This window comes from Strix uralensis, chromosome 16 (assembly GCF_047716275.1).
Source record: "Strix uralensis isolate ZFMK-TIS-50842 chromosome 16, bStrUra1, whole genome shotgun sequence".
In the NCBI taxonomy this organism is placed as follows: domain Eukaryota; kingdom Metazoa; phylum Chordata; class Aves; order Strigiformes; family Strigidae; genus Strix; species Strix uralensis.
This window is the reverse complement of record NC_133987.1, coordinates 2,172,417-2,224,694: the sequence shown is the minus strand read 5'-3', so window position 1 is coordinate 2,224,694 and position 52,278 is coordinate 2,172,417. Positions and strand designations below refer to the sequence as shown.

Below are 52,278 nucleotides of genomic sequence, written 5' to 3'. Positions count from 1 at the left end.
GGCCACTAGAGGTTCCCCCTCGCCTGGTCCTCAGCTGCTTGCTCCCACCATTACCACAAATTCCATTCTTGCAAGCCAAAAGTCCTAGAATTTAGTAAACATTAGCAGGCTGAGTATTTCTTTTTTAAAAGAGGTGGGAGTAGGGGAAATGAATAGGCTTTTTTCACTTTGCTTTCCAAAAGTGAGCGTAGCATTAAATACCATAAATCACAATTTTACAGTTCCCTCTAAGACTTTAAACTGAATAACAAAGGTACTCAGTAGCAGGAAAATCTAACTGAGGGTTCTTGAGCAGCTGAGCTGGTTTTGAACCTTACAGCTGCTTTAAACTGGGTGACTGAAGATCTGAAAGGAAAATGTTATGCTTGGTTGTATCAAGTAGTGGGAGCTTTTTATCATGCCTGGACAGCTTGATGGTGGGAAAGTCTCACAGGGCTGGTAGTTAATGAAACTGGAGGAGCCTTAACCCTGGGAAAAGGAAGGCTGTGCTGTCTTGCTGTGGTGCTGCAGTATGAGAAGAGCATGATGCTTACTAGTTGTGCCTTTTTCTGGATTTTCTGTGTAGTCTTTTCTGTAAATGTGAATGGATACCTGCTTCCTTGGGGGATGTTTTGTGACCAGCTGATGCACAAGACCTCTTCTGGCAACAAACTTTAAGGTTTTTCTGCCTTTTAAAGCACCCCCTTGGGTGTTTCCAGACCTGCCTCGCTATCACTCTTCCCAAGCACTGCTTTGGGTTGCAGAGCCTCTGTGTGAGCAGCTGCGAGGGTTGTGGCTGGACTCCTTGGCCGTGCTCTGGTGTCGTAGGCTGCTTCTGACCGTTTGCAGATAACACAAACGGCTGCTCAGGGGAACTGGACCCAGACTTTAGCTGAGCAGTATTTGAGAGCGTTCAGCTCCTGTTTTGCAAACCTGGTGCTGGCTTCTCTTGTGCAAATGTAGATAAGGCACTAGGACTGTCTACACTGTCCCTGAACCTGGATATACTCCTCCCAGTTGCTGACACAGCTTCAGTTCATTGCTTGCTTGGTGAGTCACCTCCCTTTCTGTGGTTAAATTGTCCTCCAAAGTTAAGGCTGTGCCTCCACCCGCCATTGACTGGCAGGTTTCTGACTGGACTTGTCCTCCTGATCTCTCACAGCCACAAGGTGAGGGAGGCAGCTGTAGGGAAGGGTGCGAGTCCAGTGAGCGGGTGATCAGTGCCTCATCCTCCCAGGCTGCGTGACACTGGATCCTCTGCCATGAACCACTGGGAGTCCACGTTTTTGACCTGTGAATGTTGCAGACACAGGTTCAACGCGGGTGCTGCTCCACCAGCTCAGCAGGGCCAGCTGGCTGCAGCTAGTGCGTTCCCACTTGCAGTGGCTGGGGCACAGTCTATTTCTCTTCCTCAAATGTTCCCCCTCATGCTTCAAAATCCTGCTTCCTTAAAGCCCTCTGGGTTAACGTGAAGACTCACTTTTGTCCCCTCAAACTGCAAAGCTCTCTGTGGTGCTGCAGGGATTGCCTCAGGCAGCCAGTCCCTTGCAAGAACCACTGCACAGGGGCTTCTGCATCGCTTACCTTCTGCAGGGTCTGAGTATGCCGTGCTTTGGCAGACTTAGCTTGTTGAGGCTCTGAATTCAAGCCCAACAAAAACCACATCTAGAACAAGGTTGGTTGTTCACTGTGAATCCTGCAGAGCAACGACTTGTCCAGTTTTATTCAAGGGAGGTTTAGGACTGAAAATTCAAGAGTTGTCACTTTGCTGAGCTGGGTAGAGGTGTACGTCCAGGCTGGTCTGTTGTCGCTTCGCCTCTTGCGTGCAGAATGGAGATGGCCCTTCACAGCGAGAGGGCGGCTTCTGCCTGCTCGAGCAACACAAGGCTGGTGGCTGTGGGGGCCTTGCTGAGCTGCGGTGCCCCTCTAGCCAGAGCTGTGTGAGCCGGCCGGCGGCTGAGCGGGCAGCACAGGTACACCCGCATCAGTCCTTTCTGTCAGCCCAGCGCCCACGGAAGCCTGGCCACACACCCGCGCTCCTCCGCCAGCGATACAGCACGCTGCAGCCACCCCCTCCCCTCGCCTGGAGAACTGTACACAAAGATAACCCCTGGGGACAGTGGAACGGGGGAGTCCTGGCTTCCTCACCGCCTCCGCAGCCAAAGTGCTGCAGGACCTTTCTCATGGCCACATTCACACAAATTTAGTGGGGGGAGGAGGCAACAAAAGTCTCAGAGAGGTTGAGTTTCTCCAGGTTTGGCTGCCTGCTTCACGGAACTGGCCTCCCAGAGGGAAGGGCTGCAGAGAGGGTGTAACCCTTACTGGGTAACAGAGTCCCCCCCAGTTACCCACCCTTGAGACAGAGTCAGAGGAAAACTGGTATCAGCAGTTCCACAGCTCACTGAAGTACCTGTTGATGTTATCTTCCTCTAAAGAGCTGCCTAATTTTTACCCACTGTTGTAACCCACACGCAGAAGTTCGTTGTGCTTTCTCTTACGCTACAGGAATGTCAGCCCCAGCTCCTACGTAGGAGCGTGATCTTGCACTCTTTTGGGACAGATAAAGGCAAAGCATTTCTCAAAGTCACAGCTTCCCTTGCAGCCACACTGTGGGTTGTGCACCCGAGTTTGTTCCCTGCTTGTCAACTTGGCTCTGGAGGGAGCAGTTTCGCTTCAAGGACTGGAGGGCTCTACTCAACCGTAACTCTCGGCATCTCTGAGGGTGTGGGTCCTCTTGGGACAGCTTCCTTCCCTAATGAGCAATAACATAATCATGTACAGATTTTTGAAATTGCGGAAGTGGAAACCACAGCAGGAATAACTGACTGGCAGAGGAAATTTCATTAACATGTTCAACAGCCTTGGGGGTGGAGGTAGGGGCAAGTGTAGAGGTTTCCAAGGAAGAGTCAAATCTCCCCTCTTTCCAGAATGGCTGCCTACCTTGTGCTCAACCCTCTGACAGTTTTGGAGCTGCCTCTAGCTCAGACTGGCATCTTGGAGAGAATTTCTAGCCTGTATTTGGGAGGGGAGATGGGCAGCTCCTCCGGCTGGTGGGAGCAGATGTTCGCTCAAGCCTGTTCCCTGGGTCAGAGCAACCTCCAGCTGGTGCCTGCCCTGGGTCCCAGGCTGCCCTAAAGAGCTGTTTGCAAAGAAGATCCAGGGCTCACAAAAGAAAAGGGAAGGGAAGGCCCTTAGCCTGTAAACTAGCATAAACAAGCTCCACACAGAAGCCTTTGGCCTAAATTGTGTCTCATGACCTCTGCCGTGATCCATCTCTCGCGCAGCCAGAACCTACTTGCAGGGGCTGGATCTGTGTTTCCTTGTACACACGACAAGGGTATGCTCTCATGACCATCCCTACTAGCCAGTTCCTGCCCTGCTTTACACCGGTCTTTTTGAAGCAAAGGATGTTTTTAAGGGCTTAATGTTTAATCTGCACCCTACTAACCAGGAGAACTTGCAGAGGTTAAACAAGACTGGGAGATGTTTGCACAAGGTCCTCTTCCCTTCCGGGGTCCGTGTGCCTCCAGCCTAGGAGGTTTCCAGGAGCACAAGGATGTGAAATGCCGCTCGCTGGGGCTGCTGAAAGGCACGTGATGAACAACCACCTCCAGGGCAAAGGAGTTGTGCTGCAAGCACAGAAAAGAGGGAGAATTAGAAAGTTTTGAAGTTCTGGGCAGTGTTTTTGCAGAAACATGCCGCTCTTGGCAAAGCAGGAGCAGACGTGTTGGGCAGCAAACCCTCCGTAGCCCCGGGCACTGCCGCAGCAGCGCCCTTCCCACTCCGGGTTGTGCCAAGGCCGCTGACCAGCTCCTGCCATGGGCAGCGGCTCTTGGACCCCACCTCGGGGGACTGTTCAGCAGCTCCCACTTGAAACCTGGAGCCAGCCACTGTCCTCTGAGCGGTGGCTCTGCCCTGGCCTCAAACAACCCCCAGTGTTTTCTCTGAAGGACCTTATCTCCAACAAATCTTCCCCCCTGCTGGTTGCTCACAGTCACTGAAACAAGTATGGAAGGGATCTGCCCTGAAAGTCCCTGGGGACTAAAAATTTCTCTGTCCCAATCACAAATGTTTCCTGCTGCCTTTCTCACAGAGGGGTGTGCAGCTGGGTGTAGGCGGTGCAGTCCCCAGGGGCTCCCCAGCCAGGTCCAGAGCATCATGCTGCACCCTCCACCCAGCCACCGCGGCCGGGGGCTCCTCGCCCACCTCTCCCAGTAAGTGAGTGGTGGAGAGCCAAGTGCCTCAGGCTCTGCCCAGGCTGCTCCAGCACAGGGCAGCTTTTCTGCAAGCATGGAAATGGGGAGGGCTGTCCACGAGGATGAGGAGGGTGCTGGGACAGAGCAATAGCTCGGGTGAGCGTGGTGTCTGTGCATCAGCAAATATTACTAATACATATGTAGCCGTACAGGCATTCTTAAATAATGAGCTATTCCTGAGCGCAGGCTGCCCCATGTGATCCTGACTCTGTCAGCTGATGGGAAAAAAATCTCTTTATGGAAGAAACAGCCTGTTCCTCAGAGAGGCCTGGGACTGTGCACATCCCCCTCTCCTCTGCTCAGCCAGCTCGGAGCCGGCTGCGCCCCAGGGATGGAGTGAGGAACAGAGTGATGTCGAGTCCTGGAGGGGGGGATAGAGAAGGGACCAAACTCAGCTTTGGCTCGAGATGTCTGACTTAACAGAGGTTTACTGCCCTGACCTTGGTTAAAGGGCTGGAGTCTAACCACAGCCCCCCCGTGTTCCAGGGGGTGTCTTCCCCTTCCCGGCACACACCATGGGTATCCCTCCACTTTGCCTCTCCGGGGACAGGAGGGTGGCAGGGAGGGAGCCTCCAGTGCAGAGCCAGGCTGTGGGGACGCCACAGGGACTGCGCTCATCCCTGCCTGTCCCCAGTTTCCATCAGGGGTCTAAAGTGACAGTGTTTTCCTCTCTCTCAAAAGACAAAGGAGTCACAAAGTTGATTTATTCCCACTGTAAAAAAACTCTTGGTTTTATAAAACCTTCAAAGTAGTGCTGGAAAGCACGGTGCTTCGTTGTCACCTGTGTTGTCATCTGGGCTTCGTGCTGCGGCTGTCCTTACCTCTGCCTTTCTGAACCATGCCAGTGTATTTCAAAACCTGACAGTAAATAAAATAAATAAAATCAGCTTATTTTAATCTGTTCTACATATTCTGCCCTCTAATTTCTGCACTGTACTTACAGGATTTGGTAGAAAGAGGAACTGATTGTTTTCATGTGCCCCCCACATATTTCCACTAAGTCTCCTCTACCTCTTCCCCTTTTCTGAGCCAATATCCCTGTGTGATCTTTTGTCATCCACAAACGCTCTTGCCCTTTTCATCCACATCCACTGAACTTGGCCATCTTGGCTGTGTCTTCTTCAAAACCCAGTGGTTAATGTAGTCATGCCTCACTGCCCCCAGCGCAGACCCAAATTCAAGATCTCCCTGCAGCCCTGAGATGCCTGTTGAGCCCATGATGGACGGTCGGCCTAAAAAGCAGAGGACTGGGCTTTGGAAACCCTGGGGCCATGGTCCAGATCTGCAGCTTTGGTGGCATTGAGGTAAGCAGGTCCCTGATGCAGGATCGTGCTGTGGGTCCATAGTACACATTAATTTCTACCAACTATCATCTCTCTTGGGTATTTTCCCCTTGAGGACAGTGCATCTCCTGCCAACAGCCATGGGCACAGCTGGACCCTGCCTTTGGCTGAGGTGCACCTGTAATACAAATATAAAAGGACAATAGGAACCCTCAGGTAACTGACCTGTTCCCTGCTCTGCTGAAAACTTTGGAGGTCTCCAGTTTTCTTTGTGGTCTTTGCTAGGATAGCAAAGCGGTCTGATTAAGACCATCTTTGTCTAGGCATGATGGAGCTTCCTCCTGAGAGGGTGTTTGATGCCATGCCCAACGTGGCTGAGGATGAGCATGGTCAGAGGAGAGCCCAACACTGTCCCCAGTGAGAAAGGCTGTGACAGGCCCAGGCTGCCACAGACCGTGGTCCCACCTGAACGTGCCTCCACTTTCCACAGCTGCAGCAGCCAGAGCCATTCCCTGCCCATTCCCCTTCGCAGGCATGCACAGAGCTAGCCCAGTGCCCTGGTCTGGCAAATCCCAGCCTTGGGGCTGGGGCTGACAGGGAAATCTTGTGCTTTTTCTTCTCTCTGCTGCAAGGCAGCTCGAAAATACATTCTTCAGGGGCTATGTACAACCCTGGCTGCGAGCACCAGCGCTTTCCCTCCAGAGGTTTAGAAGAAAAGGCAACGCATGAAGCCGGGGCAGGGGTGACCCTGAAGCTCAGCCCAGCCCAGCCCACCTCGGGATGTGAATTTTGCACAGCAATGTTTTGTGACCGTTTCCTGCAGCCCAAGAGGAACAGAAACTCTTCCCTCCCACCGCTGGAGCCTTTCCTGCATCGTTGTGGTCTCTCTCGCCCCCAGTGAGATGCTCATTCCCGATGAGGCACCCATGCTCTTGGAAAACAGGCGCTGGCCTCCGTGGCCAGCATGCTGGCACAGCCCGGCGGGTACCGCGTGGCCGCCCGCCCCAACGGGGCTCCGGGCAGCTCAGATAAGCAGATGTGTGCTTCGTCCCCGTGGTTAGCTGACTGTCCTCTCGCTACTGGCGCAATGATTCACATCTGGTTTTGTAGGAGAGGAACTGCCTTCAAGAGAGATGTGAAACCCAGGAAACAGAAAAATGGCTCTTAAAAAGGCCTCGTGCCTTGCCCAGCGGCGGCTCTGGAGCCAGCGGGGCTCAGCAGGCAGCTCCCATTCCCCAGCAAAGCGAGCAAGGAAATAACGGCCTGAGAGGGAAATAACAAAAGTAAAGGAAAACACGTTCCTTCTCCCTTTCAGTTTGTCTTCGCTAAAACAAAGTGATAAGTGTGCTGATTAATTTGGCTCGCCCACAGCATTTTGGCTTGGGTGCTCCTAGGCAGCAAGGACACGGCTGGGAAAGCTGCTCCCAGATCCGGCTGCCGCATCCTTTGCCCAACAGCTGGGCAGGGGGGTGAGACCGCCGGGGTGTCGTGCCCCGTTGTGAGTTAACGGAGGCTGCCGGGGGCTGGAGTACGGTGCCATGAACCCCCCAGTCAGGCAGAGCGAGATTGGGGTGCTGACAACACCCCCACCCAGAAACACATCTGCAGGAAAACTGGTCACCCCAGTTCATGCACAGAACAGTTGTTGGGGACAATCTAACACTGTTTTGGCAGATTTCTTCACCCAGTCAAAAATATCCTTTTCTATATGTATTCATCAAGCCCAGCAGAGATGTGTGTGCAAGAGAAGGGTGGGAGGCAGGAGGTAGGGACATGCCATGTCTGATGAGCCCTGAAGGAGCTTTGGGGGCTCCCAGCCAGCTGCCACCAAGGTACCACCAGCACCGACACCAGCTCAGTCCAATCTCTAGTTGCTGAGAAGGCAGGAGAAGCCCAGAGGAGAGGCTGGCATGGCACAGTAGTGATGCTCCATCAGAGTGCAGGAGCCAAGGCTGGAGGAGCCAAAAGCAGAGCAGCCATGTGGGAATACCTGGGAAGTGCCAGAGGGACTGGATTTAATTTGCTAATTGATAGTGGAATACTCTGGTAAGAGCTGAGCCAGGCAGGGAGGCAGAGGAGGGGAGGCTCCTGCCCTGGCACAGCTCGGAGCAGAAAGACAGCAATTTTCTCGGCCGTCTCACCACAAGGCAGCGGCAGCTCTACAGAAAAGCGGCGTGTCCTGCCAGCCAGCCAAGGTTTTATTTCCCTCTCCGCCTGCCAGCTCTGCAGGCTGAGGGAGAGCTGGCAGCACAGAGGAGGAGCAGGTTTGTGGAGGGGGGGCAAGATGAAAAACAAGATGAAGAGGAAAAAAAAATTATTAGCAAGACGTTTTGGCTTACAAGCCCAGTGACAAAGGACAGATTTGGGGCAGCCCAGCACATGGCTCCAAAGCAGCTCCCGTCGAGGCAGCAGAAAGCCTCTGCCCTTGCCTTTCCTGGTACAAACCAACCCATGGTTTCTCCCCAAAACTGAGCATGGTGCTGAGCAACGATGCAAAATCAGGTTTCTCTTCCTCGGTGCCCTGTGGCTACCCATTCTCAGCATCCACCCCCCATCCCTGAAAAGAGTTGGCCGCGTAGCCAGAGTGCAGCACCCTGGGCTTTGCCTTGCCCTGTCACGTCCTGCCCCCAGAGCGCTGCCCAGTGCCTGCTGTCCCCTGGGCAGCTGCCTGTGGGGCAGCCGGGTCTCCAGCTCCTGGGGATGGCAGGGAAACGTCCGGAGGCAGGAGAGTCCCAGCTGCATCCCGGGATGACTCCTGGCTCTCCCATGTGGGATGGTGTCTGCCATAGCTGCGGGGAAGATAACAAATACCACCTGCTTCTGCAAGCATCTGGCAGAGAAATCTGGCTCCAGTGCCAGATCAACCTGCACTTCGGGTTTATGCTGCTCCGGGTACCTCCGCATGGGAGCAGAGCCCAACACGTGGCTCCCAGCCACCAACCATCCCTCCCACTGGCTTTGCTGGATCTTGCTTCTGCCAGGTCCGGCATCAAGAACAAGCTCGATTACTTGTGCAAAGTAACATAAACATACGTGGTGCTTTATGCACTGAGCTGCTGGTCACTGCTGATTGAAGAGCCATCACCACCAGCTTCCAGACTGTGGGAGAGCGGCACTCTGCATCCCCCTATCACCAAGCATCATCTCTCCAAAAGTGTCTCTCCCGGACACATCTGCTGCTCCAGTCCCCCATTTGCAGACCGGCTTCCCAAACACCAAGTGTGGTGTTGCAGCAGGGAGGTTTGCCATGCTGGCTCTCAGTATTTGTCTTCAAGAGCTCTCAAATGCAGCACAAGTACAGGCTTGTCACTGGGAAAGCCACATCAGCTCCTTCTAGCAATGCAAAACCAATGACTGAGGACCCAAAATCTGCTACAGCACTGTAGGTGCATCCAGCATGTTAAAGAGAGGGTTGCTGAAAGGTGAGAGGGGCGGCTAGGGCATCCCACACAGAGCAGCTGCCAAGAGATTCCTGTAATTTTGATGGGTCCATTCGATGGTAAGAGGGTAAGATAAGCCAGTCGTGCCATCTAAGAGAGAATCACCCAACCAAGCAGCAGAAGCAGCACCATGCGACTTCCACAAGTAACTATGGTAACCCAGAGCAAATAAATGCTATTTTCAAACCACGGGCAGAACCGCCTTGTGGGGAGCCCAGGCTGATCCCAGCTGCTGGCTGAGTGCTGGGGTGTGGGCATGGACACCCTGTGGAGGGAAAGGCGAGGAAGCCCAGCCAACGCACAGCATGTGGTCCTGGAGAGGACCAGGAGCTCCTCCTGCTTGCCCTCTGACAGGGCATGTCAGGAAAGGCACGGTGGAAAAAAACCAGCTTTACTCTGCACCATCCCCAGGAGCTGAAGAAACAAGGATGATTTCCCAGCTTCATTCACCCACAAGCATGGCACGGAAAAGAGGAAGATCAAGGGTTTTATATGGGGCAGGAAAGTCCTGGACAGAGACATGGGAAGGGAACGGGAATAGATGAGGTTAGGCTAGGTTAGGTTAGGCTAGGTTAGGCTAGGTTAGGCTAGGTTAGGCTAGGTTAGAATAGAATAGAATAGAATAGAATAGAATAGAATAGAATAGAATAGAATAGAATAGAATAGAATAGAATAGAATAGAATAGAATAGAATAGAATAGAATAGAATAGAATAGAATAGAATAGAATAGAATAGAATAGAATAGAATAGAATAGAAGGCCCCTAATGTGCCTTATCAAGAAGTCTAGCACCAGATACTGTCCCAGATAAGAAGGAGTTAACAGCTCAGGATGGAAATCAGTTAATTCAGACTCAAGGAGAGCAAGAGAAGCCTCATTTGCAAATCGCCCAAGGTCCTGACCTCCTGGGAGATGGTGTCACCCCAGGGACATGAGGAGCAGGGAGGGCCCAGGGAACAGTCCCCCCTGAGCCCCATGACTCTGGCCATGTGATTTTGGGGAGACACCACAGGAGACACCAAATGAGGAAATGCTCTCTCTGGGTTTGCTCCACTGCTGGCAAGTGTTTGCTGCTGAGGCTGTGGGCAAGGGTCTGCTGTCAGCTCTCCTTTTACCTTCCCCACTGCCAGCACCAGCTCAGCTCTGCTGACCCCGACAGACCCCCTACCCCCTAGCTGAGAGCCCTTATGGGCTTGTCATGCACCAAGCTGTGGGGCCCTGGAAGGTATAGAGCATTTTTAAGACATTAACACCAAATCCCCCCAGGAGGACCGGGTGGCTGGAGCATCCCTGGCTGATGCACCACTGTCCCACAGCAACACACCTCCATGCCAACACCTCTGTGCCCGGGCCCGTTGAAGGGGCAGGGTGCTTCCAGCTGGCCCTCCAGACCCCTTCCAGCCCTGCTTCACAACATGGGCAAAGCTGCCAGCGTCACTGTGATGTTTGGAAACGGGAGCTTGGAGTGGGTACAGATCCCCTGGCAAACAGCTGATCCAACTTGCCACAAACCAGCCGGGGTCAGGGCAGAGAAGCAGCCCTGGTGTCCTGGAGGCAGCGTGGAGCAGCCTGCGGCCAGCTCCTGCTCACTCAAAGCAGCCACCTAAAGCTGGAGCCCTGTGTTAAATCCCTCTGCAGCACATCGTGTCTGTGCAGAGATGGACACACGGTCCCAGGGTGGTGGGAAAGGCACCTGCCATAAGGCCACTCAGAAAGTGCCCCCTAAAAAGGTGGTGGCACCCAGAGCCTGCATGTGCTGGAAAGCCCATCCCAACCCTCTGCTCCCTTCCTCAGGATGGGAACGGACACCCTAAGACCACCCTTTGGTTGTGTTTGGTGTGGTGCCGTGCAATACCACCAGGCATGCACATGGAGCAGGGTTAATCCAGCCCAAAATTAAATGGCAAAACTGGAGATGACAAACTCACAGCCTCCACGGCGAACGTGCGCATGCATTCGGTGGCAGCCTGGTAAGCGTCTGCCTGGCAGTGTGAGGAGGATGAGTGCGAGTTGCTGTGGGAACAGTAATTTGGGTTGTTCTGCCTCTGGGTTTCTGGCTCTTTGCCTTTGATATTGCATTTTTCTCCTGGTTTTGCATTAAATTTTGTTCCCTCCTTTCATCACCCTTTTCTTGAGGAAAAAAGCATCCCTGCACCTCCACAAGGCAGAACCAGCACTGGCATGAGAGCCTTGGGCGACCCCGCTTAGGCCAGTGGCAACCTTGGGGTGGCTGGACGGGGTGCAGCACCCGGGGCAGCCCCGGCTCTGAGAAGCAGGATGAGAGGGACCCCGGCTGAGCACTGTCTGGGTCTGCACGGGCCAGGAGCCCAGCTGCAGCAGCAGAGTGTTAGTGGTGGTGGAAATACCCTGCTTTTAAACAGTAATAATGTAGAAAGGATTTAATAGCATTAAATTACTCTTGGGTACCCCCTCCAGCTCACCTGGGCACAACAGGGAGCCTGAAAAAGTTACACATGCTGTCAGCATCCAAATGATCCTTCCCCTCCTCTGGCCCAAGTGGGCGTCACGCATCCTCACGTCCCTCCGTTGTCCAGGGTCAGTCCAGGGTCGTGTGGGGCGAGTGGAGGAGGACCAGGCGGTCCCAGGCAGATGGAAGGAGGTGGATGCTCCTGTTTCCAGAACCCAGACCTTCCCCACATGCGTACCCCAGAGAGAGGAGCACGTCTGCACTGGGATGTGTGGCAGTAACCATGCCAGCCCCACTGTGACCTCGTCTTGCCTCTGCCTGGCCGGTTCTAGCAGCAGAGGAATGAGCAGGGCATAGGGGGGCTAAATAAGTACAGGGCACTGGAGAAAATGTAAAATGAAATATTTTGGAAGAAAGCGTTGTCAAAAGCATAAAAAAAATCCTTTTTATGAATCAGCAATTTCTGACAAAAACCCAATCAATTTATTAGACCATTAGTGCTGGAGAACTCAGACCCAGAGAGATGGAATGAGTCCCAAATGAAGAGCAGAGGAGGAGGAGAAAGGGGGAGAAGGACAAGAGGGCTTGGCTCAAGGTGCTCATGCCCTCCAGGATTTTGGCTGCGACCGCAGCGCAGGGGCAAGGAGGGTCCTGGCATCCTGCAGTTCCAAAGGAGAGAAGCTCAGCCCTGAGGGGTCCTGCGGAGCCAGCACTCAGCCCTTCTGGAGACACGGCGTCCCCAAAGCACCGCCGCCGCCACAACTCATGAGCTTGCTGCTACAAGGAGGCTCTTTGTTCACTGGCGATGGCTGTTCAGCGGGTGGATGGGAGCAACAGCGCGGAGACGGTGCGGGATGATTTGCGCTGAGCCGCCAGGCAGCGAGGAGCGGTGGGGCTGGGGCGGCCTGCGGGTGTGGAGCCGGGCACAGGGAGAGGAGGAGGCAGAGTTACAGCACCCAGGGTAACAGCAGCCGCTTCAGGCAGCTGGGGCTGCGCAGTGGGATCCGGGATGGCATGGGGAGACCTCGGCGTCAGCGAGTGTCCGGAAGCACAGCGGGAAAAGCATCCTCTGAGGGCCCCTAAAATCCACCCTGCTCCCTCGGTCCCTCACCAGCCCAAACTTGGTGAACAAACTGCCAAGGCCACCGGTGTCTGAGGGGTGAGAAATTCACCCAACGACCAATTGCTCTGGACCCCTGGGGCAGGGATTGTCCCCACCCTAGTGAAAGGCTTCCTGATGTTAATTGGGCCTGCTGGAAATGCTCATTAGTAATAACAGCCGCGGCCACAGCAGCAATGACAGTAGCACGCTGACAAACTACACATCCCAGAGTGCAACACTGCAGGAAAAGAAGCGTGGTGGTGGTGGTGGGGTGGTGGCGGGGATGGTGGTGGTGGTGACAGTGGTGCTGTGCTCCACATGTGGGACCCAGAGCCCCTGCACCCACCTCTGCCAGGGCTCAGGGTGGGGTCCCCCTCTGGGGCTCTGACCCCTGCAGTGCCCCACAGCCCTGTCCTCCCCTCCCGCCAGCTCTGCGCTTCTCAGCCAGCCCATGAAGACCTGGCGACAGAGCCTGCTGCAAGCCCCTCTCCTCCGCTGAGCCCATGTGCCCCAGGGCTGGTCCCCGGCAAGCGCCCGTCACCTCTGCCTGCTGCTGCAACCCGGCCGTTCGTGTTCAACCAGCGGGCAGGGAATTTGCCAAGCAGGATTTCAATCCTGTTCTCACCTTCCCTGTGAGCTTTGACAAGGCTGAGGTGTCCGGAAAAGTGGCAACAATGGGAAAAGGCAGGTGGCTCTCAGTTAATTAAGAGATCTGGTATTTCAGGAGATCAGAAGATCAGCAGGATTTGTGGCAGCAACAAAAGCAGGCGCAGGCAACTATTAATGAACACCCCAAATCCAGAATTAACGTGAGTTTATTCTAGAGTAGCCTGGGGAACAGAAACTGCATCAGTCATGCTTTTAGGACAGGCTGTAGTAGTGTCTCTCTGGGATGTTTCAGGATGGGGTTAGCTCAGACGGGGTCACCTGCACCCTGCCTGCAGTGGTGTCTGGGTGACAGTGCCTGTGGTGGGGTGATACCGGAGTTTGAGCCCAGCTCACCCATTCCCCTGCAGCCTCGGGGGGCAAGGATGGGCCAGGGGGCACCAGCCACCACCTCGCAAGAGAGCAGGAGACGCTGAGGAGGGGAGCGGGGGAGATGGGGAACGCCAGCAGGATGCTGCCAGCACCGGACCCCGGGAGGAGTCGGGGTGCAGGGGACCTCAGACGGGACCGAAGGCAGCAAGGCCCCGCGGGCACCGGTACATCCCCTGCGGGGAGCCCATGGCAGGTCAGCGCAGGGGCCAGCGCCCTGCATGGGGGTGGTGTATACAGGGCACGACATGCAGACAGGGCACGGGGGATGTGGCACACGGCGGGGACACGGCACACGGGGGACACGGCACTGGGGACACGGCGTGGGGGCTGTGACACCGGGGACACGGCGGATGGCAGGGGGACACAGCGTGGAGGACGTGTCAGAGGGGCGGGGCACACGGCAGAGGGGACAGCCGAGGGGACACGGAGCGGGGAGGATGGCACATGGCGCGGGAGGGGCCGCAGAGGACACGACACCGGGGCCCGTCCCGGCCCCACCCCGCGGGCCCAGCCCCAGCGCCCCAGCCCCGGGGGGACCCTCCGCCGCGTGGGCGGGGCCGCGCCTGGACACGCCCCTTATGCTAATGAGCGCTGAATCACGCTCCGCGGCCCCGGCCGCCGGGCGGACTGACCCACCGGGGCGCGGAGGGGGGGAGAGCGGGGCGCGGGGAGGCAGAGCGCGGGGGCCGACGCGGCCCAGCGGCCCGCTCGGGACATGGGGCGCGGAGGAAGCGGCGGGCTGCGGCCGCCCTCGGGGGCAGGACCCGCCGCGGGAGCAGGCGCCGGGCGCGGGGGGAGGCGGCGGCGGGCGGGCGGCCCCCAGGCGCGCGCGCGTGGTGGCGGCCGCGGGGCGGGGCGAGCGGGCGGTGGGCCGGATCACGTGACGGGCGGGCCGCCGCCATTTTGTCCTGCGGAGGCAGTATTTAGGGCGCAGCGCCCGGGCCGCTGCGCACTCCCGCCGGGACGGAGCTCTGCGCTGCCGCTGCCCCTCCCTCCCTCTCCCGCCCGCGGCCGGCCCCCTCCCTCCCACCCTCCGCTGCCTGCAGCCGGCCTCCACCCCGTCTCCCTCCTTTCCTTCCCTCCCCGCCCGCGCTCCCCTCGCCTCCGCCATTTTGTGGCCGAGCGCTGCCTGCGGAGGACCGGCGCCGCGGCGGAGCCTCCCGCTTCCCCCCCTCGCGCTCCCGCTCCCAGCGGCGCCTAGCTTCGCCCCGGCGCGGCCGCCGCAGCCATGTCCTCCAGCGCTAGCCCCGAGTACGCCTCCTTCTTCGCCGTGATGGGCGCCTCGGCTGCCATGGTCTTCAGCGGTGAGCACCCGTCCGGCTTCCCCGGGGGAGGGTGTCGGGGCTTGGAGCTGCCAGGGGGGGTGGAGGGAGCATGGGCTGGCTCGCCGCCGTACCGGGGAGGGGAGAAAGGCCCCCACTCCCTTTCCCGTCCTCCCTCTCCCTTGCTGGGGCGGGATTCCCGGTGGTGGGCCTGGCGCCCGGCTGGACGGGGCGTCCTCCTGGCCGCGGGGGACGGAGGCGGCCCCGGGCCCGGGGGTGGGCCGCAGCCTCCGCCCCACCACCCCCCCCCAGCTCCATCCGGGCTACCGGGGCGCGCCGGAGGGGGTCTACGCGAGTGACGTCACCGCGGAGCCTGCTGCCGCCGGCGGAGCCCCCGCTCCCACGTGACTGCGGCGGCGCTGCCGCCCGGACCGGCCCCGCGGGGGCGGCCGTGCCTCCCTCCCCCGTGCCACGCCGCGGGGACTCCCGTCCCGCGGGGGCCAGGTCCCCCGTTAGCCACGCGTGCGGGCTGACCTGCCGGTACGTTATCCAGCCAGAAACCCGGTGTCACTGTAGGCCCCGGTCCCGGCTGTACTAACGTGTGCCTTAGCGTGTGCTGCGGGAGGGTCTCGTACCTGCTGCCGTGCCCGGCTTCCCCCCGGGGCTTTCTCGGGGCCTTTCGGCGGTGAGTCAGCCTTTGCGGGCTCTCCCGGCAGGGAGGGTTGGTCTGGCTCTCCTGGGGCTGGGTGTAGCGCTTCTCTTGCTGTAAATAGGACAAAGTTGCTTTTTAAAACATTCCTTGGATAACGCAAGACCAAATTTTAATAGGATTGAAGCCTAAATATGCAAGCATTTCAGGACTGAAGTCACCTTTACAGATATTAATGACATTAAAAACAACTGATGGGCTCCTGACCTTCCCTTTAAAATGGGCGATGTGTGAAATACAGAAAAAGGGAAGCTCTTCTAGTGGCCATCCATCTGCATCTTAAGTCATTGAGGTTCAGTGAGGAGTAAATTGGGTCAGTCTGTGATATCACTCTCCCTATTGAAGAATGTTTATGCAGAGACCTATAAATGCTGTTTTACACTAGAAAGATCATCATATGGTGCCTTGTCTCTCTTGGAGCCTGAGCAAACCTTCTGCAGAAGATGACTGCTGTTCCTGGTTGATGATATACTGTTTCCTGATAGGTGCAGACGTGCTGTTGTGTTTGGGACATAACATGGGGAAGTCTCCAGCTAGTTTTTTTCTAAATGCAAGTGTTGCAGTAACTAGAATACAAGAACTAGGAATCAGTCCGTTTTTCCCTTCTGAAGACTTAGCCAGTGTCTCCACATGTGTGAGCATACTGACTTGTCTTTGTCTACCACCTAATTTGGCTCCTGGTTGAGGAATCAAAACACTCAAGTACTGAATTGGCTGTAACTCAAATTGTATATAGCTGTACGTGTGCTTGGAGTCTCATTATGTTAAAGTAGCCTCTGAGATGGTAGCTAGGTCTGCAAGACAAATTTGTGGAAGCTGCTCTTGATTGATTAGTGTGGTAGACTTAAGCTGTGTGAATAGCTAAGTAGACAGTTGAGAGGAAGCAGTCTAGCCATGCTTGTGATTGCACCATTGACTGGTTTCACACCAGCCATGTTCATGGCTTTAATCTTGGCTGAACAAAGCCAGTCCAGCTTTTTTGTCTTGCTCAGTTTGTACCTAGTAGTGGAATGCAGAGGTCCAGAGTGCTGAGGGCAGTTAGTGGCCTGCCACCTCAGAGTTAAAATGTACTTGTATTTGACAGTTAAGGACTTTCCTGAAAAGAGTATGGCTGGAATGCTGTAGGAGCCAACGTTGGGACTACTGACCTACTGCCTCTTGGCTAATGAAGGTAATGGAAGAGTAGACTAAGAGCTAGTTACCTGTTGGAAAAAACAGTCAGCTGATCACTGCCTTTTGCAGAATAGCTCGGAAGCAAAAGAACATGGTTGGATGGCCTTTTAGATGCTAGTTTTGTGATATGCAAGCTTGCTTCAGTGGAAACGTGAGGGATGCAAACTGGAGTCAGCGTTTTAATAGGAATTCAAGATGTTGCTTGACATGTCTAAACCAGAAGTGAAGCGTTTCCTAGAAGCCACAGGTTTGATAGCATGGTACTGTGGGATTGCAAGTTAAAGGGGAAGGATTAAGTAATTAATTCAAAGTGAGTGCTTAAGCTATTTTTCTGACTTGGTAACTATGGTGTTGCTGCTGGTACATGACTGGTCTTTGATGCAGAGTCTGTGTTAGATGGTCCTAATACCAGCAGGTCTGAGCTATGAGGTTAGTCTCTTGCTAGGGCCTAAGTGCATCTGATGGGTTCAGTCACTGGAACAACAGGTTATAGATACTGCTGATGAAAAATTATTTCTTAGTGAACATTACTGAACTGCTTGTTTAGTGAAACAACCTGGATTTTTAAGGCAATATGGCAGAGGTGTCAAGATAAACTAAAACTTGCAGTGTCATGTAGCTTCCCTAAGAGAGATGTGACACTACAGCATGTTCTGATGTTAAGTGAACATTAGTTTTTTTAAAAAAAAACAACCTTGATTTAGAAGGAGCTGAGTCAGTCTGCACAAGCAGTGTAAAACTACCTAAAAAGGTCCTAAATCAGTGTTAATTAGTGCAGTGATCATGTCTGACATGCTGTATCTAAAGATCAGATTCTTGTGGAGCTTGTAATTCAGAGACCTGTTTCTAGTAAACATGTTCAAGTTCTATACTGTCCAGGCCAGTTTGATGTGAAAACAAGTGACTTTATGCAGTACTGTTTGATGTTTGAACATTAACTGCTGATGGTAAATAGATAGCAGAACTTGTTCTGGTCAGCTAGTACTGATGACAGCTAGAAAGACTAAAGCAGGCTGCTGTGACCTTGGCTGTCTTCGAGCCTGCTTATTCATTTGCTGATTACAACTTGTTCTGATAGCTAAAGTTCCCTTATTTCCTATGTAAAATATGTGGCTGGCTCAGTGTCAGGTGCTGTTGAGTGATCAAATTATTGCAGCTTTTCCATGCAACTTCGGCATGCCAAAATGGAAAAGCATGGTATTGGGCAAAGATGTCTGATTATGCACTTGCTGATGCTCCATGTAGAAAAGCATGATGTCCCAGGTACACCCGACTGGCCTCCTTCGTGTGGTAAGGAGTTTTACTTAGGCCTGTGCTCTGAATGGGCATCCAGTGCCTTCAATAATGCTTCACTGTCAAGCATCTGGAAGACTGCTAATGAAGAGAACTCTAGCCAGCAGTGTTGAGGTTAGTCTTTGTTTTCTCGTTGTTGCTGCAGAGCTAATGAAATAGTACTTTTTATTTTAAACTAGAGCTGCAGATACTGTAGCAGTTGGTTAGCTATTAAGGTACCTCCGTGGTGAAATTGTTGCCTCAGAACATCTAGCTTGATGCAGCTGACAGCCCTGTGCAGTCTGATTCTAGAAGGCATCATGACTGTAAACAGCTTGCAGCCTTGAAGGCAAATTACACCTGTGCTTCCTGAAATACTGTCTCTTGAGGAGTGGGGAGGTGGTAGAGAGGAGAGCTCCTTGCTTCTCGATAAGGAGCTGTAGACCTCATCCTTACAGGAGCTTGTAGACTTCTTAGCTCTAGCTTGCAGGTCAGAATGAAATGACAGAACAGAGTGTGGCTCAAGGTAGTCTTCTCTTTCAAATCACTAAAGAGTACTTCCAAGGCATCATGGTATGTGCAAGAAAACTCAATGGGTCAGAGCTACCAGGCTGTCTACAGTAAAGACTAGCTTAAGCATTCATCCTTAACAGCAGGTAAATTAGTGGGCTATTAAGACATAAGTGTTACAATAGAAGTAAACCACATAGGCAGTATTTCTACAGCTCAGTTAAGTTTAAGGAAGACATCTCAAGGGCATCATTTCCACTCAGTAGATACTAGTCTTAGGATCATCTGAAAACCAGATTGAGCATCAGGATAAACCATTGGCTCTACAGAACTTGGCTCAAGCAGATAGGCTGCTGCTTGTACTGTGGCTTCCAGGTGTACACGATGGGACTCCTGTCTTGTCCTGAAGTCACTGTAGACTACAAAGTCTGCAGGTACTTCCCCTCTGGGAACATTCAGAGCAGCAGTGGAGATGAATGCCCGCTGCCTCAAGACCTCTTAGTCAACTTCCCTTCCTAAAACTAGCCTCTTCCATCTGTCCAGAGCCTGACTGATTTCAAGCAGTGGTTGTAAGCTGAAAAAGTCTCCAGCCTGATCAGGCTGTTCAGTGATGCTTGAAACAACGGTTTTATGGAAGTGTGTGTGCTTCCTTCCGCCTGCTTGCTGTCCTCTCCAAACAGTAAGGCATAACTTGCTGAACTCACTTCCTTCAGACAGTGAATCTTGTGAGCATGAGGCTTCAAGTCACGGTACTATGGCCACAGGAGTGTCTGCTGGATGCAGTCAGATGACCTTGGCTTTCCCACGCTTCAGAAATGAGGCAGCTTAGCTGTGGATGCCTGCTGGTGAGTGGTGTAAGCTGCTGTTAGACCAACTAGTTGAAAAGGGCTCCTGCTGACTGGTGTAACAAACTACTCTGCCAGTCACTACCTGGAATACAGTGGTCCACCCAGTCTGTGAAATGGGTCATCTTTAAGGTTGCAGGGGAGCTTGTATAATGATAAAGATAAATAACAAGTGACTGGACTTTATTGCTTGCAGAAGAGCAAGCCTGTACTGTGGTGTAAAGTGTCAGCATTACCATACTTTTAAAAAAAAAAAATTGGCTTTGTGTGCTATGTCTGGCAATCCAGAGTACCAGTTGCAGCAGTCCTAGCTGCTTGGACAGTTGACTGGTAACTCCTTTGTTCTTTGGACTGTTGTTATTGCAGCAGCTTCTTGAGGAGCTGATAGATTTTTAAGTTCTCAAATTTACTGAATAAAAGTAAATGGCCTGCTAGCCTTGTGGTGGTTTTTGATAATGCTGTAAGGTGATGATTCTAGGCTTATTTGAACTCCCCACACATCTTCAACATTAGGGAAGAACAAAGTGTGCTGTCCCTAATGCTGTAACAGGTGACTCATTAAAGATTTTCAAAGTCTACAACTTCCTGTAGGACACCTTATTTGTGTACCCTTCCAGTTATCACTGGGGACTGGCTGTAGTCCCCCAGTCTTCAGTCAGTGTAATCTGAATTTGCATAGGTTCTAGATACAGTTCCTTTAATGTGGCTGTCTCTTCTGTGGAGGTGCAACTGGACATAGCAACAAGGTTTTTCCAAGGCAGACATGGAGTATCCATTACTGTAATCTGAGGTAGAGCTGTGTTTGTCTTATTAAATGTGGTGGTGTGGGAGGGGCTGTAGAATACTGGTGGGAAGAAGCCTGTTTCCTCAAAAATGCCCACGTTTCTGGCATGGCAAAGCAATGACTGTATTTGACATCGATATCAGTGCTAACAGTTCTCCAGCCAGTTAAGAACAACATGCTCAAGGATGAACAGATTTGAGGTGAGTTGATGCCTGCTGTCTGGTTTGAGGGAAGCCTACCTACTGCAGAGAGCAGCCCATTTCATAATGGATTAATTATAAAAGGCTCTAGATGTAAGTGCTCATCCAGAATGGTCTTTCATACTTGCTGTGATAGTAACCCATGGTATCTTAATTGAAAGTTGACTTGTGTTACTAGCTCACTTCCAGTAGGCAGAATTTCTCTGCATTAGGGGCTCTGGAAATCTTTCACATACTGAAGTGTGAAAACCTGCTTCCCCATGGTGGGACAGAGGAGGAATCACTGGCTCTGAATGAACCAAATGCTGCTGGTTTGTGTGTGGCTGGTTCTGAACCTCTGTATTCTTGGGCTGAGCGTGCCTGAATGTATTGCAACTGCTGAAACTGCATCTATGCAAATGGTTCCCTGGCTTGAAGGCCCCTGATGATGTGCTCACTGTCCATAGGTGCGTATCTGTCTGCACAACTGCTGCAAGGAGTTTGATAATAGCCTCTTCCTATATTGAGGGAGTGTCGCATGAGGTGACTTGCAGCTAACATAGCTGCAAGGTTAATGTTCTCAGTGCGTGACCTTACTGAGCACTGTAACTATAGCTACAAAAGATGGGCCCTAATTCTTGGACTGGCACTTGATCTAAACCACGGGCTGCTTGACTGCTGACAGTGAATATCAGAGGCAAAGCTCTCCTGAAAGGTCTGACAGTGGCCAGACTGCAACTAGTCTTCAGTCCTTACTGAAGCTGTCACCTACGTGGCAAGTTACTTTTTAGTTCATCTTGGAGCTGCACAGCTATACTACCTCTGCTGCCACTTTTGACTAATAGAGAGTAACAGCTGTGGCAAGGTGCTGTGCAGCATATCCACAGCCCTGTGGGGGAGTGTGTTTTGCCCCCAGGAGCAGTACTAAATCAGCTCTGGTTTGTGAGTTCAAGGAGTTACTCTTCAGAAGTATTTCAAAAATCAAGTTAAGCATTGAAACAAGCTTACTGGAAGTAGTCTTGAATGATGTGTAAAGCAACTTCTTTGTATTATAACACCATTGAACTTGTAAATGACACGGTTCCTGGTTACAGACCAGAATGGCTTGCTTCAGTGATAGAGCTAGGTAGGCAAAGTGCTGCTTCTCTGACTGCCAGGTAAATGTTTTCATAGCTCTGTATGCTTTAAAGGTAGTGTTGCAGCTTAATTGGTCTGTATGTTAGAGGTGATAGAGCTGTATGATCTGAATATGCGGTGTCTTGGTGTGTAACAGTGGTACAGGTCTTGTTCCATTTTCACTGTCTTCCACTTAGATCTCATCAAACCCTATTCACTAAAAAGATTTTGAAAAATGCCCTTCCACCTCATCAGGGGTATTTAAATGTAGCATATGTGCTTCAAACATTCGCAGCTGCCAAGAGGTAAAAGTCAAGATGTGCAGGAGGGTTGACCTAAGTGCCAGATAGCCCATAACTGAATGGCTGTTGCCATTAGATGGCTATGTCGTGGTGGGAAGTGGCTATCTTTGGGGTATTGTCAAAGGTGCGAGGAGAACTTCACAGGCCAGTGAAGAACAGTAAGACACGCTGCTGTGTAAGATATTGGAGACGCAGCTGCAGGGGACTCCAGTGTAAACCTGTTGGCCAGGATGCTGATAAAGACTTCACTGGGAGCAGATACACAGCTTCAGAGCTTGGCACTTGTGTAGCACCTGTGACTGTCTGCCAGTGAGAGTGTAATAGATCTTCAGTGCCATCTAAAACTGTAATGTGAAAACTAGCTGCCACAGAGTACATGTAGATGTTATTTGTTAGTGTGTCTAGACCAAATTCAAGGCACAAGCTCTTGCCTGTTCCCTTGAATTGGGATTTGACAACTGGGAATTGACAAACTTGTGCTTATCTGCCCCCTCCCAAAACCTTAAGCAGGCTGACTTTCTGTAAGTGGGATTACAAAATCAGGTTCTGTAATCCATCAGTGCATTAATTGCAACACTTAACTTCAGACTTGGAGGAAGTAAAGACTGATCTAATTTTAAATAGTGAACTTCCCTCATGAGCCTCTGTTTCTGGAGAGGTTTATAAAAGATTCCAGACAAGGGAAGTGGTTTCTGCTAAATGCTGTAGCCAGTCTAGAAGTATAGATAGCCTGAATCTAAGGACTGGAAGTAAGTGGAATCAAGATGCTTCATCTGACAGAAAAGGTTTCTAATTTAAGCTAGTGATTTCTTTCTAGACTTCCTAGGGGCTAGACCCTTAAACAGTACCATCACTGAAATTGCTAGCTAAGCCTGTATGCTAGTTTGCAGGCTCAGTTTACATTTGCAGGTAAAACCTGTCTTCTGCTCTTGGCTCAGGCTTCCTGCTAAGTTGTATTCTAGTTCTGAATTGAACAGCCCTTTACATCTGGCTCAGAGACAGTCAAGGTTCAGTATTGGAGCTTTACTAGTACAGGACCAATTTGTAGTTGATAATTATTCTTTCCCTTCAAGTTTTTGTAACTAAAACGGAATTTCCTTTTGATAGTGAGTCTTATGTTAGTGCAGGAGTGCTGTCTTTATTAATCTTCTGAAGTTTCCTAGTGCAAAGCCAGGAGGATTACTTCTCCATTCTTGACTGCACAAAGGTAGGCTTCATGTAAATGCTGAGTGAAAAGCAGGAAGGCACAATATCCTAAACCCTTTGAATACCTCCTAGCAACTCTTTTGGGCAAGGTGCCCCATCTCACACTTGGATGCTGGTGTAAGGCAGCTACAGATTTTTGTGGAACAAGCAGCTCTCTCCCTTGTAGAAACCTTACTGTTAAGTCTGGAGCAAACTCAAATAGTAAGTCTCTGAACAATGCAGATTTTAAGTCCCCATGGTTTTAATACTCTCCAGTAGCCTTTTAGAGCACACAAGAGCATTTTTGTGCTAAATAGGACTGTAACCTTTGAATATCAGCCTGACTGTCTGAAAAGGCTGCTGACCTGCATATTGTATCTTGGGTGATGGTGATGGTGAGTGCAGTTCAGACTTAAGCTGTACCTAAAGTACTCCAGAACAAGGTTGGAAGAAAAAGGGTCTTTCAAAGTGCTTCAGAATCAAAGAATGATGTATTTGTGGAAACTTTTGTGAGACTAACACAAAGTTTTCAAGGCAGAAGTTACTTTTTGGGGTAGTGCTTTGGGACTCTTACAGCAATTCTCAGTTGTAGGTGGTAAGCCCATGTTCTTCTTTGAAAACCAAGCTTTGGATTCCTTTGTTGGTCTCTCCATGGTCAAGTATTTGCACAGGTGGTCAGTGAACCTTAGGAGTAAGGTGGTTGTAGTCCTCTATAACCTAGAAGCCATACTCCACTTTGTGGTTCCAGTGGTTGCATTAACAAGTGTTTGGACCTGAATCCTTCACAGGTGAGGCTATTGACACATGAAGAAGGTGTCCTTTCCCCAAGGAATGAAGTGTGGCAATAATATGTGAGTTTGTTGCTATCTCAGACTGTGTCCGAAGCTTAAATGGCATGTGTTTAACCCCAGGCCAAAGCACAGGTTTTGTGAAAGAAGAGGCCATTTGAAGGTGACTTGTTAAACACTGGGTGCATCTGAGAACTCAGCCCAAGTGGCTCAAAGTTCAGTGACTGAAACCTGACTTTCAACTGAGCCTTATTCTGCTGCAGCAGAAAGACATGCTTTGCTGTGTTTCCTCTGCAGATCAGCTGAGCAGAGCCTTGCAGCGTGGGCTGTGTGAGGGCACAACCTCTGAACTAACAAGTTAAGGTTTGGACCTTGGGTTTTGATTCCTAAACAGGGAACAAATGTCTGCTAGGGAGTGAAGCTAGCTCAGAGGGGGTACTCTGTTATCAGTACTGTTTGAACAGCACCTTTTTATTGACCTAGCTTTGATCTAGGACTCTGGATAGGTCACTTCCTCATCCCTTAGGGGAATATTCGTGGCTGACAAACCAAGTAGTCAAGTGACTATGTTAGTTTTGCACAATTCTTCCTTATGCTGACTCAACTGTTCTAATGCTGCAGCCTAGTGAAGAAGATAGTATTTGGGGATGTGTCTAATGCATTTTTTTGTCTTCCAGCCTTGGGAGCTGCATATGGAACAGCAAAGAGTGGCACGGGTATTGCAGCCATGTCTGTCATGAGGCCTGAGCTCATCATGAAGTCAATCATCCCTGTTGTCATGGCGGGTATTATAGCTATCTATGGCCTCGTAGTGGCAGTCCTTATTGCCAATGCCCTCTCACCTTCTATCACGCTATTCAAGTAAGTTGCTGCATCTGTCAGTTTTGTTGAAGTTTGTCCTGTCACTATTTTGATGCTGCTGGGTGGGTTTTGCTCAAGACCCCAGGAAGGACTGTTGATGCTAAATGTTCCTAACCTGGGCTTACCAGCATGGACTGAATTTCAGCTGTCCTTCCTGATGCCTTAGCCTCAGTGGTAGTGCTGCCTGATTAGTTTGCTGTATTAGCTGACAGATCAGACATCCCACTGCTAGAGATAATGCAATGTTTTACAGCTTGAAAGAAACCATGTATGGGCAGTACTGGGATAGGAGGCTAAGCTTGTTTCCTGGTGCCAAATTCTAGATCTGGAATACACAGGTCTTTCCAAGACTGTCTAATCAGACTGTCTAAATAGTTCTCCTGTTGCCTGGGAGATGCAAGTGAATAATTAATACTGGTGGTTGCTTTATGTGCTGGTAAACCAATCCTCACGCTATACATCGGGCTTCTACACGAGCTACAGTCTGAAACTTAATATACTCTTGGCTTTTGAGAATAGCTGAACCAGCTTGAGACCTCTCAGAATAAAACAATGCTTCTGAGGTCTAACAGTAGATATCTGTGTCGCTGTACAAGCTATAGCTGATGAGCAGGTGGTTGGCCTAATAAGCCATGATCTAAGAAACGGCAGGTACAAATGCTCCTTTGCAGTTACCAGGTGGCAGGATACTGATAGGTACCCCTGCCTGGAAAAGCAGACCATTCCTGTCCAACTCCTGCAGTGCGAGAGACCTAATAATCACCTGGATGTGCTATGGCTGTATAATAAAGTTGCTAAAGGTGAAGACCTTTAGCACCTATTAACAGGCTACACAGCACTGGGACAGGCATATGGCAAGTGCTAGCCCACATGGCTGGAGTAAGTAGAGTGCTGGCAGTGTGCTAAGCCTGCAGCTGACTGAAGTGGCTCCAGGCAAGCTGGGTGGCCATGTGAACTCGCAGGCCCAGTAGCTTAGCTTAGTGTATGAGCCATACTTGAGTATCAGCTAAAGATCTTGCATAGCTGCCCATTTTTTTTAAGTATCAGAGCTAGGAGTCTCAGGAATCACCTGCTTTGTGAGACGTACTGTGCTTGCTTTAAGAGCTCTTTCTGCAGGAAAGAGGTTCCCTTTAAATATTTGAATGTTAATTCTTACTCCCTTTGGGGAGAGCAAAAAAAGACTAGCCTGAAGTTGAAGGGTTGGGTGTCCTGTTGCTTGCCACTGAAACTCTTTTCATCTCTGTCCTACAGGAGCTTTCTTCAGCTGGGTGCTGGCTTGAGTGTGGGCCTCAGTGGTCTGGCTGCTGGCTTTGCCATTGGCATTGTGGGTGATGCAGGTGTACGGGGAACAGCACAGCAGCCCAGGTTATTTGTGGGCATGATCCTGATTTTGATCTTCGCTGAAGTGTTGGGTCTCTATGGCCTCATTGTTGCCCTTATCCTCTCCACAAAGTAAACGTCGTGGTATGATGTAAAGAGATGTAACAAATCCACGTTTAAAAAAGCTCCAGAATGAAAATGGTCTCTCCAATGTGTACAGTTGTCCCAATTTGGTAGTTGATCTCTTGTAAATGCGCAATGTATGTTAGTGACTTGTCTGTCCTGTGTGTACTTCAATATTAAATTGGATGGGCTGCTCCAAGCCTGCTGCATGGCTTGGGGTGGCCTGTGTGCAATTTTCCACCCATTGCTGTTAGTACTTTATGTATAAATATGAACTAGAAATGTAATTTTTTCTCTTCACTGGATGTTTATTTATAAAAGACTTGACATGTTCATACATCTATGGAGCAAGGATTTTCAATTTCCCATGCTATATATATTAATCTTATATATAGGTAGATTACACTGTGGGGTCAATTGTAAGTGCAGAGAATTCCTTGGATGTAACTTTGATTCTAAAGATTGCTGTAGTGTCCTGGTATTGGAGTATGAGAATTTTGTGTTTTATTACAGCAATTGTCCGAAACACTCCTGTGTTTCAGTAGTAACTGCGTATGCTCCGGCATCAGAGTCGTGCACCCAGTGTTGGGTTACAAACTTATACCATGTTTCCAAATAAAAATTCCTCACTACATTGCTGTAATGAGTCCTCTGCCTCTGATTTCATGCTTTTGCTGCTCCTTTAGAAGAGGAGGGGTTCCTTTAGGGGGAGGCAAGTTCTTCAAGTGTCTGAGCACCATGTAGAAGTAAGGCTATCATCACTGCTAAAGCATTCCCTTTTTCTCCTGGGCAGGTAGCAGTGCTGTTTCCAGCTGCTGCCCACGGGCAGTACCTGTGAGCAGGAAGGCAAGGCTCTTGCAGTGCTGTACTCACCCTGATGGAGCAGCACATCTTTGCTCTGGCACATGGTAATGCCATGGCATAGGCTGAGCAGGGGCTCAGGGAACAAGGGTGCAGGCTTCAGCATGTGACTAGGAGTAGGAGCTGCTGAAGAGCCTTTAGGCAGTTTGTCCTTGTGATGGCTCTGCAGAAACTTAGCTGGTTGGAAAGCTGTGCTGTTAGCAGCAATTGCCTCTGAAGTACCTGAACAATAGTCTCATCAACAGAATGGGTTCATTCAAGAACTCACATTTTTAACTTGTAAATCAGTAGTGTTTGAGCTGAGAAGTTCTGCTTTTGCAGCTAGTGAGAGCTGTAGCAACCTCCTCTTGTCCTGAGGGTTTGAGTGTTGCAAAGCAATGCTGAAGTTCATATGGGAAGTACATGTTGGACCCTTTCAAATGTAGAGCTTGTTCCGAATTGCTTTTGGGAAGCATATCACCTTAATCTTAGTTGTATAGTTCAGAGAACAGGTCAAGCTTTCTCATGTTCAAGCCAAAATGTTAACGTTATGCAGACACCCAGTGCTAAGTGGTGCCTTTGTGATCAAACTTAGCTGAGGAATCTGGAGTGGTGTTGTCAAAACCTCTCCTGTCACCCTGGTTGGGAATGGAGATGTGGTGCTGCTGTACATGTATTTTACTGATGTACCTGTGCTGCAAACAAATCTGGTGTAAGTACCATGAAGAGCTACGGTCAGAGCACTGAAGCTGTGCCTAACCTGGCAGGGGCATTCACCAGCCCAGGCCTGGTGGCACCTCGTGCACCTTCCGGGTAGCTGGTCTCTAAACAGGGGACTGCTTAGGAGACTTCAGCTATGTGTTTCTGCTGGTATGTATCATTCTGCTAGTATGTATTTTCAGACTCTTGTGAAGGTGTAGCTTTAACAATTGTGGAATGATAATTATTAACTAATTGGTTTATTCTGTTTGCTAAAAAGCTAATCTGTCTGCATTCATCTAACAGGCTGTCAGCTGCTTGGCTTTGGGGTGGGCTGAACTAGTGGTTTTATGATTTGGAAGGGCTTCATGGCAGTCTGAGCTGTGGTGGTGCTTGGGCTGTAGAGAGGTGTAAGCCGGTTTAAGGAAAATCCTGGATGTCTACTGAAGCATTACCTGGGGTAGAATTCCTGATCTGAATTGTGTTGATCATTCTTTTTTTCAGCAAAAGTAGTAGACACAACTTCTGAATTATATTTTACCCAGGGGTCGTAAACATTTATGGAAACTATAGCCTAATTCTGTCAGCACTGACTGCAGTGAGTGCCTTCCTGGTACTTCTGTGCAGAGTCTGATAGAGCTTGCAGCTGGGAGGGCATGAATCATGAATTCGGGCTCTCTGGAAAGCACGCCACGTACATCTTGCAGTTCTGGTGAGAGGAATTGTATTTTGCTTATGTAGCAGGACAGGTGAAGGTCTTAGCTGGGGCTGCAAATATGTTAAAGATTTGGTTTTACCTTCTGTGAGGGGAACCTGCTGCCAGCCTTGTTTTTTGCCAGTTTACAAGAGTACGAGCAAATTGCATTTAAGAGAGCAACTAAATGCTGGTGGTAGCCCTCATCTCTGAAGAGAAATAAGCAATTTAAAGGCACCCATCTATAGGAACTCTTAAGATCCCACTGTAGCTTGGTGACACCTTGCAGAAGGCAGTTACTAGGCTCAGGACAGTGGCTGGTACTTACGTAACCGAATGCAGGCAAAATCCCATCAGCACTATTTTGGTTCATGCCTTGGAACATCAAGCCTTGCTTGTAAACCCATGCAAGTCAGGGGAACAGAGCATAGGACAGAATCTGGGGGTAGCATGCATAGGTGGAGGAATGATTTGTGCTGAGTACCTGCAGATACACCAGGAGTAAAATTAAAATCTGAGCATGTTGCCTCAGCCAAGCATTTTCTGACAGCAGTGCTCTAGATCCTTATTGATGACTCCCAGGTGAAAACTCGCATTTCAAGTCCTTCACTGATGCTATTGCATCAGCAAATTTCTCAAGTGATTCAGGGCTTTAAGAAAATTACAGACCTTTTGGTCCCTTTCCTTCATTTACTGACAGCAGTATGCTAGATCAGAGTGCAGTCCTGTCTGGCAGGGATTGACTTTGTATTTGGTTTGGAAGAGGGGAACAGCCAGCCTCAGAGTGTGAAATGACAGACTCGGAGAGTGCCTGATTAAACGAGGTGGCGTCTGCTGGCACATAAATAGTCCTCTGTAATGTGGTGGATTGTGTGACTGTGAGTGTGCACTGCAGAGTGAGTCAGCCCTGCAGAGAGAGAACAGAGCAGGGTGGTTCTGCAGCAGCAGCAGAGGGTAAATGTCCATTAGCAGTTGGTTTGGGCGAGGTGAGGTTAAGGAATGCCTGCTGCCAGATGCTGCCTGCATGGACAATGCCTTCAGAGAGCTTGCTGACCTGTCTCTTTTTTAACTGTTTCATACTGGCTTTTTGTTTTCAAAGGCTGCAGATTTTTTCTGGTTTTCATTTTTTTACTGCTCTGTTGGAGAAGCATTTTTAAGTAGTAGGATTTTTATGTGATTGCTCAGGGACTGTATTTTCCTTGGGAGACCTGGTTTACAGAGAAGCATAGTAACCTGGAAAAGTCAATAAGCTTCGGGGAAATAACCTCATTAAGAGAAACGGATCCCAGAAACTAAGCTGCTGTTTTCACCTACAGCAGATCTAATGAAAACGACTCTCTCAGTAAACCTTGTTTCTGTTGCAGCCTAATGATGGGGATACAGCTTTTTTATGGCTTTTTGCTGTTTCCATCCAGCCTTACTGTACAAACCATCACTGTTCCTCAAGTGAGAATTATTTCTGTCTCTGACACACAGGACTTGCCACCTCTGCTCTTACTGTATCTCTTTCTGCTCTACAGGTATTAACCATCTTTTTCTCTTGACATAATTAAATTAAACCCAGAGTTAGTCTTCCCAGTATGACTTATCCTGAAGTGGAAATTTTCTGTTTCAGTGTCAAAGGATCGTATCCTGAAAAGCTTCTCCATTTTAGTTCCTCTTACTAATGAATGCTGTTCCTTTTCTCTGCAAGCCACGCTTCATTTAGCTCCTGAGACAGTCACAGCTTTGGAGCTCATATCAGCGAGTTTCTTTCAAGCTAGTTTCTGCATCACAGTGCCAAAGCACACAGAAAAAGATCTTCCCCCAGCCTTACAGTGTGTCAGGCCCAAAGCTCTCCTAGGGGCCAGAGTGCAGGGTTCTGAGTGCCTCCCAAAAGGTATCCCCAGACCATTGCTGGTTCTCGCTGACCTGTGAGAGTACGAGCTGGGTAGCAGGAGGACAGGACAAGGCTCCTGGAGAAAGTGGCTCCTGTTTGCCATCTTCCTTTTGCTGAGGGGACAAGACTGGCTCACCACAGGCTCAAGTCCTGGCTCTTCTGGATTTACCAAGGGGATATTGGTGGCTGTTGCAGTGCCAGACCCTTTTTTGGCACTTTGAACTGTCCTGTCCTGCTATTAGATCTGTGCTTTCCTGCTTTGCCTTCAGGAGGGGGTATAGGGGTGATCTCGAGTGGCAGGGAGTGGATATGACCACCTACACCTCACGGCTCTGCCTACCTAAGGTAAGCTGAGGACTGTCACGTCTTTCTTCGATCAGCCTCAACTTTTGCTTTCTCAGGCTGTTTTTCTTAGTTTCTCGCAGGCCTGGTTTCTTGTCTCTCACACCGACAAATCTTAGGAAATCACATGTATTCCCAAGATTGGCAGTATGTTCTCAACTCATAAACAGCCTACCTGGCTCTTGTGTGCATTAGGACAATTTCTTAGACCTCTGTGAATGCACATGAAAAATTAGAAGCCAAAGCTGCATCTCTACAAGCACTTCATTTGGCAGCAATGCTAGCCCAAACGCTCCCTCTGGACACCCAGACCTTCTTTCACATCTGTTACATGCCCTCCCCGGTTTCTCCCAAGTGTGCTGGTACTTCTCATGCTGCCAGGCAATGAATCTAATTTGGGAATCGAGCCAGGTCAAAAATAACTCAACCTGGGATAAAAAACCATTTGCTGAAGAAAGTGCAAGTGAAACTACAGCTTGTGATTCCCTCAGCCTATTACTGAAGCAGTAGAGAGAAAGAACATGCAGTTATTAGAGAAGGAGTGCAATTATTAGTGACGTAAGCCAGGGTTAGTTTAATACTGAGAAATAAAAGAAGAACATCCAAAGGGATAAGACTTAAAACAGGATGGATACATGACATAAAGATGGGCTGGGTGACATACCTACAGCATCGATGAGACAAATTTCTATACCTTTCCTCTTGACACAGGCTGTTCTGTTCTTCCCAGGAGTGCAGAGAGAGTTCTGAGCCACTTTCCAGCTTTCTGATTCCATGGCTCATTCTGGGGCTTGCAGCCTAGAAAAAACTGTTGGATCTCTTTGTCACTGAAGGGTTGGTGAAGCTGTGTCAGTGGGGTGAACCCCGTGACGGGATCTTTTATAGTGGATGTTACTATCTGTAGGCATTTACTTAGATATCTCTTCCACTGCCAAGAAATGTTACTGTCACAAGTCTGTTAGCTTGTACATTCCTATGAAGGTGCCCTGTTTTGGCCACAGGCAGTTCAGGTGCTGTGTATACCTTTTGACATCAAAATTAATTTAGCAGCTTGGAAGGGTACTTCCTTGCAGTCATTTGCTCAAATAAGCAGGCCTGAGATCTGCTTTTAGGATTCATTTTCTAATTTTCCATATTTGGAGTTTCCTCGACCACCTGTACTGATGCCACAGATCATTCCCATCAATACGCTGCTTCATGCCCCAGATGTGGATTATTTCCGCCACGATGAGGAAAACCTGCCTGAAGCTGTTCTTGGCCTCAGTGTCCCCAGACAGTGCTGCACAGAGTTTTCCTGGCCTCAACCAGAATCATTCCCGGTTCTCCATTTCATCCTGCTGACAAGTAAGAGGCAGCTTGTAGTGTGGACAAGCACTGACATCATGGAATGATAAGTACAGCATAAAACCTCATTAAAATTCAATTCCTGGCCAGACGGGGATGTTACGTTCATGCACAATTACATTCCCCATCGTTTATCTTTTCTCGGTGTGATTCATTAGCAGAGCTCACATCAGCACCCTGCCCAGACACAGTCCTTGATGAGACACTTGACTCTCTCTGTGATACCACAGGACACCAAACGGGGTAAACACGTGAGTGAGAGCGCTGGGTGGACTGCTGCAGCACACAGCAATCCCCGTGGAGCAGACGGGACCGAGGGGAAATGGAAGCATCTGCCAGCAGATGTTCAGGAGTAAATGCTTGGACTGTGGAGGACACTAGCTTTAACTTGAACGATGCATAGTTCTTGCCACAGAGACTGCAGACATAAGGACCCTTGGTGGCATGGGCTGCTGGGGAGAAAAGGCAGGGGCCTGGCTATAGAGCACAGAACAAGCTTTCTGTCTTCTCTCCCAGGCTGCTGCTGACTTGTCAAACGACCCTAGGAGCCTGCCTACAGCAATGCTGTCAGCTTAGAAAGTAACATTTAAAATAAGTGATGACTTAGCTGTCCAGGTTGCAGTTAACTCTTTTTTCCTGTAGCTGAGACTCAGAAAGATCCAGTGAAAGGGTGGGTGCGTAAGCCTTACTTTGCCTGAGCCAACAGTTCAAATTTAATTTTGTTAGTGTAATTATTGTGCCCAGCCAGATTTCCAAGCAGGTACAGGCTTTGCAACACCTGTCTACCAGCTCTCAGGGGCAAGGATCTGCCAGTCCTTTATGACCGGTCCATCCAGCACACCTGGGTATGCCTGGGGTTGCCCTCAAGAAGTAAATAATCATGGGTCACATGAAGCAAGGCCTGCACGGTTGCTTCCTTGCACAGTGGCCCCTCACGCTACGACGTGTGTGCTGTCCCGTGCACGTGCGGTGTGCCACAAAGCAAGCTGAGCAGTTTCTCCTGGCAGAGTCATTCCCCAGAGAGAAACAAGTCCATTGTGGCCATTCCAGCCAAGGTTACTTATTCACAAATTCACAGATGTATAAGCCATTAGGAACCACTAATTGATCTCATCTGACTTCTCAAGCCTTTCAACTTTGCTTGATAAAAAGTAATACTTAGTGGGTAACATTTCCTCCCCAAAAGCATTCACCTGTTGGCATGTGACATGGCTGCCCAGCTGGCGGTGACAGTGCCTGTACAAGAGCTGCATCTTGGCTTACTGAAGGCTGCAAAATCCTTGGCTGGAAGATGCTGGGTAGTAGTGAACTTGTGAAGGTGGCTTGAGCTTACTCTGGTCTGTCCTGGGGCTGAGTAATGGTTCTTGAGAAATGATATTCTAGACCAGCTGTGCTGAGGAGCTCCAGTTTGGGGTCAGTGGACTCCAGATTCTGCCCCAAACATTTCTCATCAGAGCACGAGGCAAGAGGCAGCAGGAGGTGTGTGCAGACTGGCAGGAAGGTGGTCTTCGGGAGATGGTTGTGACGAACTGAGACGTGTACAGTCAGCGCAGCAGCCCTTCCACACCCCTCTCCAGCTTCCCTGAGCTCACCACATCTGGAATTTCCCTGGATGAGACAGGTTCCTTTAGGACAAAGGTTGCTCCCCACTGGTATCAGACCTTTTCAAGAGCATTTCGTCAGCTCCACGTTACATGCTGCGGCAAAACACCAGCATATGCTGCTGCCAGCCCCCACAGAGGCTCTGATAGGGAATGTTATTCATTTCTATTTAACGCTTAGTGTGATTAAACCAGATACAGAGGGTGAATTCCCTGAGACACTTGCTGCAAGGAGCAAGACGCCGGGCCTGCAGGGCAGGGTGGCCTGCCACCGTCCCTGGCTTCCCGGGGAAGCGCAGGCATCCCTCTGTGGCATCATCCCCACTGCCACCTCCAAGGCCGTGCCAGTGATGATGGGCCGCAGGCCCAGCGGCCTCTGTGGGCTTGGCAGGAGGCCCCAGGCCCGAGGAGCAGCCAGGGCTGAAGACAGCTGTCGAACAGAGCTCCTCCGCCGCCGGTTCTCCTCCACCACCGGCGTTCAGAGCGAGGCCGTGGCGGCGGGGCCTGCCCGCTCCCCTCAGCCCTGCAGCCGGCCCGCCTCTGCGGCGCCGCCGACCTCCTCAAGATGGCGGTGCCCTTCCCATGATGGCGACTGCGGGGTGGGGGGGTGGGTGGTCACGTGGGCGGGGCGGGTGGGGAATCCCGGCGCGTCAGCTGAGCGGGTCACGTGACGGGGAGGCGGTGGCGCTGCGCGGTAACGCCAGCGGCCGCGCCCCGCCCCCTCGCCCCGGCCCCGCCCCCGGGTGTCCCGCGGAGCGGGGGCTGCACCGGGCCCGGCCCTGACCGGGCCCCGCGGCGGGACCTTTTCCTCACAGCACCGGTCCGGAGCCCCGGGGAGGGGCGGGGCCTATCCGCCGCCTGCCCCTGAGGCGGTGCTTCGGCCCCTCCGCCCCTTACCGGTTCCCCGTTCCCGCGGTAGCCGCTCGCACCGGAGCCCGCGGCCTTGCCCTGCTCCGCCAGCCCCGGTCCCCACCCCGTGTCCCTGACCCCGGTCACCGGGGGTGTTCCCCGTTCCCTCCGCCTCCCGCGGCCCCGCGATGCCGTCCAACAAATCCGTCTCAGACGCGCCCATCGTCCAGTTCACCAACTGCCGCATCCTGAGGAGCCACCAGCTCCAGAGGTGAGGGCTGCTGGGGGGTACCGGGGGGGTGCCGGCGGTCGTGGCCAGGCCGCAGAGCTGACCTGGAGCCTGGAGCGCAGGAGGGACTGTCCCCAGGTCCCCCAGTGCATCAGCTCTCGCCCCCTGTGCTCCCACTGTCCCTCGTCCCCTTCGCCTGATTTCTGAAGGAGACGAGGTGGCCCCTCTCTGCTCCCCCCTCCCTTTCCTTTTGCCTCCTCTGCCAGCCCCTGGGCCCTTTGGCCAATGCCACCACATTAGATGGGCAGCCCATGAAAATCCCACTCCCATGAGTTTTGTAAAGCCAGAGGCCAGACAGAGAGAGGGCTGCCAGTCATGCTGCTGCTGGAAGAGCAGCTTTGCCCTAGGAGACATCAGAGAGCCAAAGGCAGAGGGTGCTGGGGAGGGCTGCTGCACCTGAGACCACCTGTCACCAGGGCCGTGGCCACCCGCTCCCATGTGCTCCACTGCAGATGGCACAGGAGCTTGGCGTGTGTGTGATTGTCCCTTCAGGGAGGACCTGTGGGTGCGAGAGGGGAAGATCCTCAACCCGGAGAAACTCTTCTTCGATGAAAAGGGATCTGCTGACATCCAGCTGGACTGTAAGGACAGCATCATCGCCCCAGGCTTCATCGATGTCCAGATCAACGGTACGGTGAAGCCGTGTGTGCTCGCAGAGGGGTGGGGAGTCCCAGGTTTGTCCATCCCGGACCTTCAAACCCTGCTGCATGCACACTGCCCGTGACCAAGTGCGTTTCTGCCGCTCGAGGGAGATATGCCGGGAACTAATGATAAAGAACAGTTTTGCCTATGGTTGCTGCTGTCACGTCATTGATCCCCTTTGGGTGGGGGTTTCAGCCCAGCTTTCCTCTTAACCTCATTTTTATCAACATTTTGTCCCACCCCTGTGCTGGCAGGATGCCCAGTTTCCAGCACGCAGGGAGGACAGAGCAGGACTTCTCAAGGGAACAAATATTACCTGCGATAGTTCTTTCCTGAGGGTCAAGAGGGGCTTGTTCTGTGATAGCTTATGTCGGAAGTCTGGTCCTCTCTTTAATGGGGAATCCTCAGATTTTGCCCTGCATCAAAATAAAACATTGGTGCTTGAAAAACGCTGGGATACTGCGGGGAAAAGCACTTCATCAGGATGGCGTTGGTGGGGTTTGTACTCGCGGAGCCTCGTGAATGTAGGACAGAACTGCCCATGGAGCCCTCTGCTTCTGGCCAGTGCTGTACAAATGGAGTGGCTCACTCCGGTCACGCAAAGTGTTTCTTTGGCATTTTTGGGTGGGAAAATGTCCACTGGGGAAGCTGCCGTTTCATCTCTATTTTGATCATGGTGCAGGAGGCTTTGGGGTGGACTTCTCTCTGGCTACAGATGACTTCAAATCAGGGATTGACCTGGTCAGTCAGAAAATCCTCTCCCATGGAGTGACGTCCTTCTGTCCCACTCTCGTGACCTCTCCTCCACCTGTGTATCACCAGGTAAGTGACTTTCTCCCCCTCTCATCTGCAGGGTGATACAGGGCTGAGGTTGGTACCAAGAGGTGAGAGGGCAAAGGCTGGGTCAGCAGAGACTGGGGTAGCTCCTTGGTGGAAGAGCCGTGGGCATGAGGAGCTGGACTCCACCCCTGTATTTCTTGCCCTTATCCTTTAGACTGCTGAGACAGCGATGGCTCCCAGGCCAGCTTTGCACAACAGGGCTTGCAGCTGGCTTTTTCTTTGCAGGCTGTGTTTGGCTGATGGTCCCAAGTGGTCCAGCTACAAATCTCTCTCCAGACCTGACATTTGGGTTTGTTTTGGCAGGCTGGGGTGCTGTGTCTGAGGTGCCACATCTGACAAACCCCTTTCTCTAGGTTCTCCCTCAGATCAGTGTAAGAAATGGTGGAGCCCACGGAGCAGGTATCCTGGGTAAGTGGTTTTGTCCCTCACCATCCTCTCTGGTGTTACTCTAGGTAGGCAATTATCTTGTTTGTTGTTAAGGGGAAAGAAGCTACTGTGGGGACAGCACAAGTGGGGGCTGGAACTCTCTCAGTGGGAGGGATTCACAGGTGGGCACAGACTGCTTTCTCCCTCAACCTGTGCCTGGTCTCTGTCATTGTACACGCACCGCTCCATCCATTTTGGGTCCCGTGGGGTAATGGCAGTGGGGTGACTTGGCTTGGCCAGTTGCCACCACTGCATCTTCTGCTGGGCTGAGCTCAGAGTTACCTGAGCCATGTGTTTTGCTGCAGCAGAATGGCAGGAGCTTGACTGGAGCAGGGTGGACACAGCAGATTTCTTGGTCCTTGGTGGGGAGAGGAAGAGTCATGGCTTTGTGTTCCTCTTTGGGCAGGGGCCCATCTGGAAGGACCATTCATCAGCAAGGAGAAGAAAGGGGCACACCCGGAGCATTGCCTCCGCACCTTTGAGGCAGGTGCCTTCCAGGACCTGCTTGCCACCTATGGGTCCCTGGACTGTGTCCGGATAGTCACGCTGGCCCCAGAGATGAAGAGGAGCAGTGAGGTGATCCAGGAACTCACCAAGCGGGGCATCTGTGTCTCGCTCGGTAAGGGCTGGGGCGGAGGAGGCTCAGGGAGGCTCCGTCTCCCCGTGCCACACGGGCCAGGCAGCCCCTCTCTTGTGGCTGTGGCGTCTCTAATGGTGTCTCAGTGCGATTGGATGGGGTGGGATTTTCTTTTGCCTGGCCTGTATGGAGGTGACAGACCTGTCACAAATGGGAACCCTGCTTGATGCTGCTGATCTGTGCCCTTTGTACAGTAAGGGCCAAACTTCATCTTGATTGAGGAGCCCCTGCCATTTAACACAAGGTAGCGTTTGGTGCTGTTCAAACACAGGAAAGAACATTAATCTTAATAAAGATGCAGTTGAGAGTTAACAACGTGGAAAGGTTCAAACTCTGAAGTTCAACTGCTTTAGGCCTTGACAGGTGAAATAATTTTCCAAAGGTTACTGCTGAGTTTTGGTAACTCTGGTTTTCAACGGGAAGTGCTGTAAGAGACCTGTCCCTCCAGTGTCTTGCTGGCCACTGACTTAAAACTGGCTACATTTGTCTTGCCCTCTGTTTCACAAACTCTTCTTTGCTTCAGATCATTGAAGAAATCCTTTTTTTTCTTTTTAAAAAAAAGGTGGGAAGGGCGTTATTCAGGGTGAAATTAAACCTTAATTAATTTCATTAAATTCATACAGCAGAGCACCTCTTATCTCACAGCCACATAAAGCAAAGAACTACAGAAAGGCAAGGTTTGGCTACGGAGCGTTAGAGCTGCTGTCAGTGTTGGCGAAAACAGAATTTTTTTTCCGGATAGTTTTATCCCCATATTCTTTCTTGGCAAAGTCCCCACTGTTTCTACTCCCTTGACACCTCTCTATAAAGCCTTTAAATATCTGAGGACAGCAGAAAGGCATGTCCTTGCATCTTTAACCCAGCCTGAAGGCAACTTTCTCTGAGCGAGGCAGCATTTGTGACGGTTGTGATGTGAACAGTGAACATGTTCAGGTGAAACAGCCACTGCCAGTCTCCCATGGTCATGGCCAGACACCTCTGTGCTGAGGCTGGCATCTCAGACCTCAGCCCCGGGTGGGCATCAGCACAGAGTCCTAGTAACAGAGCGTCTTCATTAGGGAAATAAATGAAGAGATGGGCAGAAAAATCATGCGTTGATCTTTGTTCCCAGGTCACTCGGTGGCTAATCTCTCCCAGGCTGAGGAGGCTGTGCAGCACGGCGCTACCTTTATCACTCACCTCTTCAATGCCATGTTGCCGGTGAGTAGCCAAGGGCACTTGCCCTGCACTGGTGCTGCTCGTGGTGCTTTCTGTCCTGCTCCCCACAGATGCATATTCTCCCCAGCTTGTTTCATAATAAGCCTTGCAATGAGGTTTGAGCACTGAACCTCTGGCTTCACATTTCTACTGCCTGATCTAAAAGAGAGTCAAAGCTGTAGCAGACTTGAAATTGGAGGAAATGCCCAGATTTGTCTGGTAAAAGATGGAGCACAGAGCTGCCGGGCACTGTTTGGTAGAGATGGCAGCTGTGTCCCCTGACGGGAAGGGTCTCAGCCCACAAGTCCTGGTTATGCTCCACAGCTTGTCCTCTCTCCCCTCGGGCAGTTCCACCATCGCGACCCTGGGATCGTGGGGCTGCTGACAAGTGACAAGATTCCTCCTGGGCGGAGGGTCTTCTACGGCATGATCTCTGATGGCATCCACACCAACCCAGCCGCCCTGCGGATCGCCCACCGAGCCCACCCCAAAGGTGAGCCGTGCCAGGCCCACGCAGTGTCACCAGCGCTGTGCCATCTCCCACAAAACCCCCGTGCAGGTGCTGTGGTGTACTGCCCTCGCTGCCTGAAAGAGGTCACAGCCACGTGTGCTGATTCACCAGCCCACTTGCTTTGGTCGGATGTGGCTAGAGACACCTTGGCCCCTCTCTGGGAGGGCCGGTGTGGTGCAGAGCTTGGAGCTGCAGCGAGATCAGCTGCAGAGCTAACGCAGCTTCTTTCCTTGCGTCCCTCAGGCCTCGTGCTGGTGACAGATGCGATTGCTGGCATGGGGCTGGCACCAGGTCGGCACACGCTGGGTCAGCAGGTGGTGGAGATCGATGGGTTGAACACCTACATCGCAGGTAACTGCCTCTTGCTAAAGAGCTGGTGACAGCGCTGCCACTCATACCCGTTCCTGGAGAGCTCAGCACCCCTTGCAGTGCCTGTCAGTGTGAGGCAGCGCTGGTGCCACCCTCTTTGGTTTTGGTGCCTGATGGCTCTGCAGTATCTTGGCCCTGGCGAGAACGAGGCACCTCATAAAGAGGGGTGGTGCCCCATCTTCTTGGCATGAGGAGGAATCTGTCCATTTGTAGCTGTCTGCAACACCTTTAAACACCTCGTTGCTCAGAGTCATGGATGTCAGAGGTTCTAGTGAGGTCAGAAAGGATGGAGAAATCCTACAGATATTTATTGTCCCTCGTCTTTACTATAACAGTACCACTTCTCGCTAACTAAGTTCCCTAAGCTGCAAGCAGTTGGAGACTGGGAAGGTATTTCAGAGAAGGATCATTCCTTTCTCAGTTCTCTTCCCCTGTGGCAGCAGTGCCTGCGTTGTGAGCTAGTTTCACCCAGTCCAGCTGGTCTTACAGTGGAGCTGCGGGGTAGCATCCTGGTACCTCTCCCTGCGCTGCCAGCACAGGCTCCCTCTTGCCTGGTTCTGTCACTCAGCAGCAATGGTTGTGGGCCCTTCAACTCGATCCTTGTGCAGCCCAGGATTTCTGCCCCTTCTGCTCATGTTATGCATTCCCCCTCCGCCCTTCTCCTTGCTGTGAGTTGTGGGACCTGCTCAGTGCTATCCTGCTCCTCTCCCAGGCACAAAGACCCTGAGCGGTAGCGTGGCGACCATGGACACGTGTGTGCGACACTTCCAGGAAGCCACAGGTGAGTGAGCCTTGTCCACAAGCTGTTGCTCCCTATGCTGACACGGGAAGAGGTCTTGCTCTTGCCAGTTGTGTTTGCTCCACCAGGGAATGTTCCCTCTCGCCTGAGACATGATGAGGAGGGCTGGGATCAGCAGCACTGGCCTCAGATGAGCACCTTTTTGAGGGGAGTTTTCATTTTAACCATAGCACTAATGAGAGGTGAACTCTTCTGCTCCTTTCTCACAAAGGTGAACGTTCTTCCCCTCCCCATACCCTAGGTGTTTGTCTCTTCCTGCTGTCTCCCGTAGGGATGTTTCCCCTCCCCAGCTCCATCCAGCTCTGGCGAGGGTGTTCCAGCTCAGGTCCCTGCCAGGCTGACAGTTGCCTTAGCCAGGGGGGGTTGGGCTGCTCTGGTAACGGGGCTGTTTACTGTCCTAATGTCTCCCCCTTCTCTGTCCAAGGGTGCTCGGTGGAGACTGCATTAGAGGCAGCGTCTCTGCATCCTGCCCAGCTCCTGGGGATTGAACACCGAAAGGGGACACTAAATTACGACTCTGATGCAGGTACTGGTATGGATGGGGACAATGGTGTGAGGGCTGCTGGGTGCTGGAGCGAAGCAGGGGCTGCTGCAAACGCATCTTCATCCTCTGCTTCAGCAGGAGCTACAGGGAGACTCTCTCTGCCTGGGATTTGCTCTGGGCTTTTGCTCCAGTGGTTTTTCCTTTGGACACGGGTGGTGTTTTGTGAGCCCTTTGGAGAGACCCCACGTCTCAGCCAAGCACGGAGCACAGCTGCCATAGTAAGGATGGCACTGCGCTGCTGTCCTGCTGCTGCGTCTGGGGTGGGGAGAAGCTCTTCCCCACTGAGCCCAGCTTCAGCTGCTCCATTGCTCTGACAGCTGCTTCCTTTCTCTCCTGTCTGATGCAGATTTCCTGATGCTGAATGACGGTCTGTACGTGCAAGCCACATACATTGCAGGCGAGGAAGTCTGGAGACAGGATGTGTTAGGCATGTGACGCTGGGCTGTCCTGGTGCCCTCTGAGGCTCCCTGGCACTGTGGTTAGCAGCTTTGGTAACCACCCCACTTCTCTCTTTTTTTTTTTTTCCTTTTTTTAATTCCTTCCTGCAACTCCCTTAAAGGAGCCTCATACCAAAGAGCTGCGTTTTCCAGCGCAACCGCTGCTTCCAATTACAGCCATGCCTGCAACAAATTTGTTGGTGCTCAGTTGGTGGAGTGGGGAAAGCAGGCAGATCTGTGTTGAGGGGGACTGTCAGTCCCTGGAGGGACCTGAAGAACTGCACAGCTGTCCTGCATGGAGTCCCCAGAGGTGCTCCTGTCGCCGTCTGACAGCAGTGTGAAGCTGTCCCAGCCTTTGCACTGTTTTATACAGCACACACTAACCTGCCCCACGCCTGAGGCAGGCTCAAGCCATTTCCATTCCTCTGGCTGCTGTTTGCCTCACTCCCAGGCAGTCGTGGCTGGTTAGACATCAGCTTCCACCAGCTCAGCTCGCAGCTCTTCACGTTAAAAGGTTCCTGTTGTGTCAGCAGAAGTTGAGGATCATGTTCTGATCCCGCGGCAGTCCCTCTGTCATGTGTCCTTGGAGCAAGGCTGTCACAGCTCGCCGACCTGGTGCCATTGTGGGGCTGTGAATCCATGTGGGCTGAATCCTCAGGGCAGAGATCAAACCCAGGAAAAATGAGGCATTGCTGGTCCTTTGTGCCTTTTCCCTGCATGGGCATTGAGTCCACAGCACGTGGTTTCGGCTGGAGACATGGACAGCATCCTGCCACAGAAAGCAATGTTCCTCTTAATGCTTTGTTCTGGCTAGATGGGTTCTGCAGGCTCCGTGCCCAGCCATACCTGGTAGAGCCTTTGCATCGTCTGATGGGTTTGTGCATTCCTCAGGCCACAGATGGAAGCTTTTGCTTTAGGGGATGCATCCAGACTGGTGGTGACGGGCTCACAAGCCCTCGGTCCAGCTCAGGGACTGAGGGAGAAGAGAACTGCAGTGGGATTCTGGCCTTTCAAGACAGTTGCTGATAGCTCATTATTCCCATGCTCATTATTACCTTCTCCAATACTTGACTGTCAGCTCTTTTCCTGACACTTGGACACTTCTATGTAAAGACTGATGCTGATTTCAAACCTACCGCAGTCAGAAGGGCCTTGCGATAAGTCTTAGACAACCTCTGATAAACCTCAAATCAATTAGATGTTTTTTGTAGTGAGGGGAGGACTTAGATGAGGGCTAAGTCTTAGCAAGGGTGGAGGTTGTAAGGCGAGTCAAGTCTGGTCGGGATTGTCAGAAGTGTGCCGATTTTTTTCAGTAACTTTTTATAACCTTTAACAGCAACATTTGGAAGTGCTTTCCTAGCACTTTAGAGCCCTGCTGAAATAACTGGCAGCCTTGGAGAATTTCTAACATCAACTGCCAATGTCAGCAGAAACTATAACCTCCACGATTTGAAGCATTTGAAAGAGACATCAAATGCCGTGCTGCGCAATGTGACGTGCTGCAGCACTGCAAATCTCCGCGGGGGCGCTTCTGACTGCTGTGGAAAAAAACCCCAAGGGAAAAACATGCGTACCAAACAAGGTGTCTAACTTTTTTTTTAATTTACAAAATTAAATAATCAAAAGGAAATCTAAAATAGAAATGGAATTACTACCTGTGTATGTGTATGACCCGGTTTTGCCTGCTGAGAACGCGCTGTGCCCTTCCCTGGGGGGTGCAGGCTGGGGGGCGCTGCCAGCCGCCCCCTCGGCCTCGGGTCTCGGTGGGGCCGAGGCTGATGTGGGCGCTCAGGGGTGGGGGCCCGCAGCGGGACACGTGGGGGGGGACGTGGCCCAGCAGCTCCCTGGGGGGCTCAGGGAGAGGGCGCCAAGCCGGGGGGAGGGCTAATGCCCCGCCACGGTGGGAACTCGCCTCCTCTGAGCCGCCTCCCGCCGCGGCCGCCCCAGCCGGGGCCCACCCGCCCTCGGTGGAAGGTTCCGAGCCGCGGCACCCCGGGCGGCGCAGGCCCGGCGCGGGCCCTGGGGGGCCGGGCAGCCGCCGCGGGGGGCCGGCGCTGGTGCCGGTGGCCTCCCCGGGCCGCACGGAGGGGCCGCCCCCGGTGGCGGCCTGCGCCGAGCCCCTCGGCCCCGGCCGGCAGCGGCGAACCGGCGGGCGCCCCCGCTCCCCCCTCGGGCGGCGGGCGGAACGGAGACGCGGGCGGAACGGAGACGCGGCCGCAGCGCGGCGCGGGGAAGCGTTGGGGCGGTGCACGGCGGCTGCGGCCCGCCCGCCTTCCCGCCCCCCCCGCGCCGGGCCGCTGTGCTTGTCCCAGGCCCGGCCCCGGGAGCGGCAGCCCGGGAGCCCACCCGCGGGTCTGCGGGCGGAGGCCGCGGCATGGAGCGGGTAAGAGCTTGGCCCGGCCCCTCGCTCCCGTTCTGGGGCGCCCTCCCCGAGACCCCCCTCCCCGGCCCGGGCTCTTCAGCCCCAGCAGGTTCTCGTTGAAGGATTCCCAGGCCCTTGGCCCTGCCTTTCCCAGGGCCTGCTCACCTCCTCCTTCTGCTAAGACAAGATCTTTTCATTTTTTTTCTAAGCCTTACTTCCCACCTACTCAGCAGAAGGCAGACGGGGTAAAATACAGCAGAGTCTTAAGGACTGGTGTTTAGCATAAAGATAAATTCTGTGTATTGCCAGAGCTGTGCTGGGGAGAAGTTACCTGCTGTGGAGACATTATGCCATAGAATAAGCTTCAGAAAAAATGACAAATCTTCCACTTGGGGCCTTTAAAAAGGGAGGAGGAGAAAAAAAAAAAAATCTGTGGGAAGTCCTGGCTCGCTAGGAGTGGGTGGTTTACTGCTAGTAACAGTTTATTGTCTTAATTTTTGTAATGAATTTGGTGCCCCCCAAATAGGGAATATTGCAGGACGTGTCCCACCCTGTGCTGTGTTGATTTTTGGTATAAATTGAGCTGTTACACAACACACCTCAAGTGTAAAGCCAGAGAAGGGGTTTATGACCCGCTAGTCTGATCTCCCATAAAAGGGTAAAGGACTTCAGAAAACTCAGTTTTGATATCAGTTTTGCAGGTGAGAGATTTGTGTTTCTTTTAAACATTGCGCCTTCCCCCCTCCCATGTCCAAGGCTCCCCAAGGCACGTTCCAAGATGAGCTGGAGTGGTGCATTTCGCAGCTGGAGAGAAACCTCCTTCGCCTCAACCCAACCCCAAAACAAGGTATGTTGCGCCTTTCACAGTCTGAACCCATATTCCAACCTCAGTTCTGATTTAGCAGACCTGGACCTCTTTCTTCTCTCCCATCTGATTCCTATTCTTGTGTTATATGGGATTTGTTCTAAATACAAGACAACATAAAGCGTTGAACTTTAAGAACACTCTGTCAGGAAGCAGCTTTATCTTCCATTCCTGTGATGTTCATTCTCCCTGTTCTCTGTATTCTTTCTCATGTTCTCATTTTCCTCTCCCAACAGCTTGCTGTTTGGTTCTGCTACAGCTATGCTTTTGTTTTCCAGTCTTCAGGAAATACCGTGTCAGTGCATCTGGCCCTTAAACACCACTAGGTTTATTTTTTTTGAAGCTTGTTCCTCATTGTTCTTGTTCCAAGGAGAAATTACATGAAAGATAAAATCCTATAAAATACTTTTCAGAAGATCAGATTTTGATCTAGTCAGCCCAACTTGTAGATAAATGAAGTCACATGTCCTGCTCCTACTGATGGCTAGTATTCAGAGGAGGAGTGTGGCTACCCTTTGTAAGATGCCTAGAGGAGTGTTTGCTGGTGCACCTGAGGATGTAACAGTGATTAATACGTGCCCACACACCGTGCTTGAGAATCAGACCATTTCGTTACGCCCGTTATCTTGTGCTTGGTGCCTGGTGTCCAGCAGCAGCAGGGGAAGGCTGCTCCTGGAAGGGAGGCAGGAGCTGAGCGCAGTGACAAGGCCAGCAGAGGCAACGACTTGGCCAGAAAAGGGCCTGTTTGCACAGTACCTGACCCATGAGAGCAAAGCAGTACTGATGATGGTAACTGGACTCTGCCTGGAATCCAGATCGCCAGAGGGGTCTGCAGTGATGAGCCAGATCCAGGCTCTAACCAGGAATTCAAGGTCTGGATCAATGAGGTACTGGCTGCAGCAGTGCTGTGCATGAGATCCTCAGCTTAACATAACTCCCATGTGAGGGAGGGGTTCCCTTGGAGCTTTTTCTAGCTCGCTCTTTGTAACAGCTCTTACTAGCAAGCAGACAAATGCAGCCAGCTGAACTCCTTGAAGAATGGGGGAGATGTGTGCTCAGGACCCTGACACCCAGGTGCTGTGAAGATACATCCCACTTTTCAGGTGGCTACAGCCCCAGGGCAGCATTTTAGCCTCACTCACACACTGTTCCTAGCATGGGACAACATCAGTGTTGGATCTGCAAGATACACCTCATTTGGAAAGTCCCAGAGAGATGCACTGCAGCCAAGAGAGATGGGTGTGTGCCCAATCCAAAATACTAGTCTAGTACATCAAGCTTTTTTGTGGCTTGAAATGTGTGAGACAAACACTAGAAGACTATGCATATCAGGAGAGAATTTGCTCAGACACAAAGAACTGGTATTAGTGTTGTGGTCAGGCCTGTTTGTATGAGGGTCAAGCAAGAGTCCTGCTTTTCAGGGTGTGTGTACTGCTCAGATTTTTTTTCCAGTTTTCCAGAGAAGAGATACTGAGCTAGGCTCTTGGATTTGGATTTGTCAGATGCTTTGAGGGAAGGGTTTATAAGCCCTGTGTAGCTTCTGTGCCCCTAGTAATGCACTTACTGCAGTGTAAGATTCCTAACATATATAATAAGCACTTAAGATCTGTTGTTTTTTTTCCTTTAAGAACATTTCATGCTATTGCATCTTCTAGAAGCACTTGGAGTTTCCTTTCAGTTGAATGCCAGTCATGGATTAGTTAGAGGTGGTATGAACATAGAACATGTTCAGAGGAGACCCAGTCATCAGCATCCCACAACATGGTTTGTAAGGCCCACCATAACCTGTTTCTTGTCTCTCTTGGTCTTTTTCTTGAGAGCAGCAGAGGAGACACAGCACATTCTCAAGGTCCTGCGCTCCCATGAGATTCCTTTTGTGAAGAAGCGACAAATGATGAGCCAGGTGTTTGGGGATTACCATCTCAAGATGGCTGAGGATCAGAAGAGCATGGAGAAAGCAGGTGGGCTTGAACTGTCCCTTCAGGGAATGGTGGTATTTTGTTCTTTTCTGTAGATTTCTTATGCTGCAGCTTTTGATTAGCTTGCTTCTCTGTGGCAGTGCCTTACAAGTTGCAGTAGCAGTGGCATCCCCGTAGTAGGAAACTGGCATATTGATAGAAACACTATTCTTTCTCTTTTCTAGACATGAAACCTGGTGATGTGGAAGGGCAGCAAAGCAATGGGCAGACTTCAGATGATGTGGTAGATGGGAAACAATCTGACCAAATCTCTGAGGCAAAGCCAAAGTGGTTCGTGTCATCTGACAACACGTTCCGATTTGATTTTGCACTTTCGGAGACTGACCCAGAAGCAACTGGCACAGCTTTGGAAGCAGTGCCTGGTGTCAGCGGTGCTGAGCAGATACAAACCAATGTAAAAGCCACTGAGCAGGAGAACTGGAATGGAGCCTTGAGTTTTGCTGCCTCTGGACAAGAACCCAAGTTTGCTTTCAACTTTGCCATCCCAGATGAAGACAGTCCTCTGGTTCAGTTAGTTCCAGCAAGCCAACATATAGAGCACACCGCAGATCATGAAGTGCTGGGAAATTCACTGCCCACTGAATCAGCAGGTATGCCACAGATTTCAGCCTTGCAGAAGCCTGAGTTGACTCCAACTCCAGGTAGTGAACCCAAAGAGGATAGAAGCCATGTCATGTTAAAGATCCCCCAACCAGAGACTGCTCCTGGAGATGAGACAGTGACAGAGAAATCAAGAGCAGATGGGGCTGCACAGAAGAAGAAAAAGAAGAAGAAACAAAAAACATCTGTCAGTAAAAAGGAGATGGAAGAAACTGAGATCAACAGGAAAGCAAAGGCAGAAGCTAACAGATGTCAAAATAAAGATACTTCTCACCAGGATGAGACCTCTCAGGTATTTAAATATTGATGGGAACCCATAATTTATAAACCCTTGAGCAAAAGAGAAGCTTTACCTCTTTGCATAGTTTAACAGTTAGTATACTGGCTTGAGATGAAACTGGAAAGACAAAGATTGCTGCCTGCTTCTTATAGCAGCTGTTTCTTTCTCTGCTAGACAATGGAGGAACCTAACTAGTGGAAAAGAAGTTAATGGTCCTTCATTGTCTTCTTCAGACTTGTGCTGAAACATTTCGTGTTTAGACTTGTGACAGCTAATCCTGGGAAGCTGGGTGCCACATTTTCTTAAAAAAATAAAAAAATAGAGGTAACTGTCCTCAGTCAGTGCCACGCTGGTATATGTGAGTGCTGAACCAGGCACTGTACCCCTAGTCTGCCTGTTACCGGGGAGGATGAATTGCTCACATGATGCAGATCACAAAGCTGCTGTCTGTGGTAGCCGAGGCTGCGGCAGGGTCTGGTGCAAAGCTTAAGAATGCTTCTGAGAAGGTTCCCACTGTAAGGCATGACCCAGAAATCGACTGAAGTTGCAAATTATGTGTAAACACACCATTAAGGCACACCTTGAGGTTTTTTAATGTTCTGTTTAAGGTCCAGGTCTTCATTTCATTTTTCCTTTCAGCACTGGTGTAGTTATTATTAACAAACAATGCCAGCTGAGTGATACTGAAATACAAAATTAGGAAAAACTTGTTTATGTTCTACGTGGAAGTCACACTCAGTGTTCACCTGCCTCTTGAAGCATTCCATCCAATAAGCACTGATGAGTACCAGAAAGGTAGAAAGATTTGAAGGTGATGTAAAGCCCTTCCAGTCTGTTGGAAGGAGACTGTTGTAAGGAAAAGGAGACAGCCTGAGGGCTTCTGTGTTTACACATTAAGAATTGTTTCAGCCCCAGCGTGCAGCCATGCTTCCCTCTTCCGTCCACTGCTCAATTAGCCAGCTGGCTTTGTTCGATGGGACTTGGCTTCTTCCATCTTCATGAGCTTCACCTTCCCTCTCCTCATGCACTTCTGGTTGTGCAGGCACACAGGAGCTGAGACACCAAGACTCGGCTTCTGATTTTGTCCATTGTTTGCTTTTTGATCTTGGACAGGTTTGGGGGTAGAGGTTTTTTGCTGTTAATGCTTATCCCTCCCATCTGTAACTTGATTTGACAGCTTCTTTCAGAGGAAAGGCCCTGGACAGCTTTCCAGAAAACAGCATAATCTGAATGGCAGCCAAATATTAAATCCATCAAATAGAGGCAGTGAGTTGCAACTAAATATTTGTCCAGTGCTTTAAGTTTATCCAGTGAGAAACGCTATAGACTGAAGTCTATAGAGTGATCACCAGAACATGAAGTTTGGAATAGTCCTGACTTTATGCAGATACCTTTTTTCCTGTGTAGCAGCTGCTGCTCTAATTTTTCAATGACTTGTTTCCTCATGCTCACTCTGGTCCATGTTGCATAGCAGTCAGATGACCAGCTGTGGAAAGAGGTGGACTGGTGTGTGGAACAGCTGGAACTGGGCCTGAAGACACAGAAACCCACTCCAAAGCAGGGTAAGCATTCAAGTAAATGAGAGATCTCCCCTGTGGGAAGGGTTGGCAGGCATGCAGGAGCAGAGCCAGTGGGGAGTCTTTAAATTGTGTGTTGTTTCTCCTTCGTGCTGCTCCAGCTGAGGAGGCTCTCCGTGCAATCAAAACACTGCGCAGTGACAAGGCTCCCCTGGTGAAGAAGCGTCAGCTCATGAGAGCCATGTTTGGAGACTACAGGAAGAAGATGGAGGAGGAATGGTGCAAAGAGCTGAAGCTCATGGAAGCAGGTAGGAGAACTTTGCATGGTGGGGGAAGAGAAGAAGAAAAGGCTTCGCTCCTGCCCTCCGTATTGCTTTGCAGAGTGGCACCTCACTATATGAGATGACTGAACATCTCTTACTGCTCTTTTCTCCCCTCTTTAAGCTGCAAAATCTGCCAGGATCGTGGAAGTGAAGAAAAACATCCGCAACAAGAACTGCCAGTTCATCCGGAAGCGCTCAGGAGCTTGCAGGCAAAGCCAAGGTTCAGCAGGATCCCCTTCAGAGCCACCCAGGACACTTAACACAGGCTTATTCAAGTGCACAACTTCCCAAGAAGAGTTTTTCTTTAATTTCTTCTAGGAAAGTCTTTTAGACTAAAACTGTGGCTGAAAACTGTGCCAAATCTCCTGTAAACTTAAGAATGGTGGAAAGATGCTGTGCAGTAGACAATGTTACACAAGAATCTCCTAAAGAAAGGATCCTCTTTCAGAGTGCCTTATGTAGAGGTTTAAAACAGATCTGCTTACTACGTGTACGACCCCAGGACTCAGTCTGCATAGTACTGCTGTGTTCTCACACAGTAGAAAGGCTCCTTTGCAAAAGATCAGCACAGAGTCTATAGAAGGAAAACCAGATCCTTCCAGAACTGACATTAACCTAAGAGTCTGTCTTATACTGGGAGATTTTCCCGTTCTCCTATTGCTTTTAAATAGAGCAGACCTTTTGTAGCAGATGAGGCAGCGATGCATACAGAAGGGAATGATCTGTAGTGAAGATCCAGCTTATGTGAAGATGCAGCAGTGTAAGCATAATGGATAGTTGAATGCTTCCACACCGTATGAGTCTGTGTGGATGCATATTCTGGTATCCAGAGAGCACTGGAGTGTGTGTGTCATCGCTGCCATCTAGAAAGTATGAGTTCAGGATCTTGGAGGAAAACGAGTGAGAACCGTCCTTGTTCATTCATCTCTTCATCTGACAGGTATGAACTTAGATGAGGACTGCAAATGCTGATTTAATCTAGCCTAGGGATGTAAGGACAGTTTCCAGACAGGGAAAGATTTTTGTGGCTGAAGCCAAGTTCTGGCCAGCTAGGAAGGATGTACAATCAGTTCGTGAAAAAGGAAGTTTACTTTATAAGCAGCCCAGTTACAACCACCAGTGGCTCAGGGGATAAATCAGCTGCATGCCAAACCCTGGGTGGCAGTAAATGAACCGTGAGAGCCCAGAGACTCTCTTGCGTTTGATTTGTATTGAATGTTTGCTTTCTGAACACTGAATGTGTCTCCAGTGCTTCGATACTGCTTCAGCCACTGAACCCATCTCCTGTGTTCATGCAGAAAATCTTCCCCACTAAGCCTAAAAAAGCTGAAGGAACAGAAGTCCTTTAAAAGGAAACATGGTATCGGGTGTCCGTAGGGTGCAGTGCTTTCCTTCCTTTTTATAGTCAAGTCATCCTGTCTGAGAAGTGAGAAATGGGAGTGTAGGCAGATTCCAGGGTGTACTGAGAGCAGCTGAAGAGATGGTGGAAAACATTTGATGAGAAATACTTCAAAAAACCTGGTGTTTGCTACAAAAAAAATTATTACTAACCTCTGATGCATCTGCAAGGATATTTATTTTTAAATATTTTAATGCCTGTCTAGGCATAAGGAGAAACGAAACATGGGTAACATATCTGATGAGGAGAAATACGCAGAGAAGACTGTAAGTCTTCTGGAAATCAGCAGGTTAAGACTGAAAATCAGTAGGTTAGCAGATTGTTGTTTTACTTGCCAAGGAGCACTGCTGTTACTTTTACTGTATGGAACAATGCTATAAGTATTTCTTGGATTTCCAGGATTTTATATTAAACACTCAAAAGCTGTGTCATTGTCAAACTTCTAGTGTTTTCATTTCATTTACTAAGATTAAAGAGCATCTTGTACGTGACCTTGGAACTACAGCTGTTTTCTTTCCTAGCTGGTTATGCAGAGTATGTCTGGGAAATAGTTATTTTTTTAACTTGTCTTGTTTCAGGTAAAGCTAGAGTTGCTAAAGCATTATAAAATTCTGTGCTGAGGGAGGCTGCAGGAGTATTCTGGGAAGCATTCTTACAAGTCTCGTGTTTATACTATTTGTTAGGCATTCACAATTAGAATAAAAATACCAGTGAGGTGGATGTTTGCTGTAACCTAATCCAGACAGTTTATCTCTAAAGAGGTCAGAGAAAAATGCATTCTAATATGTGAATGGCTCCTGTGTTTTTTCAGAGGTCTTCACGTAATGCTGACCTGCAAAGCCAGCCCATATTCCTTTCACAGTGCTTCATTACCAGCAGAAGCAGGGAGGTGACAGTCCCCCTGTGCTCTGCACTGCTGAGGCCACACCTGGAGTGTTGTGTCCAGTTTTGGGCACCTCAGTACGAGAGAGATCTCGAGGTGCTGGAGCGAGGGCAGAGGAGGGCAACGAGGCTGGGGAAGGGCCTGGAGAATAAATCCTGTGAGGAGAGATTGAAGGAGCTGGGACTGTTCAGTGTGAGGAGGAGAAGGCTGAGGGGAGACCTCATCACTACAGCTCCCTGAAAGGACATTGTAGAGAGGTTGGTGCTGGTCTCTTCTCACAGGGAATTAGTGACAGAACAAGAGGGAACGGCTTTAAACTGCAACAGGGGAGGTTCAGACTGGACAGGAGGGAAAAATGTTTCAGAGAAAGAGTGGTCAGAGAGTGGAATAGGCTGCCCAGGGAGGGGGTGGAGTCACCATCCCTGGGTGTGTTTAAGGGTCGTTTAGATGAGCTGTTGGGGGATGTGGTGTAGGGGAGAACTTTGTCGTGTAGGGCTGAGGGTTGGACTCGATGATCCCAAGGGTCTTTTCCAACCTGAATGATTCTGTGATTCTATGACTCTATGATTATTGGAGGTCTCAGAAGGCAAATGTTCATCAGTGCCCGGAGTGTCATGTTTGACCTGTGGAGTTGAATGCAGGACCAGAGTTGTCTGGGTCAGTTCCCCGAGCTGGCTGTGTGATCTTGCACAAGACATTTTGTCTTTCCATGTCCACTCTGTGTTTTCATAGTCAAGGTGACACCTCCTGCATTTTTGACAGATGTGCTCAAGTTATTTCATTAATGATCGGGTCTTGAAGATGCAACTCTACTATTTTGCATTTGAAATTACAGCAGTAACTTCACTCTTAAGCTTTCCAAAATTTGGAGCATCTCTGCTGCATTATGATTTGTTCAAAAGGAAACAAGCAACATTGTTACAAGTTAGGAAATGTTGTCACTGCTCCATCAGTCTGTTGCCCTTTATAGGAGCCACATTACAGCCTTAATGACATTTTTTTAAAAAATTGTTTTCCCCTTTTAGCATTTCTTTCTTTAGGATTTCAATGCTGTTCAGGGTTTCAGTGACCCTGCTGTCATTCTTACAGCAGTGACAAGTTTGGGTCAGGGCCTTGCTCTACTAGTTATTGTAATACATGTGGCTGGAAGTATGGTCCATGCCTGAAGGCATTAAT

General features: G+C 50.8%; 3 protein-coding genes and 1 long non-coding RNA gene across 8 annotated transcripts; 3 read left to right on the top strand and 1 right to left on the bottom strand.

Moving 5' to 3' along the window:
• The first annotated feature begins 14,456 nt into the window (after positions 1–14,456).
• On the top strand, positions 14,457–26,598 carry ATP6V0C (ATPase H+ transporting V0 subunit c). The gene is made up of 3 exons (XM_074886431.1): positions 14,457–14,830; positions 24,329–24,512; positions 25,764–26,598. Exons 1-3 carry the CDS (start codon positions 14,755–14,757, stop codon positions 25,966–25,968), a joined length of 465 nt encoding a protein of 154 aa, XP_074742532.1. The 5' UTR covers positions 14,457–14,754; the 3' UTR covers positions 25,969–26,598.
• On the bottom strand, positions 14,637–33,932 carry LOC141950927 (uncharacterized). The gene is made up of 3 exons (XR_012631203.1): positions 31,074–33,932; positions 15,424–15,551; positions 14,637–14,877 (listed from the first exon to the last, which is right to left on the bottom strand). It is a non-coding gene; the product is annotated as an uncharacterized LOC141950927 (long non-coding RNA).
• Positions 33,933–34,098: 166 nt separating this feature from the next.
• Positions 34,099–42,542, top strand: AMDHD2 (amidohydrolase domain containing 2). Of its 2 annotated transcripts, none has more exons than XM_074886429.1 (12): positions 34,099–34,474; positions 34,985–35,121; positions 35,817–35,956; positions 36,328–36,382; positions 36,807–37,019; positions 38,149–38,237; positions 38,559–38,727; positions 38,989–39,096; positions 39,827–39,895; positions 40,338–40,439; positions 40,804–40,884; positions 41,017–42,542. In XM_074886429.1, exons 1-12 carry the CDS (start codon positions 34,392–34,394, stop codon positions 41,136–41,138), a joined length of 1,368 nt encoding a protein of 455 aa, XP_074742530.1. In that variant the 5' UTR covers positions 34,099–34,391; the 3' UTR covers positions 41,139–42,542. The 2 variants fall into 2 exon arrangements, with proteins under 2 accessions (XP_074742530.1, XP_074742531.1); XM_074886430.1 differs by having other exon boundaries at positions 34,103–34,474; positions 38,583–38,727.
• Positions 42,543–43,137: 595 nt separating this feature from the next.
• C16H8orf33 (chromosome 16 C8orf33 homolog) lies at positions 43,138–50,710 on the top strand. 4 transcript variants are annotated; one of them, XM_074886142.1, is made up of 7 exons: positions 43,138–43,277; positions 44,013–44,103; positions 45,942–46,082; positions 46,265–46,992; positions 48,455–48,542; positions 48,659–48,805; positions 48,942–50,710. In XM_074886142.1, exons 1-7 carry the CDS (start codon positions 43,269–43,271, stop codon positions 49,136–49,138), a joined length of 1,401 nt encoding a protein of 466 aa, XP_074742243.1. In that variant the 5' UTR covers positions 43,138–43,268; the 3' UTR covers positions 49,139–50,710. The 4 variants fall into 4 exon arrangements, with proteins under 4 accessions (XP_074742243.1, XP_074742242.1, XP_074742240.1 ...); XM_074886141.1 differs by having other exon boundaries at positions 43,139–43,277; positions 45,945–46,082; positions 48,452–48,542; XM_074886139.1 differs by having other exon boundaries at positions 43,139–43,277; positions 48,452–48,542.
• The last annotated feature ends 1,568 nt before the right edge of the window (positions 50,711–52,278 follow it).

What these genes read in the sequence shown, in the direction of transcription:
- C16H8orf33 (XM_074886139.1), top strand. An exon ending in GAAGAGCATGGAGAAAGCAG is followed by an intron (nt 46,083 to 46,264) that starts GTGGGCTTGAAC and finishes TCTCTTTTCTAG; the next exon opens with ACATGAAACCTGGTGATGTG. An exon ending in GAAACCCACTCCAAAGCAGG is followed by an intron (nt 48,543 to 48,658) that starts GTAAGCATTCAA and finishes GTGCTGCTCCAG; the next exon opens with CTGAGGAGGCTCTCCGTGCA.
- ATP6V0C (XM_074886431.1), top strand. Translation starts at nt 14,755, where the DNA reads ATGTCCTCCAGCGCTAGCCCCGAGTACGCCTCCTTCTTCGCCGTGATG. An exon ending in GGCTGCCATGGTCTTCAGCG is followed by an intron (nt 14,831 to 24,328) that starts GTGAGCACCCGT and finishes TTTGTCTTCCAG; the next exon opens with CCTTGGGAGCTGCATATGGA. An exon ending in CCTTCTATCACGCTATTCAA is followed by an intron (nt 24,513 to 25,763) that starts GTAAGTTGCTGC and finishes TCTGTCCTACAG; the next exon opens with GAGCTTTCTTCAGCTGGGTG.
- AMDHD2 (XM_074886429.1), top strand. Translation starts at nt 34,392, where the DNA reads ATGCCGTCCAACAAATCCGTCTCAGACGCGCCCATCGTCCAGTTCACC. An exon ending in GTTGAACACCTACATCGCAG is followed by an intron (nt 39,097 to 39,826) that starts GTAACTGCCTCT and finishes CTCCTCTCCCAG; the next exon opens with GCACAAAGACCCTGAGCGGT. An exon ending in AAATTACGACTCTGATGCAG is followed by an intron (nt 40,440 to 40,803) that starts GTACTGGTATGG and finishes TGTCTGATGCAG; the next exon opens with ATTTCCTGATGCTGAATGAC.